Below are 72,089 nucleotides of genomic sequence, written 5' to 3' on the forward strand. Positions count from 1 at the left end.
AGATTTGGTGCATGGTCTGAGTCAGATGATCTCACAGATGATGCCAGAAGCTGAGCTGTCACCGGAGATCCTGGGCGGAGTATGGAGAATATTCACAGTATATATCTGAGCTCTGAGCGCAGGGCTCTCTACCTACATTCCTTTGTCTATTGAAGCTCAAGACTCAATATACAACCAACCCAGCCATGAAGATCGCAGTAGCTTTTCTGCTGGTGGCTCTGAGCTTCTGCTACCAGGGTAAGTAACCTTGAAATTATTACAGGACTTTGAGCAGAAGCCTCCATATTCACTGTGAATACCTAGAAGGCTTTATGACCGACATCTCTCTCCTATGTTAGTGGGGTGCATGGGGGAGACAGAGGTGCTGTTTATATTCTAAATGTGGTTGTTTAACTGTAGGAACATGGTACCCACTGACAAGTTTCCACTGGTTACAGTTACCAGGGCAGGGGGTGGTTTGCAAAGAAATTGTCACAGAGAATGAGTACAGGGTTATATTAGGCATATCAAACCTATTGGCATCTTTAACTTAATTAATGTATTTTCCTTAGACTACCAAATAAACCTAGCAGCAACATTAAATTCAAGCTCTTCTTTGACAGGCATTAGAGGTCACGTTGTTTCGGTAAGTTCAAACTTTTGTTCTTCTCAACTCCGGCAAAAGTAAAATGTATTAAATTGATATTACTGTATCAGAACATTTTGCACTTTTGCAGCCACTGTGTCTACCTCTGTGTATATGTGTGTTGTGACAGGGATCTGGCTAGTCCTAATAAAGCCCAGGGAAAAGAGCAGGGAAGCATTAATAATGTGCCAGGGACTAAGGAGAAGAAATATCCTGAGTATAGGGAAAATCCTGAGCACAAGGTTAAGAGGGAGCCTGTCCCTTTAAAAGCTCACAGAGCTCAGGCTGGAACGGGAAGGACAGGGCTCTTTAAGGAATTAGCTAAAGCTGCTGTGAGGGGGCGTGGTTATGTGCCGAGTCTCCCTTTTTCTGAAGCTCCCTCGTCAGTGAGAGAGGAGGGACAGCTGGGACTAGAAGCTCAGGGGAAGCTGAGAAGGAACCCAGCTAAAGCAGCTAACTTTTGGCCAGCCTTCAGAAGTTCTCACCAGGATAGGGAAATGCAAAACCTTGAAACACTGTCTGAGGTTTGTGACATGGACTAGTTAGAGAATAATGCTATGTCTTCGGAGGAAGAACACCCTATGGAATGGGAATAGGTTTAGGAAAGCCTGAATGTCCTTTTTCCTTGGTGAAAGGGTTTTGTTTTTGTTTCTTCCTTTTTGAGTTTTATGTTTTGTGAAGGATTTTGTATCCGTGTTTCAAGCTGGGCTGGAAGCTGCTGAATTTACTTTTGTGTTAGATGAGTGGTACAGTGGCCACACCTGGGGGAGCACAAGTCCCTCTGCTCCTAGTAAAAGGGAACTGCCACTCAAATCTACCAGAAGCCTAATTAGTGCCTAGAACCAGGTAGCCTAACTATTAGCAATGCAGGTACGGTTCTAGCACTGCTTGGGGAAATAACACCTAACCTGAACAGTATTTTATGTTCTTAATTTGTGAACTTGAATTGGCCAGCACTGAGGGTGCAGTGAAAAGAACTGGCCTATGAGAGAAAGAAAGCAGAACAAGAGAAAAATGGAATGTTTTGGGTTTTTACTTTGAATGCCAAATTGTGACCTTTTTTGTTTGAAACTTTCCTTGTGGATAAATAAAAGTAATATATTTGGACAAAACCCGGCCAGTGTGGTGTGCAGTTTATGGGAGGCACCAGGCCGCTGTGAACCACCATGGTTACGCTCGCGCCAAGACGGGGATTCTGGGAAGTTACTAGGCCTCGCCAGGATCCCGGTCCCACAGTGTGTCTGTCTCTGTATTTCTCTGTGTCTGTATTTGTTGACTGATCCCAATAAAGTGACTTTGCTGCTTTGTAAATTTCCCATGAGAAGTTCTCTAAAATCACTGCCCTTATCCTTCCATTCAGGCCAGTGAAAATAATGATCAGGTTTCGGTAAGTCTAAACTTGATTTCTTCTGAACTATTGCAAAAGTATTAAGTATTTACTGTATCAGAAAATATTGTTCTTTGTAGCCACTGTGTCTATCTCTGTGTTCATTTACATTACATTAGGGACTTCTATTCCGCCTATACCTTATTTATGTGAATTATGTGCATGTCTGTATCTGTCTGTTTGTGACAAGTTTCAAGTTTTTATTCATATTTAATAAATCGCTTATATAATTTACTAAGGGATGGTTAACAAGACTAAGTATGTTATAATGCCTCTGAATCGTTCCATGGTGTGACCTCACCTGACTATTGCATTCATTGTGGACTCCTTATCTCAAGAAAGATATAGCAGTGCTAGAAAAGGTTCAATGAAGAGCAACCAAGATGATAAAGGGGATGGAACTCCTTTCATATCAGGAAAGACTAAAAATGTTAGGTCTCTCTAGCTTGGAAAAGAGACAGCTGAGGGGAGATAGGATTTAAGCCTTCAAAATCCTGAGTGGAGTAGAACGGGTACAAGTGGATTGATTTTTCACTCCATCAAATTATAAAGACTCAAAGAAGTTACAGGGAAATACTTTCAAAACCAGTGATTGTGGTATGAGCGGATAGCGTAGCTTGTTTTAAGAAAGGTTTGGACAATTTCCAAGAGGAAAAGTCTATAGTCTGTTATTGAGAAAGACATGAGGGAAGCCACTGCTTGCCCTGGATCGATAACATGGAATAGTGCTACTACTAGGGTTTTGGCCACGTACTAGTGACCTGGATTGGCCACCATGAGGATGGGCTACTGATTTAGTTGGACCATTGGTCTGATCCAGTAGGCTATTATTATGTTCTTATCTTCTTATGTACCACTGTGTGTGTGTTCATATGTTTGTCTGCCTCTATTGATTGATGCCAATAAAGTGACTTTGCTGCTCTGGGACTTTCCTGTATGAACATAAGAACATAAGAAGTTGCCACCACTGGGTCAGACCATTGGTCCATCGCGCCCAGCGGTCCGCTCCCGCGGCGGCCCATCAGGTCCATGACCTGTAATGTGGTTCCTGACCATTTCTGTAACCTACCTCTTCTTTTATCTGTAACCCTCAATCCCCTTATCTTTTAGGAACTTATCTAAACCTTCCTTGAAACCCTGCAATGTGCTCTGGGCTATCACAACCTCCGGAAGCGCGTTCCATGTGTCCACCACCCTCTGGGTAAAAAAGAACCTCCTAGCATTTGTTCTAAACCTGTCCCCTCTCAATTTCTCTGAGTGACCCCTTGTGTTAGTGGTTCCCCACAGTCTGAAAAATCTGTCCCTGTCCACTTTCTCTATGCCCCTCAGGATTTTGAAGGTTTCTATCATGTCTCCTCTAAGTCTCCGCTTTTCCAGGGAGAAGAGCCCCAGCATCTTCAACCTGTCAGCATAAGAAAAGTTTTCCATACCTTTTATCATTTTAGTTGCTCTCCTCTGGACCCCCTCAAGTACTGCCATGTCCTTCTTGAGGTACAGCGACCAGTACTGGACACAGTACTCCAGATGTGGGCGCACCATTGCACGATACAGCAGCATGATGACTTCCTTCGCCCTGGTCGTGATACCCTTTTTAATGATACCCAACATCCTGTTCGCTTTCTTTGAGGCCGTCGCGCACTGTGTTGATGCTTTCAATGTTGTGTCCACCATCACCCCTAGGTCTCTTTCAAGGTGAAGTTCTTATCTAAAATAACTGCTTTCATTCTTCCATTTAGAGTAACACCACAAGTGATGATCAAGTAGGTCCAAACTTTATTTCTTTTGAACTATTGCAGAAGTATATTAAATTGATGTTACTGTATCACAAAATCTACTTCTTTGTAGCCACTGTGTCTGTCTTTGTGTGAATTTACGTTACTGGGTTCATATCTGTGTCTGTGTCAGTGTATCTACCGTATTTGCCGGCGTATAAGACGACTGGGCGTATAAGACGACCCCCCCAACTTTTACAGTTAAAATATAGAGTTTGTTATATACTCTCCATATAAGACTACCCCTTCTTCCGCACACCTTCTGCACAACAAATAAAACTTAAAAGAACATCAGAATTTATTTCAACAATTTTAATTAATTCACTAAAGCTGAATAGAACAATAAACCCATGGGAGCTGCCATGCTATTTGTTTTCTAAACTGTTAACCAAACTGAAACTGTCAATGATAGAAGGAAGATAACACATAGAGGGAGAGAGCAAGTGCCGGGCAAGTCCCTAGCAAGTTTGCTGGCATGACAGTTTCCCTTTAAAAGCCTTCAAAAGCCTCCTGTTCGCCCCCGCAACTTCCTTAAGGGCTAGACTCCACACACGGCCGCATGTGCGAGAGACGTAGTAAAGAGAAAAGGGGTGGGGCCAGAGCGCCGCTGCTTCCCGCTGCGCAGGATGAAGGAGCTGGCACCCTTGTCACACTGATGTCCCGCCATGGCCCCGCTGATGTCCCGGCAGGTTTACTAGTACCATAAGCACCGTAAGGAGGTAAGGAAGGAGATGTTAGGGCATGTAAAGTAGAGAGTTGCGCGGGGACAGAAATCCCACCCGTCCCCATGAGGAATCCCCTCCATCCCCGCCCGTCCCTATAAACTTCATAAATAGTTATTTCATTTAATTATGCTACTGAATTAAAGGCTCTGGTAGAAACCCATTTACAAATAAGCAAAAAGACTTTATTAATTTGAAAATATTAATTGGGAAGAATACATACTTTGTAAACGGGTTTCTACCAGAGCCTCTAATGTTTATAAATTTTTATCAACACAACTAATATACTACTTTATCCTGAAGCAAAAAAAAAAAGAAAAAAGAAATAGAATTCTTTTCCTACCTTTGTTGCCTGGTTTCTGCTTTCCTCATGTTCTCATTCAATTCCTTCCATCCACTGTCTCTCTTCCTTCTGCATCTTCCATTTGCTCTGTTACTGTGCCTCTCCCTTTCTTCCCCCTTCCAAATTGGTCTGGCACCCATCTTCTTCTCTCCGCTCCCCCCATAGTCTGGCATCTGTCTTCTTCCCTGCCAGCGTCTTCTCCCTACTCTCTCTTCCTCATTTCATTTCAATGTCCTTCTCCCCCCCATCTTCCCCATGTCCTTTCAGCGTCCTTCTCCCTCTCTGTCTTCCCCATGGCCTTTCAGCGTCCTTCTCCACCCCTTTGTCTTCCCCATGTGCTTTCAGCATCCTTCTCCCCCCTCTGTCTTCCACAAGTGCTTTCAGAGTCCTTCCCCCCCCGCCCTTCCCATGGCCTTTCAGCGTCCTTCTCCACCCCTTTGTATTCCCCCATGTGCTTTCAGCGTCCTTCTCCCTCCTCTGTCTTCAAGTGCTTTCAGAGTCCTTCCCCCCCTCCTGTCTTCACCATGGCATTTCAGCGTCCTTCTCCCCCCCCCTCCTTCTCTACCGCCCCGGGTGCAGCACAGCCAGCCAGGTCCCCTTACTTTTGTGGCACTTCCCCGACCGACCGACAACAGCCCGGGTCCGACAAACCTCCCTGCCCTTAACCGCGAATCTAAATTACCTTCTTACAGCTGCTGTAAGAAGGTAATTTAGATTCGCGGCTACAGGGCAGGGAGGATTGTCGGACCCGGGCTGTTATCGGTCGGTCGGGGAAGTGCCACAAAAGTAAGGGGACCTGGCCGGCTGTGCTGCAACCGGGGCGGGGCGGACCGCCCCCCTCCCTTGGTAGCCACTCGAACCGCGAGGCTACTTTCCTTCTCCTTACCTGCCCTGCCTGCAGCACAGAGCCGAACGGAAGTCTTCCCGACGTCAGCGCTGACGTCGGAGGGAGGGAGGGCTTTGTTTAAGCTTTGTTTAAGCCCTCTCTCCCCTCCGAAGTCAGCGCTGACGTCGGGAAGACTTCCGTTCGGCTCTGTGCTGCAAGCAGAGAAGGTAGGGAGAAGAAGAGCCGCGCGACTGAGTACATCCAGCCCCACAGGAGCCCCGCGACCCTCGGAGGCGTCCCCATGGGATCCCCGCGACCCTAGGGGGCGTCCCCATGGGATCGCCGCGACCCTAGGGGCGTCCCCACGGGATCCCCGTGACCCGAAGGGGTAACCCGCGGGATTCCCGTCGTCCCCGTTCCCATGCAGCTCTCTAATGTAAAGTAAGGGCATGTAAACAGTACCCGGCGTATAAGACGATCCCCGACTTTGGGGAGGATTTTAAGGTACTGAAAAGTCGTCTTATACGCCGGCAAATACGGTACATCTATTGCTTGATGCCTGTAAAGTGACTTTGCTGCTCTATGACTTTCCCATGAGAAGTTCTTGTCTAAAATCACTGCTCTCATTCTATATCTCAACATCTATTTTTAGTACCCTCATTAAAGATTATCAGTACTCTTCATACGACAACATTCTCAGTGACCGCCCCCACGATTTGGAACTCCTTGCCTTTACATATAAGAGTGGAAACAAATTTAGAGAAATTTAAAGAGTTCATTGAAATGTTTCATTTTTAAAGACTATTCTGTACATAACATTAGCATTCGCATTCCCGTCACCTGCAACTGAAAGCTAATCACCATCAATCAATAATCACACAACTTAATTTTATTGGAAGAAATATTTGGCCGCAGCTTTATTATCTATCTGAATATTATCTCCACTTACAATACAATCCGTGTCCAAAAACCAACAAACCCCCAATGCATATTTCACACCCCCCCAGGGAGCTATTCAGTGTTGAAACTAGCTCCAGTAAAGTCTTTAAACTTATAACATTCCCTCAAACATGAACCATGGTGACGCAAGGCCATGCTTCCCAACGCAGCGGTATCGCATACAAGTGTTACATTTATTTATTTATTAACTGCTCATCTCCCAGATCAAACTGGGTCAAAACCCATTTTTTGCCCCACCCAAAGCTGCGACCACCTCCCCCAACCCTATAAGCTCCACCAAACCTACACAAGTCAACATAAAACCTGTACCCACATACCTCCTCTCCACAACACTTACACAAAACATAACACCAGCACAAATGGGAGGGAAGGGGGGGATAATCTTTTCCTGAAGAAAGCACTGTACTGTTCCCCTTTCCTCACAGAATTCACTCCAGCCTGCCATAACATCCAACAATCACGTGACTGCTCCACCCCATCAGCTTAAAAACCTCCCTAATCATTTTTCTTTCTTACAAGCCCTGCTTATTAACCCTTTCTTAACTCCTCTTATAAACTTGTCAATCCTTATTCTATAGACCCTTGACAAAACTTCATATATTCTCCTCACCCTCTGCCCCCCATTTTACCCACACCATCATTTAATAAATATTACCAGCAGGTGACATCAGCTCAGCTAATGTTATATCACACCAGATAAATCTGGTGTTCTTCTTTAATCTTACTTTTTCTTTTTTAACTTCTTTCTTCTTTTCGTACCTGTCAATAGGTATTCAGCAGTATTGAATTTTTCCCTTTATTCCCATTGTATTTTCCGTTAATGTCTTCTAGCCTAAACTTTATTGTGGTTCCTCCTCTTTCCTTCTTCTTATTTATCATTTTCTCTTTGTATTTAGTTTTTGTCTTTGTTTAAATTTTGTATTCCCCTTTTTTTTACTATTGTATTTCACCTAGAATTCAAGATAGGCGAGTAATCAAATTTTAAATAAACTTGAAACTTGAACTTGATCAAATGGCTCACCTTTATCCGCATCTTCATTCACACCTTCAAAGAAATTCAGTAGATTGGTGAGGCAAGATTTCCCTTGACTAAATCCATGTTGGCTTTCTCTCATTAATCCATGCTTACAAGATTCTGTCATTTTGTTCTTTATAATAGTCTCAACCATTTTGCCCAGCATTGACGTCAGCCTTACTGGTCTATAATTTCCCAGAACACCTCTGGAACCCTTTAAAAAATCAGCGTCACGTTAGCCACCATCTAGTTTTCTGGTACTATGCAGCATTTTAATGAAAAATGACCAATTACTAACAATAGCTCTGCAATTTCATTTTTCATTTTTATCAGCACTCTGGGATGTATACCATCTGGTCCAGTTGATTTGCTACTATTCAGTTTGTCAAACAGGCCCATTACATCATCCAGAATTACAGAAATTTGTTTGAATTTCTCTGATTCATCAGAACTGAATACAATATCTTGCACCAGAAATGCCTTAAGACAAAAGAACAAAATCCAAAATGTTGCACAAAAGAGAAGAAGCAACAAAACAACAAAATGACTTAACAAATGACTTAAAAACAATCTAAAAAGGATGTATATAGTTACAAGTGACCAATAAAATAAAAACCAAATAACACAGGCCGAGTTCTGACAAAGTAAAATGCCTTCCTAAGGGTCTTATAGGGCGCTTGGCTGTCTTAAACATAAAAACATGATAGTCACAAAAAATCCTTGCAGTTTAAGAGACTACAAACGAAGAACAAACCACAGAAGCCTCCATATTTGGCCACATAATAAACTACAAACTAGTACAACTGATTTTCTGTCCCACAATCTTTTGGTTCTTTTGATTATGTTTATTTTTATTTTTCACTTGATGTCCCTCTTAATGCAAAAAATCTAAGCTTTTTACAAAACAAATCACGATGAAGAGAATGGCAATATTAATAGGAAAGATAAAACAGTCAAACAAGATATTCTTACAATGAAAATAAAAAATATAAAAACAATATACTATTCAAATGGTTAATTTAATAATAGATTTATTGATGCCATGAATTTCATTTAGATTTACCCTGAAAAAAAATCTTCCAAAGTGATTTAAATTTAAATATCTTCCCCTCTCCCGGATGTGTATAAAACTCTATTAAACAAAGGTAGGCTTCTACTATTAATTGGTGATTAGAAAATCTGCTAATGGGCCCCAAATCTCCTTAAAGTTTTTATAATGACCAGTTAGTTCTGAATTCATACTTTCATATCGATAGAATAAGCACAGGGATTCCACCAAAAGGTCGGATTCAGTCCATCGCAATTTTTCCTGTTCTTTGTGATCATCTGTATAGCAATCCCAGTCATCACAAGAAGTAATCTATTCTTAGCTGCAGAAATTGGAGACTTGGATTGTAATATAGTTCTGAATAGGACAATATCATATGACATTAGAATGGAAGTATCCAGTATCCTATTAATTGTGACTTCTAGAAGCTGAGTATTAAGGGGCAATAATACAACAGATGATCCAGTGTCCCTATATCAAGATGACAATGCCAGCATCTATTAGACTTTGAATTAATTTTTGCAAATGAACAGGGGTCCTAAAATCCCTATATAACAGAAAAAACCAAGCTTGTCTCATAGAGCCTGTTTTACAAAGCTGTGCTAGTGGCTGCTCAGTGGTAACGGCCCTGAAGCCCATAGAGATTGAGTAGTAAAAATCTTTTGCTTTGTCTCAATGCTTCAAATATCCCTTAGGCTCATTTTTGGTTTCTTATTGAAATATTCCTAAATTAATTTATACCACTTGGTAGCCTGATGCCCTAGGACAGTGGTAGGCAAACTCATTAGTCAAAAGAGCCAAAATCAGCAGTACAACGATTAAGATTTTTTTTTGAGAGCCATACCCCATGCCCGCTTGCACTACGATGGCTACATCAACCCGACTGACACCCCTCTTGCCCGCACATAGTCGAAATCGATTCGTGACAGAGCCTAGAGAATGACATGTGGAAAATATTTGTCACACTAAACACTGTACCTCGGGACCAGGGTTAGTATATTCCAACAATTCAACTCAAATGAGAACCCTATATGGAAAAAGATACACACTCTGCAACACTAAAAGGCCTTAATCATATAATAATAATAATAACTTTATTTTATATACCGCAGTACCACAAACAGTTCAGAGCGGTTTACAACGTAAGAGACTGTACATTTACAGCGAAGATACAATGAGAACTGTACATATTCAGTAAAGGTGTTTAAACAGCGAAGAACAATGTAGATTTACCATGCAGGAGATTGTACATATACTACAGAGATATATATATATAATAGAGAGGCAATGCGAGAGGCTTATAAAGAACAAAGCAGTGTACCAAACCAATACAGGGTGGTGGATGTCAAGAAGACAACATAACATACACACCAAGAAGCAAAACAAGAAGTGGAGAAAACAGCCTCAGTTCGGCTTCATCTGACCAAAAAACTCCACTCCTTCAAAGACATCACTCCTGCGTGTAAGCAAAATTATGTAAGGAAAAAAGCACTGTGATAGCCTGCAGAATGATATCAAACAGCACGCCAGGGCACTCATGCCCCAAATGGTGATATCAGTGGGCTAATGAGAACTATAGCAATACGGTCCAGGACATAGCATAAAAAGCAGTTAAAGAAGAAAAAACCACTTAGCTGCTACTGGCTTCTCCATCAAGGCCAGGCAGCCGCTGAACTCAACTGGGAACCCTCCGTTTCGCATTGTATCGCTGCGTCAGGGGTAATGTTTGCACTGCTTCACATGCACATTTTCCAGACTCACCATGCTTCTCAAGCTTCTTGGTGTATATGTTATGTTGTGTAGATGATGAATGTATGTTATTAAGGCTTTTTAGTGTTGCAGAGTGTGTATATTTTTCCATATAGGGTTCTGATTTGAGTTGAATTGTTGAAAAAATTTGTCCCCATCCCCGCAAACCATCTGACCCATCCACACAAGCCTCGAATACTGTTATACTGAACTTTAAAGTATAAAAAGAAACAATATTCTGTACAATTATCAATTTATAAATCAGCGTCTTCTCCCCACTCTCTCTTCCCCATTTCCCTTCAGCGTCTTCAGCCCACTCTCTCTCCATTTCCCTTCAGTGCACGCACATAAAAACAAGCAAGCAATTTTATATCATTTTCATTCTATTCATTCATAGAAATTAAAGTCTAAATAATGCCAATCACATAACAAAACATGATTTTACAAAAATAATTCCCTGCACAGTCAAAGCCTGCAAGGATTACTAGATGTCTTTCAGCAGCTCCTCTCCCTTCCTCCCCATACCTTCGTGACCAAGTCAAAATGATCTACCAACAATAAACACAGTATGCAGAGAAAATGTTAGTTATCATTTATATTGCACAGGTTTTCAAAGAAGTCAAGGCAGATGACTTTATGCAATGTCAGCTCAGTAACAACTATACAAAAATAGACAAATATACATCCTCCCTTTTTACTAAACTGTGATAACTCAGCCTGTGATAACGCAGGGAGCTGTGCTGAATGCCCTGTGTTGCTCTCGATTCTCATAGGCTACCTGCATTAAAAGCCGCTATTGCAGTTTAGTAAAAGGGGGGCCATAGTGCAAAATATAGACAGCAGATATAAATTCTCAAAATGGACACATTTTGATCACTAAATTAAAAATAAAATCATTTTTCCTACCTTTGTTGTCTGGTGATTTCATGGGTCTCTGGTTGCAACTTTCTTCTTCTGACTGTGCATCCAATTTTTTTTCCCTTTCTTTCAGCCTCCTGTATGCTTCCTCTCCTCCGGACCTCATTCCCTCCTCCAACTTTTTCTTTCTTTCTCCTACCCCCTTCATTCTTTCTCTCTCCATGCCCCCTTTCTTTCTGTATGTCTGTCTTTCTCTCTCCATGCCCCCTTTCTGTCTGTCTTCCTTCTTTCTTTCTGTCTCCTTGTCCCCCCCTTTCTTCCTTTCTTTCTTTCTTAGTGAGAATTCCATTCAATTTTTTTATAAAAGGACCCTTGAAAATAAACCGGCAACACACCTGAATGCAACACACCTGAATGCACCAGCGCACAGACGTCACCTTTTAGAATAATTTATATTTTACTTTGTTTTTTTTAGCTGTTTACTTACTTGTACTTTTAATATTGTGCTTTTTAGAGTTCTTTCTTCTTTGAATCGCCGTCGCAAAGCGGCGGCCCGCTGGACTCCTCCCACCTCCAGGTCTGCTCATGCTCTACTTAACCCGGCCATTTAGTGCGCTCCTTCGTGCGCAACCTGAGGGCGCAGCCACCATTATCATTTTTAGAAAAAGAATTTTAAGTATTAAGCAACTCCCTAGCCGGCTTTTCTATCTAAACTGTCTATTTTTATTGAATCTTTTACTTTTTTTAACCATGCCTTCACAAGCTCTCCACCAATCAAATCTTTCTTCAAATTCAGCATCAAACATTCCAACACACTGGGGTTACCGTCCCCCAAAGAATAAAGCTTTCATTCCGCAACCACCGATAATTACACCAGTCATCTTGCAAAACCCTTCTTCTATTAGTACTGACCATACTTCTCAATATACTTCCCAATTAGCGTGCTCCAACTCAAACAATACAAAAGAAATAAATTTAAAACTAGGACTTATAAACACTAGATCCTTTACTTTTCAACATCTTTCTTTCACCACTATTAAGCCTAAGTCAATCAATAGGCTTTACTGTATATGCTTACGCCGACGACATCCAATTAACTCATCCTTTTAACCCCGAAAATCCCAACGAAATATCTCACGCAAAACAGACTAGCCCTAAACATAACAAAAACTATTTTTCCCAATGAAACAGGGACTAGAACTATGAGCCCCATTTTTTAATAGATAATACAATTATAACTTTAGTATCATCACTAAAGATACTAGGGGTCATCATCGATGACAAATTTTCCTATCAAGAACACATTAACAACACAGTCAAATGTTGCTTCTACCGTTTGCATTTGATTCGATTCATGTCCAAATTCCTAGAACCTAAATCTCTAAATATTTTGATACATTCCCTTGTTATCGCTAAGCTTGACTATTGCAACTCCCTACTGTTAAACATTACGCAAAAGGAAAAAAAACGCCTACAAATAATCCAAAACACTGCAATTAAAATTATTCATAACGGAAAAAAACATGACCATGTAACTCCTTTTCTTATAGATTCGCACTGGCTTCCCATTAATCAACGCATAACATATAAAATATTGCTTTTGGTATTTAAAATATTATCCACCAATGAACATCAATTTATCGACCGACTACTAATTCCATACAACATGACTCGTTCTCTTCGTTCCACAACTCAAGGGTTGCTTATGGTTCCTTCTTTAAAAGTTATTGGAACCAGACGTCATGATATATTCTCAGTAATGGCCCCTCTTACCTGGAATTCCCTACCTTTATATATAAGAGAAACAAAAGACCTCAAAATATTCAAAACCCATTTAAAAACTTTTCTTTTTAAAGCTTCTTTTAATCTTTAAACAAAAAGTTTTCCTAATAATTTTACCCCAAACCTCATGTTTTTCCCCTTACTTGGCTTTTCCTTTCTTCTCATCTGAAGAACAACAATTTTGTAACTTTTTCCCTCCTTTTTCCTTTCCACATGTGCCCGAGTATGTTTGTTTTGTCAGTTTGTTTTTCCCCCTTTTTTAAAAACTGTACAATTTATATTTTATTGTTAATCGCTTAGTACGTAATAAGCGATGCATCAAACCTGATTAAACTTGAAACTTGAAACTTATTTGGTAGCAAACTACAGGCAAAATCATCATTTTAATAGTTTGGACTCTCCCCCACCAAGAAAGATGTAATGGGTTCCAATGCTCACACATTTCTTTGACTTTCAATGATAAGGATTTTTCATTTACTGTGATTGTGTCTTCCAGAGGGTTGGAAAGATGAAGAGTTTTAAAGGCTATACACAAACTTTTAAACAGACATCTATACTGTACAGGAAGCCATTTCCTTTGTGGAACCTTTTGGTGCTATTTGGATTTTGTTGTTTTGGTAGTTTTGAATAAAATCCTCGCTGATGTCCATTTTTGACCTTTGCAGCTGCACCTCTAAGTCTCTTTTTTACCATTCTCCTTATATTGTCATAGTCTCCTTTTTCAAAGTTAAGTGCTGTTGTATTAGATTTCCTATGTGAACTTATTCCAGGGAATATATTACATTGCATTACATTGTACTTAGACCACGTAGCCATTAGTTCAACGCGGTTTACAAAGGATTACTAACAATGGTCACAATGGGAGAAATAAAGAAAGTTAAGTAGTCAGATTTTGTCACAAGATAGGTCTTCAGTTGTGTTCTAAACTGTTTGTAAGAATAAGCTGTAGGCAGGAAGGTTCGAAATTCTTTGGGTCGCTAACATGTGGTTTAGAAATTTCTTAGTTTTGCAGCCCTGAACAGGAGAGTTAAACGAGGGATGACTTTTTCTGCTGTGTCTATATGAAGCTAAAGAAAATCTGTTAACCATCGCAGCCACTCTTTCTACATCTGAGTGAGCTGCTGCTTTGTAACTTCCCCATGAGAAGTTCCTCTCTAAAATCACTGCTCTCTTTTTTCCCTTTAGTTTCACGCAATTCTTGAAGGGCTAAGCCCAAACCTTTCATCTTATTCTTTTTCTTCTGAACTATTCTAGATGTGACAGATATTAAATTGTAGCCAGTGTTTATATCTGTCTGTATGTCTGCATTTGTATTTGTGCATGTCTGTATCTAACAAAAACAAAAAACAATCTGCAGGCTCCTATGTACGAGATGCAGGCAATGTTTATTGTACCAAATGTTTTATACAGTTAAAAATACCACCTTATATCAAACCTAGGGAGCCGATACGGTCTGTGTTTCAGATATGAGTATAAATTAATCAAATATGTTTATGAGTGTGAGCTTGAATCTGAAAAACTAAGAATAGAAATATAAAATTCTGAAAAAGCTCCCAAATCTCTGAAGGGCCAAAACAATGTGCTTAAATATTATGCAACATTACAAATGATACGAAAGTGGCAACCAACAATGCTAAACTTGGGTCAAAAACGAGTGAATGAAGACAGGCTGAACAGATCTATGATAAAAGAATAAATAGGTGAAAAGATAAAGACAAAAGGGGACCTACCATGGTTGCTAAGAAACCGCAATGAAAGGTATAAAACTGAAGTAAAAGAAAAGAAACTAGTTAGAAGCGGATGAATAAAAGGTTAAAAATGCCCAAATACAAAGTAAAAAACATGTTATAAAATGTATTTAAAAAAGCTTTTGGTTTAAAACGTATGGTTAAAAAAAGGCGAGGGGAAAAAACATAACCCATCAAGTAAGCCCAAATATGTTACTTGGAACAAGGGGGGCAGAAATTATGAGCACTGCTTTTCGGTCTAGGCGCCATTACCGGATAACTGTACCAGCATACCGTCATTATTGCATACAAAATCACTTCTATGGGTAACGTTTGTCGTTTGTATTACTGCATTCTACTATAAGTGTGTGTAAAAATAGCATTGAAGCCTGTCGGGGCTCGCCCTTCCAGCAGTCTAAAAAGGCTCATTGAAGATACATGAGCTCTAAAATATAAAGGAAACTAAACTTTAAAATGCTAGAATGGTAGGATAAGAGTAGAAATGTAAACTTACCAACCACCTGTATGGTATTCTTCCGCAATTCAAATATACGACGCAAAACTAGTCAAAGCAAAACAAAAACGCCACGGGAAACTTGCAGATAATAAAGGGGCCGGCTTAGAGTGTGGATAGCTGTGATTGGCTAAAAGGCGTGTCCTAGGATGTCTGAGTGGCAGGAAGTATATGTGTCCCTTAAAGAAATATCGCAATTGTAAAAACATTTGTATGGTTAACAGAAAGGATATCACAGAAACATATAAAGCAAAGAAATGTGTTTAGAAAAGTGAAAGGAGAGCTGAAATCACCATATAAGTGAACAACAAAAGAAATATTTATGTGTAAAAAGCTGAAAGTAGAGCTGAAGTACCCATATGAGTGAAGGACAGTCATCAAGATCAGAAAAACAAGGAGATGTAAATAAAAGCACAAAAAACAAACCAATCTCATATGGATACTATCTAAAGAAATAGGGACATATAAACATTGCCTGAGAAGTTGCAAAAATAGATGTAGACATTAATGTACATAGTGGCTTTACCATTTGAGTCTATATGTAATCTATTAAGAACTGAAAATAGTGTCAGACAAACTGATCTTAAACATATTAGGGTGTTATTCAAAACTCTTTACCCATAAAACATTTGGTACAATAAACATTGCCTGCATCTCGTACATAGGAGCCTGCAGTTTGTTTTTTTGTTTTTGTTTTTCGCTGGCAGTACTGCAGTTTTTGTTGGATTCTTTTGTGTTGTCTATATCTAACACCATATTTCTGTCTGTCTGTCTGTCTATAATTCTGTCCAGTTTCTGTCTATGTCTGTCTGCCTTGGTCGATTGATCCCAACAAAGTGAGTTGCTGATTTGTAACTTTCCCATGAGAAGTTCCTCTCTAAAATCACTGATTTCATTCTTTCCTTTAGTCGGACATTAAAGAAAAGGTAAGCCCAAACCTTTGATCTTATTCTTTTTTCTTCTGAACTATTGTAGATGTGACATATATTGAATTGTAGCCAGTGTTCATTTCTGTCTGTATGTATGCATGTGTTTGTTTGTATGCGTGCATGTCTGTATCTAACATCATCAATCCACAACGGCATATTATAAACTTCAAAATGCTTAATTGCTAAGTGATCTTTTTTCAGATAATGCCTTTCTAAGTACCTCTATGGTCTTCAGTTCCTGCCAACCGCCAGCCAAATTATTTGAAGGCTAACAGTATATTTCTGTCTGTTTGTCTGTCTATAATTCTGTCCTATTTCTGTCTATGTCTCTCTGCCTCTGTCAATTGATCCCAACAGAGTGAGTTGCTGCTTTGTAATTTTCCCATGAGAAGTTCCTCTCTAATATCACTGCTCTCATTCTTCTGCTTAGGGCAAGTATTATCCGGTAAGTCCAAACTTTTATTTTTCTGAACCATTGCCAAAGTCAAAAGTATTGAATTGGTGTTATTGTATCAGAAAATCTTGCTCTTTGTAGCCACTGTGTCTACCTCTGTGTATGTAAGTGTCTGGATTCATTTATCTGTCTATATTTGTGAGCATTTGTGTGTTCATATGTTTGTCTGCCTCTATCGATTGATGCCAATAAAGTGACTTTACTGCTCTGCTACTATTTATTATTATTTCTATTGTGCTGAAAGGCATACACAGCGCTGTACATTTTAACATACAATAGACAGTCCCTGCTCAGAAGAGCGTGCAGTCTAATTTAGATAGGACATTTCAGAGTTGGGGAGATTATGTAGAGAAAATGATATAGTAGGTCTAGGTATCTGACAGCAGTGTGCGAGAGCTTGGATTTGAATACTACCAGGGATGGGGCATGATGTATTGATTCAGGCAACCTGTTCCAGGCATATGATGATGCAAGAAAGAATGGACAGAGTTTGGAGATGGGTACAGATAAGAGGGGCTTGCCTGATGAACGGAGATCACGGGGGGTAGGGAGCATAGGGGGAGATAAGTGAAGACAGATATGGGGGGCTTCAGAGTGAATGCACTTGTAAGTCAGCAAGAGGAGTGTTCCCCCTCCCACTGCTGCAGTCAGCAGGAGAGAATGCGAGAGAGAGAGAAAATATATATATCACATCTTAAATCACAACAAATGTAATAATCATCAAGTCCAAGACTTTTCAATGCAACGTCTTCTAAAAATTAATTTAAGTAGATTTCAAATTAGAAATGCATAAAGCACATAAAGAACCTCCCAACATCCCATCTAATTACAGACCTATCGCCAGCATCCCGTTAGTCACCAAAATAACTGAAGGGGCGGTAAATGCAGAACTCACCACATACCTGGACAAATTCGACATCTTACACGACAACCAATCGGGCTTTCGCTCTGGCCATAGCACCGAAACCATCATAGCCTCTCTACTCGACTACCTGCACTCTCTCTTCAGCCAGGGTTCCAGCGCCCTAATCTTGCAATTTGACCTAAGCAGTGCTTTCAACCTCGCCGACCACACTATTCTTCTAAACTGCCTTGCACACATCGGCATCTCCAGACAGGTTCTCAGCTGGTTTCTAAGTAATAGATCTTACAGAGTGATCAAGAACGACTCTTTCTCCCACAGCTGGGACAATTCCTGTGGAGTTCCCCAGGGCTCACCACTATCCCCCACCCTATTCAATGTCTATCTCGTCTCCCTGGGAAACCTCCTGCACAGCTTCAACCTCAAATTCTTCATTTACGCAGACGATATCACAATAATCATCCCACTAACCAGTTTCACCCTAGAGCTGCTTAACTCTATATCACACTTACTCAAGCAGATAGAACTCTGGATGCTATCCTATAGACTAAAACTAAACGCAGACAAAACTAAATTCTTCCTGGCCTCCCCCAACGATAAAATCAAAGATACCTCAATTCAAGTGAATGGATCGGACTTCCCCCTAGAACAAACCCTAAAAATACTAGGAGTCACCCTAGACAAACACCTTTCCCTTGAGAAGCACACCGATCTTACCGTCAGGAAAAGCTTCTCGGCGCTCTGGAAACTCCGCACCATAAAAAAATACTTTGATGACAACTCATTCCGACTGTTAGTACAATCCTCTATTCTCAGCATCCTCGATTATTGCAACATCATTTACCTAGGCTCCATGAAGAAAACCACCAGGAGACTAAAACTGATTCATAACACTGCCGTCCGATTATATATTGGCTTAAACAAATGGGAACATATCATCCCTTTCTACCATAAACTGCACTGGCTGCCATTTGAATCCAGAGTACTATTCAAGTTCGCATGTCTCAGCTACAAAACTGTGTTTGGTCTATCCCCAAGCTACCTCATCCCCCACTTTAAATTAGATCACAATAATAAGAACTCTCGCAGAATTCATCTATTCGCCTTCCCCTCCCTAAAACTATGTCAACTTAAACGATTCGTCGACAAAACCTTCTCCTTCCAGGCGGCCAAACTAAACCCATGGCTTGCCCAAATTGTACTTGACGCCCCCACCTACCTTGACTTCAGAAAAAAACTCAAAACTCACTTATTCCACGGACAGAACACCTAACACTCCCACTCGCTGCTTCTACTCCCTTCCATACACATGAACCTCCACCTTCCTCTCCTACTGTACCTTCAATACACATAAACCTCCACCTTCCCCCCCTACTGTACCCTCCAAACCAATTAACTTCTCTGACCGGTATATTTTCCCTGTAAATAAAAAAATTTACCCTCCTATTGTACACTCTTGTATATTCCTATTTACACTCTTGTATATTGTATACACTCCAAAAATTGTTAATTCCTGTCAACTTCAATGACATATACATTCCAAAAAATTGTTAATTTCAATGTCATCTTTGTTTGTAATCTTAATTAATTGTTGTGAACCGCCTAGAACTCTCTGGGTATGGCGGTATACAAAATTAAGTTATTATTATTATAACAGATCCATTTAACACTACAGGTGACCTGAAAACGCTAAATCAATCAGTCTTGTGTCAGCAGGAAATACTAACAAGCATCATTCCAGCCTTAAAATAAATGCAAAGAAATAAAACAAACTCAGTTTAAGTCTGATTATAAAAGTTAATCTGGAATGCAATATCTAATACAGGGGTGTCCAATGTCGGTCCTCGAGGGCCGCAATCCAGTCGGGTTTCAGGATTTCCCCAATGAATATGCATTGAAAGCAGTGCATGCACATAGATCTCATGCATATTCATTGGGGAAATCCTGAAAACCCGACTGGATTGCAGCCCTCGAGGACCGACATTGGACACCCCTGATCTAATACATTGTCTGAAGGGATACTTGCACTAAAAGTAACAAATAATGCAAAAGGAAATAAGCTTTAGTAATCTACCACACACACAGATGCTCAGTTCCTCTCCAGTAGATTCATGAAAGACACAATGTTTACAACAGTAAGAGAGAAACTGATTTCTTCAACTGCCAGTTTTTTGCCTGTGCCAACTAATCACAAGTATTTTTGGCTAGAACAGTTCTTCAGACCGCGGAGACTTTCAAAGTTAAGATATCTACACCTTTGATTTTGCTACAAATCGGCACGGAGAAAATGCCGTTGAAGGAACAGCTGATTTTTATGGCTCCCTCCCCTCAGAGCCCTGTTTCAGTACCGGCAGGGAGGGCAGCGTACATTTGCACCAGCACGGCAGCAGAAGTTTTCTTTGGCTCCCTCCCCTCAGAGACCAGCTTTGGTTCTGGCGGGGGAAGGAAGTGCCATTCCAGCTCAACTGGCTGCACCCCAGCATTGGTGGTAATCAATAATATGAGGCAGCTCCCGGATCTCCCAGGTAAGTGGCTAATAAGAAAGCCGCACTGGGATGGTAGTTCCCGCGCAGGGACTCTGCAGACCATACCGTTGAAGATTTTATTGGGCCACATTCTTCTTCTTCACTTGTTCCTTTCCCTCGGGGCTGTATTTTGACTCCGCAAGGGGAGGGAATCCTATTATTGCCATATGATAATTATTAACTAAGTCTCCAGAAGCTCCTGCTGCTGAATTTTGGTACTGGCATATTAGACATAGAGTTCGAATTCATGAGTGGCAGTGGCTCTCTTTTTTTTTTTATCTCATTGGGGAGATGCCACTGAAGAAGCTGGTGGGTTCTAAGTGTGGATGGAAATTTAAAAAAAAATACTAACAATAATTATTTACAAGTCTTGACGGAGCAACCGTCCTCCTACACCCAGTTGCACTGATGGTTGTAGAGAGATCATGGTGGGCTATGTCTCCAGTTTCAGAACCATTGGATATGGAGAATCTGACAGCAGACCGGTATCCAGCAGTATGGGGGGACTGGCAGATACTGGTACCTGGACATTCTGCTCCCTCCCCTCAAGGTCTTATTTCAGCCTGCCAGGGGAGGTGAATTATCCACAATGACCTTTGGTTTCGTGGTCCTCCTACAAATCAAGTAGGTATTGCCTCGATCTACATCCTTCTCACGACCCTCATCAATGTGACTACCTACCCCTACTCAGGACTTAGAGTAGGTACTGCAAGGGAAGCTCAAATCAGCTCTTCGGCTCCTACCACCCTACCTTCTTTGGTTCCAGTGGCATAGGAGGTGCTGTACCACAGTTCAGGAAAAGCACACAACACACATAACCTGATTTATTTCCTAGTACTCTTCGGAGTCCAGATCCTGCACTTCCTTGGTGCTTTTAATCTTGCCATTTTTGAAACAACGCAAGTCCAATATGTTGCTATTCAATATATAATGAATGCACTTCCCTATCTGTACTACAATCTTTTTCAGAATGCTGATGGACAGTAGTTCCTCAATACATAGAAGAAAAAAAACCAAACCCAAAGCCTAACTATGTTTTTTTCTTTACCACAGCTTAGGGTATGGCTACTGGATAGCTTCACTTTCTTTAGTTGCTCTATCCAGTTGGACACAGGGGTTGTTTCTCTCATTGGCAGGACATGCCTTTGACATTCTGAATTCATTTCAATTTGATGCAATCTACTACATTAGCTTTCATCTCTTCTATTTACTACCTCAGCACTTTGGAGGTTTTTCCACACTTACAGAGAAACATGAAGCCTGAGAATACCTTTATCTATCCATTCAGGCTTCATGATGTTCTAATTCCTGAGAAAACCTTGATCCCCTTCTCCAAATGAAGAGAAAGCTGTTCATTAAATGATAAAGACCACTACAAATGGCTGCAACTACATCACTGCTTTAGTCATCAAAATCTTTGACAAATTTTTCATACTCTTTTCCCTTCTATTTTGACTCAAGCCACAGTCTTATTACAGACAGGACATGCAGCTTCAAACCTATATAAGATGTTATTACTTTGATATTCTTCTCTCTTCCATTGAGTTTGAATGTAAGCATACAAACAGATATTGTAACTCTATGTTTTGTATTGATTCATGCACTGATGTACTGTGAACCTCATTGATGTTTCAGTTTTATATTCTCTTGTATTTTTCAAAATCTTAATAAGCTTTCATGGAAAAAAAGAAACATAGAAACATGATGGCAGATAAAGGCCAAATGGCCCATCCAGTCTGCCCATCTGTAGTAGCCATTATCTCTTCCTCTCTCCGAGAGATTCCACATGCCTATCAATTCAGACATACAGTGGCGTACTAATAGGGGGGGCGGGGAGGGCGGTCCGCCCTGGGTGCAAGCCCTGAAGGGGTGCTCTTGGTTTAGTTCCCCCCCCCCTGCCGGGTGTCGCGTCTGGAAACAGCCTGCAGCAAGATTGCAATGCCAGCCATCTTTGCCTGCTTCACCTGTTTCCTCCGTCGCGGTCCCGCCCCTCCTCTGACGTCAGAGGAGGGGCGGGACCGCGGCGGAGGAAACAGCCAAAGCAGGCAAAGATCGCTGGAATCGCGATCTTGCTGCAGGCTGTTTCCCCAGGGAAATGGTGCGGGGAGGCCGGGGGGATGAGCAGTGCTTCCTGGTGGTGGTGGTGGTGGGGGCGGGCGGTCCTTCGAGGTAGGTGGGGGGGGCAGCAGGCCTTCAAGGTGGAGTGGGAAGGCAGGCAGGCCTTGTGGGGGGGAGACAGGCCTTCAGGGGGACAGGCCTTCAAGGTGAACAGGCAGGCAAGCCTTCAAGGGGGGTGCAGGTCTTCGGGGGGACAGGCAGGCAAGCCTTTAAGGGGGGGGTGCAGGCCTTCGGGGGGATGCAGGCCTTCGGGTAGGACAGGCCTTCAAGGGGAACAGGCAGCCAAGCCTTCAAGGGGGGGGGGGACAAGCCTTCGGTGGGGTGCAGGCCTTCGGGGGGGTGACAGACCTTCAAGTGGAACATGCAGGCAAGCCTTCAAGGGGGGAGACAAGCCTTCGGGGGGGGGGTGCAGGCCTTTGGGGGGACAGGCCTTCAAGGGGGACAGGCATGCAGGCCTTCAAGGGGGAGCACAGGCCTTCAAGGGGAACAGGCAGGCCTTCGGGAAGGGACAGGCCTTCAGGAGTGGGATGCAGACCTTTAAGGGGGACAGGCCCTCAGGGGAGGGGGGCCCTGGTGTAGAAGTACACGTAGGGAAAGGGGAGGGGTTCAAAGAGACGTGCATATGCCGGACTTTGGGTGGGAAGAAATAATGGGTCTGAAAATAGAGGAGAGGGAGAGAGATGATGGACCATGGGTTTTAGGGAGGGAAGGAACAGAAAGGGAGAGAAGTTGGACACAAGGGATGATGTGGAGGGGGGATAGAGATACTGTTTAGGAGGATAGTTGGGAAAAGAAAGGGAGAGATGGTGGATCATGGGGTGGTGGGGAAGGAGGGAGAGCTGCTGGATGAAAGGGTAGTTAAGAAAAGGTGGATCTGTGGAGGGAGACGAAAAAAAGAAAAGATGCCAGACATCCGGGGGAGGGAAGGGAAACGGAAGGGGAGGACAGAGATGGCAGATGGATGGTTAGCACGGAGAAAGAAGAAAGAAAGAGACCCTGGCAAGCAAGTTATCAGAAGACAACCAGAGCCTTGGACCAACAAGATTTCAAAAATAACCAGACAACAAAAGGTAGAAAAACTAATTTTATTTTCTGTTTTGTGATTACAATATGTCAGATTTGAAATGTGTATCATGCCAGAGCTGGTGTTAAGACCGCAAACGTAAGCTAGGATTTAACAGAGAGAGGAAAAGTCCTTTTTGTTTCTTTATTTTATTTACACCACAGCGCCAGTGTGGTTTGGAGAAGCCAAAGGGGGGTGAAAAAGCCATAAAATAAACCCACCAGGATGTTTGAAAAAAACAAACAAACACCCAATTGGGCAGGAAAATCGAATCGATAAACCAATTCAATAGGCTGAATCGAATGAAAATTTTTTTTCCTGAATCTGGCAGCACTAGTTTGCGCTACTGTCTTAGACTTTAGGACCTGGGATTTGGGAGAGATGGCATCCTCGGTACTTTATAATGCAAGTGAAATGAGGATTTGGTCAAACTTTTGAAGGGTCTGCAGAAGAAAAATATTGTATAGGCCGGGGTCATGAGACAACAGGAATCGGGAACTTTTCTTCCTTCTATTTTTGTGAATGGAAAGGCTGAGGATGTCAGAGAGTTCAGTTAAAATATGTGCTTTGAAAATATAATAATGTGTTTTATAAAGTTTATAGCATTGCTGGCCTACCCGGTGAGGTGTTCCTAGTGGTGGTGGTGGCAGCAGCGTGTCAATGTGTTGAGAGGAAGAGGTGGTCTGGGAAATTCTGCTGAGCAATCTCCGGGCCCATTTTCCACCCCCCAGTTAGTCCACTCCACTCAACTGGTTCACACACTGAGTGGGTCTTTGAGTTTTGTGTTTGGGATCTCTTCCAGTGGTTTGTCAGTATCTCCTTCTGGTCCAAGGAAGGAAACTTTGTTAACCTTAGCACTGACCTACAGAATATGTTTGTAACAGCGCTGCTTGTGTGCCATTAAGCTATGTAGTGATCGAAAAAACCAGACCTATGCACATTTTTGCACTATATGGTGGGTGTATGAGGAAATTCACATTTCCTGCACAGCTAAGTCCGTGTGAAGTTACCTTGTGCTGTATTTGACATCTAAGAAGGTCTCTGTTTGGAAGGAAAGATCTAAACTTAGAAATGAAGTGGCCAGAAGTTATGGTAAAAGCAGATAGTGTAGCTGGTTTTAAGAAAGATTTGGACAAATTCCTGGAGGAAAAGTCCATAGTCTGTTACTAAGACATGGGGGATGTGTCTGTTTGCCCTGGATCGGTAGCATGGAATGTTGCTACTCTTTGGATTTTGACCAGGTACTAGTGACCTGGAATGGCTACCATGAGAATGGACTACTGGGCATGATGGACCATTGTTCTGACCCAGTTAGGCTATACTTATGTTATATTCTCATCTGTAGGAGCCTTGTTTTCACTTCTTATTTTAATGTATTTTTTTTCTAGGAACTTATTCAGCTCATAGTACAATCACTAATACTAGGACTACTAGACTATTGCAACATCCTCTATCTCCCGTGCCCTGCTACAATAGCAAAACAACTACAAACAATTCAAAACACAGCTCTAAGACTCATCTACTCATTGAGGAAACACGACCACATCACAGAGGCATATCTCAACTCTCACTGGCTTCCAATTCCAGCAAGAATACTATTCAAATTCTACTGTCTACTATTTAAAAGTTTAAACGGAGATAGCCCAACCTACTTGAACAACTTCCTCATCCAAACCACCTCAACCAGACAAAGGAAAACTCACACCCCAGACAAAGGAAAACTCACACCCCATTCACACACCTACCAAACTAACAACCGAAGACTAACAGCAGGCAGGAGGGCAAACTAACCTGCGCAAGCAGGCAAAACAAAACACAGCAGACAAACTAACCACCGGAGTACAAGCAACAACTAGAGTACAAACCCAAGTGAAAAGACAAGACCAGAAATGGCAGGGAAGACAAGGAGCACCAAGACTACAATCAAGGTCAACCCCCCGGCCGAAGAAATCCAGATGAAGGCCACAGTCTCCGTGCAGACTGAAGAGGACCTCCCCCGATGGAAGCCGGAGATCTCTGTACAGACTGAAGTTGAGCCCCACCTGAAGACGTCAGTTTCTGTACAGACTGAAGAAGACACCCAGCAACAGCCCAACGGAGACATCATGCAGGAGCTGAAGAGCCTGAGGGAAGAAGTGCAGCGGCTGAGAAGTATTCGGGAGAGTGAGGCATTCATCGATGGAGTCCTCCTAGAACTGTCTCAGGTCTCTGAAAAAGGGCACGAAGACAGGACCATCCTTAGGACACCCGAACCAACCAGACATGCAACATTGGAAGTGTCGGCTGGGGTACAAGAAGAGACTGAGGACGATGAGACCTGGCAACTAGTCACCTGTGCATGCAAACAAGAAGAGACTCGAGACGACGGAACCTGGCAACTAGTCACCACTACAAGCAAGCACAGAAGACAGTCTTCCACTTAGCTATCCTCAAGCAAGCTCAGCAACCTCACATCAACTCCGCAGATCACCCTGAGCAACATATTTCAGCTCCTACAAGAAAGACCCGCCAGAAGAACTCAGGAGGATATTCAGAAAGACTTCCAGGAGTGCAATCTCGAAACCCGGCAGACAGCTCCATCCCAAGAAGCAACAAATCAGTACCTCCAATAGAAGAAGCGCAGAGTGGTCGTCATTGGGGACTCCATGCTGAGGGGAACTGAGGGACAGGTATGCAGACCATATCTACAGGCAAGAGAGTCTGCTGTCTACCAGGAGCCAAGATCAGGGACGTGACTACCTGCATTGGAGAAATAATCAAGCCCCAAGACCACTACCCAATGCTCCTCATCCACATCGGGACAAACGACACCGCCAGGAGCTCACCGGAGAAGATACAGGAAGACTTTAAAGCCCTAAGGGAAGAACTAAAGCAACTCGAAGCGCAGGTGGTCTTCTCCTCAATCCTACCAGTAAGAGACAAAGGAAGATCCAGGGAAGAAAGGATCAAGAGGACTAATGAGTGGCTTAGGGGTTGGTGCAAGGAGATGAACTTTGGATTCCTGGAGCACGGAGATGCACTTCAGGGACTGCAGGGACCAGATGGGCTGCATCTAACCAGAAGAGGGAAGAACGTCCTGGGACGACGCCTGGCTCACCTGCTCCAGAAGACTTTTAACTAGGGGACCCACTCTCACACAAGTACTACCGTTGTACAGATCCATGGTGAGACCTCATCTGGAGTACTGTGTCCAGTTTTGGAGGCCACATTATCAAAAGGATGTGAAGAGAATGGAGTCGATCCAGAAAATGGCCACTAGGATGGTCTCAGGACTTAAAGACATCCCATATGAAGAACGTCTGGCCAAACTGCGCTTATATTCTCTCAAGGAGCGCAGAGAAAGGGGGGACATGATGGAAACATTCAAATACATCACGGGTCGAATTGAGGTGGAGGAAGAAATCTTTTTTCTTACAGGTCCCACGACGACAAGAGGGCATCCGCTAAAACTTAAGGGGGGAAAATTTCATAGTGACACCAGGAAATACTTCTTCACCGAACGGGTGATTGATCGATTGAATAAACTTCCACGCCAGGTGGTCGAGGCCAGTAGTGTACCTGACTTCAAAAGTCGATGGGACAAACTGGTGGGAGGGCTACAAAGATATGCATGAAAGAGGGGCACCAGGGAGGGAATGATTTGAGAATGTAGTGAACTTCAAACACGCCTTACATATTCTACTTATTTCATACATTTTTTTCTACTAGAGTGTTTGGTTTTTTCCGAACTCATCCCAGATTCTTTCCTACACTTGGTAAGGATTTTCATTTACACCAATCTATTACTTTATCATCGTTGTTTCTTCCTTTGCATTCCACTCCAGCAGACCAAGGTCTCCATGCTGACCTCTGCTGGTCAGGTGCAGTCTGTGTGGTCCCTGGAGTTCCTGCAGCGTCTCTCCATGGTTCAGGAAGCCGAAGTTCATTTCCCGGCACCACCGTTGTAGCCACTCATTTGTCTTCAGGATACGCTCTTCCCTCTCTCTTCCCTTGCCCCTAACAGGAAGAATTGAAGAGAATACTACCTGTGCATCTGTCCGCTTCAGCCTCTTCCCCAGATCTCCGAAGTCTCTAGCTATGTCCTCCAGGCTGTTCTTGACGGTGCCATTCGTTCCAACGTGGATGAGCAGCATGGGGAAGTGGTCCTGGGGCCTAAGAAGTCTGTCAAGGCAGGTGGTCACGTAACGTATTCTGGCTCCAGGTAGACAGCAGATCTCCCTCGACTGTATATCTGGCCTGCATATTGGTCCCTCGGTGCCCCTCAGCATAGAGTCCCCAATGGCTATTACTCTCCGCTTCCTTTGGGGGGGGGTCGATCCGCTGTCCTTTGGGGGGGTTGATCCGCTGTCCCTGGGGTAGGTGTCAAGCGTTGAACCTGGTCCTGCTTCACCTCGGCAGTCTCTTCCTGCAGTACGTGAAATCTGTTCTTCAGATTAAGTTGTGGAGTCGATGTGGAGTTGCCCTGGTAAGAGAAAGAATAGGAAGGTGAAGAGATTGTAAATGGGGGGGGGGGGGGGGTCTCCTACGTTTACCTGTGGAGGAGGTCACTAACTGCCAGGAGTCAGTGTCTCCAGCCATCTCCTGGATTCCAACTGTTGGTTTCAGTGTCGACGGCCCCGGTGTCTCAACAAGGGATCTGCCACAGGCGTGTTCGGTTATTTGAGACAGCTCCTGCACTATTCCATCGATGTAAGCCTCATCCTCTCTAATGCCCCTCAGGCGTTTCACCTCCTCCCTGAGGCTCCTTAGTTCCTGTATGATGTCGTCATCCTGCTTGCCGACCTCCTCTGTCTGTGTAGAGGTCGTAGTGTACTGCAGTGTGATGGTCTCGGTCTGCACTGAGACCTCCTCGGTCTGTACTGAGACCTCCTCAGTGTAGGGAGTGCCGATCTTGCTTGTAGGCTTCATGCTTCTTGTTCGCCTTGCCATACCTTAAAATATATGAGGTCTGCCTGTTAACGAGAAAATGAGAGAGAGTAAATGAGAGGGAATAAAGGAGAGAGAGAGATAGTATGAGAGTATGTTAGATTAGGGCGTCTTGAAGGGTAGTGTATGAAAGCTTAGGGTGTCTGGAGGGTAGAGTTTGAGGGTTAGGATGTCAGAGAAATCTAAGCAGCAGGGTGTTTAGGTGAAGGATGTGTGAATGTAAGATTATGGTGCTAGCAGGTTGTAAGATTGAGATTAAGTTTAGATGTCTTGCAGTGTCCTGTTGCCCTAGATTTGGCTCCTCTTAAGGCTCCTCGCAAAGGCGCTCTCGCTAAGGCCAGCGCCTTTGCCGCTCGCCTTCGCCGCACGCCGAACGGCTGCGCGCCGTTGGCTTGCCTCCTTAAATGGAGGAGCCTTGTCGCAGGTTGCTTACGTGTGGGGTGTGGGCGGAGCTACTCTCGCCGCGACCCCAGCAAGTCCCTCGTGGTCTTGGCGCGGCTAGCGCCTCGCTCTGCCTCCTGCCTCCTGTCTCCTGAGACCTACTCCTCTCCTATGCTGATCCTCTCCCTGCTTGCCGTGATCAGTTGCAGTGCCCGTTGGCTCGCCTCCTTAAATGGAGGTTGACGGATGAAATTCCTCTCCCACCCATACTCGGCCCAGTGCACATTGTATTGGGCCTCTACATGGCCAAGATATGCACCCCCGGGTTGTGATAGTGAAATTGCTTAACTATCGGCACAAGGTGGAACTACTTCATCAATTCCGATTGAAGAAGAATGAGTTGAAGTATGACAGAGCGCCTATACGTCAAGATTACTCTGCAGTGCTGACAGAACGTTGGAAGCCTTATTGCCTACTGTATACAAAATTGGTGGGTCTCAAGCAGCATTTTCAATTTGTTTATCTAGTGCTTTTGAAGATTCATCATAATGGCATGTGGCAATCATTTGCCACCCCGGAGACTGCAGGTGACTTTATTGCTACTCTGGGAACTTCTTCTACTTCTAGTGGACCTTGAGGGTGCAGCATTTTAGATTTTGTGGAGTTATTCCTTCATAACATTTTGCAGATCCTTACTGGTGGTATTAGTTCTCTGTTATTTGAATTGCTAGGGGATATCACGGTATTACTGGCCTGTTCATGGAGGGGGTGCCTTGTTAATCTAGCGTCAGTTCGTACCTCCATTGGTATCCCTATTGGGAGGATATGTTAGGGTTTCTGTGGGAAAGAGGGGGATGGGTTTGTTGGGTTGGTTAGGTTTTGGGGAGCAGTGGCAGCACTTGGGCTTGCTTTTTATTATGGGGGATCTATATGTTTGCACATACTGGGGTTGTTGGGTTGCAAAGTATTTTTTGTACTGTGTTTGGGTATTGCTTCCTTCTCTGGAGTCTTTACCACTTTTATCTTCTGGGTGAGGCTGGGTGCCCAGTAGATTTTGTTTACATTTATTGGCTTATGGTATGTCCCCTGATACACCTTGAGTAATTGCCCATTGGGAATCATTTCCTGAAATGTGTCAGGCATAACGTGCCCAATTAAGAGAACGAAAATTCTCACTCAGTTGAAGCATCATAGGGTGGACATTGCCTGCCTCCAGGAAACACACCTTACTGATACTGAGCATGCGAAACTGAAGTGGAGTTGGGTGGGAGACATATTACGCTTCTTCCCCTGGTAAGAAGGCTGGCGTGGCTTTGCTGATTCATAGGGGTTTACCTTGTGAGGTTCAAATTAAACAACATGATCCCCAGGGTAGCTATTCACTGTCCCACATTACAGTGCGGGGTACCACCTTCCGCTTGCTTATAATTTATGGTCCCAATGTGTATTTTCACCCTTACTTTCAAAACTTGGTGAATCTTTGCATTAAAGAGCCTGCATTATCATTGATAGTGGCTGTGGATTTTAATCAAGTTCTGGATCTGGCCATGGATAGATCCCACTCTCCTGTGGGAGCATTGGGGAGGAGTACTAAGGGTATTCCTTACTTTTGCCGATCCTTGGGGTTGGTGGACCCAGGGCATCTCTTACATCCAACCGACCATGATTATACCCACCAGTCTAGAGTGCATCATACCTTTTTGTGCATTGACTACCTTTTGACTGTTGAATCTTTATTTACTCAGGTAGAAGAGGCTACAATTGGTCCCTTGGAGGTATCTGACCATAATTTAATTTGGTTGGATGTCTCTATGGGTGGCCCATAGGGCCTTGGGTGTGGGTGGCGGTTCCCGGCATATTTACATGGGGTTAAACAATTTACTGCTTATTTACAGACTAAATGGGATGAATACCTTCACTTTAATTCTCTACACTTAGAGAGTCCAGTCCTATTTTGGGAGGCAGCGAAGGCCGTCCTCGGGTGACATTATTTCGTACGTGTCCGATGAGGAAGAGATGAACTTTGTTGGACTAGCGCAGAAATGGACTCAAGAACTACGGGTCTCTATAACGCCGGATATGTTGAAAAAGGGCCTGCAGCTAGGTCATAAACATCTGACTCAAGCCACAGACAAAGAACGTAATTATACATTTGTGCAGGTGATCATTGGATTAAATGTTTGCAGACACACGCCACTCTTGGACACATGTTTTGGATTCAACTTATAGCATATGTGGCACAACTTTGGAATTGCTCATGGCGCTTACATCCTAGTTTTCTTTTTACGTTGCAGGTCCGTCTTCACCCTATTCGACCGGGTTGTGCAGCCTTTATTAGGAAAGCCATTGTTTTGGGCAGAACTAGTATTTTGCATTGCTGGCTTTCCCCACAACCAGCTACTATGTCACATTGGAGGTCTCTGATGATCCACCATGCACTGATGGAAAGGAGAGATGTGGGAGCTCTGAAAAACAGATGTTGGACTCCCTTTTGCATGACTTCAGAACAAACTTGGGGTTTGAGTGGTTAACGGAGGTATCCCTTTCTATGCACTTGCTGCTGCTGCTGCTCCCGGGGTGGGAGGGGATGGGGTTGGTTGCTGATACACTCTAACTGCTGATTGTTTTTGAAATTACTTTACTGCACTTGTTTGCTGTTGTTTTCTGAACTTTTAATAAAGAGATTTACACATAAAAAAGTGTGAAATTCTGACCTGTTTCTCACAGTTCTTCAGAGACAGAGAAACTGATTTCTTCAACTGCCAGTTTTTTGCCTGTGACAACTAATCACAAGTGTTTTTGGCTAGAACAACAATCGCTAAAAAAAAGAACGAAAACCTAACAAGCCCTTCTTCAGAACAAGCGTGGGTCTGTTGCCCTTACAGACTTGCCAGCCTCGTTTTCTCACATAGCAGCCGCTAGGACCATGGAGACTTTAGAAGTTAAGATATCTATGCCTCCAATTTCACTACAAACCGGCACGTAGAAAATGCCAGTGATTTTTATGGCTCCTTCCCCTCAGGGCCCTGCTTCTGTTCCAGCGGGGAAGGGAAGTGCTATTCCAGCTCAACTGGCTGCACCTCAGCATTGGCAATCAATATGGGCAGCTCCTGGATATCCCAGGTAAGTGTTGGGACGTGGGTGCTTTCAGCGGCTAATAGGAAAGCCACACTGGGACGTTGGTTCCCACGCAGGGACTCTGAAGGCTGCACCGTTGAGAAGATTTTATTGGGTCACATTCTTCTTCTCTTGTTCCCTCCCCTCGGGGCCATATTTTGACTCTGCAAGGTGATGGAATCCTATCGCTGCCATCACAGCAAGTAAAAAAAGGGAAAACTCTATATTATTAATACTTATAATATGATAATTATTAACTAAGTACCCAGAAGCTCCTGCTGCTGAATTTTGGTACTGGCATATTAGACAGAGAGTTTGAATTCATGAGTGGCAGTGGCTCTCTTTTTTTTTCTTATAACTAGTTTGACTTTATGATTGTGCTACTATGTTCTTCAATTTCAACCACACTGTTTGTATTTCAACTAACTGTTGTGAACCGCCTAGAACTCCCTGGGTATGGCGGTATACAAAATAAAAATTATTATTATTATTATCTTATTGGGGAGATGCCACTGAAGAAGTTGGTGGGTTCTAAATGTGGTGGAAGTTACAAAAAAAAACTAATAATAATTATTTACAAGTCTTGACGGAGCAACTACCCTCCTACACCCAGTTGCACAGATGGTTGCGGAGAGCTCGTGGTGGGCTATGTCTCCAGTTTCAGAACCATTGGATATGGAGGAATCTGACAGCAAACCAGTATCCTTCAGCCACTGTGTCTTCCTCTGTGTATATGTGTGTGTCTGTCTCTGTATTTCTGTGTGTCTGTCTATATCTGTGAACATATGTGTGTCTGTCTCTATTGATTGATGCCAATAAAGTGACTTTGCTGCTGTATGACTCTCCCATGAGAAGTTCTTCTCTAATATCACTGCTCTCATTCTTCCCTTTAGGTTCACTATGTGGTAAGTCCAAGCTTTTGTTTTTCTGAACTATTGCCAAAGTCAAAAGTATTGAATTGGTGTTATTATATCAGAAAATCTTGCTCTTTGTAGCCACTGTATCTCTATCTGTGTGCGTGTGAGTGTCTGGCTTCATATCTGTGATTATATGTGTGTCTACCTTTGTGTGTGTGTGTATTCATATGTTTGTCTGCCTCTGTCGACTTTCCCATGAGATGTTCTTCTCTAATATCACTGATCTCATTCTTCCCTTTAGTTTACCATTTTTGATAAGGTAAGCCCAAATCTTTGATCTTATTCTTTTTCTTCTGAACTATTCTAGATGTGACATATATAATTGTAGCCAGTGTTTATATCTCTGTATATATGTGTGTGCGTGTTTGCATGTGTGCATGTCTGTATCTAACAGCATATTTCTGTCTGTCTATAATTCTGTCCTATTTCTGTCTATGTCTGTCTCCCTCTATTGATTGATGCCAATAAAGTGACTCTACTGCTCTGCTACTATTTATTATTATTTCTATTGTGCTGAAAAAAAATGCTGTACATTTTAACATACAATAGACAGTCCCTGCTCAGAAGAGCTTGCAATCTAATTTAGACAGGATATTTCAGAGTTGGGGAGATTATGGTAGAGGAAATGATACAGTGGGTCTAGGTATCTGACAGCAGTGTGCGGGAGTTAGCTTGGATTTGAGTACTGCCAGGGATGGAGCATGACGTATTGATTCAGGCAACCTGTTCCAGGCATATGGTGATGCAAGAAAGAATGGCTCACATTCTTTCAAAGGAGCAAAGCATTCATTGGAGACAGACAGGGGATATGCAGCCCCACTTGATGGTGAAGTCTCTGACAGCGGTACGCTCCCCTAGCTATAGTAAGCCTTTGAGCATGTGCAGGATTGTCCTCCCCTCTGCCGGTCAGTCTTTTTCTGACCCGTTCCTGTACAGTCACGGCTCTCCCCTTTGTCAGAGAAAAATATTAATAGGAAAAAGAAAAGTCATTTTTAGTCAGGAAAAGTGTGAAATTCTGACCTGTTTCTCACAGTTCTTCAGTGAAAGAGAAACTGATTCCTTCAACTGCCAGGTTTTTCTTTACCAAAGCTTTGGGCATGGCTACTGGATAGCTTCACTTTCTTTAGTTGCGTTATCCAGTTGGACACAGGGGTTGTTTCTCTCATTGGCAGGACATGCCTTTGACATTCTGAATTCATTTCAATTTGATGCAATCTACTACATTAGCTTTCATCTCTTCTATTTACTACCTCAGCACTTTGGAGGTTTTTCCACACTTACAGAGAAACATGAAGCCTGAGAATACCTTTATCTATCCATTCAGGCTTCATGATGTTCTAATTCCTGAGAAAACCTTGATCCCCTTCTCCAAATGAAGAGAAAGCTGGTCATTAAATGATAAAGACCACTACAAATGGCTGCAACTACATCACTGCTTTAGTCATCAAAATCTTTTACAAATTTTTCATACTCTTTTCCCTTCTATTTTGACTCAAGCCACAGTCTTATTACAGACAGGACATGCAGCTTCAAACCTATATAAGATGTTATTACTTTGATATTCTTCTCTCTTCCATTGAGTTTGAATGTAAGCATACAAACAGATATTGTAACTCTATGTTTTGTATTGATTCATGCACTGATGTACTGTGAACCTCATTGATGTTTCAGTTTTATATTCTCTTGTATTTTTCAAAATCTTAATAAGCTTTCATGGAAAAAAAGAAACATAGAAACATGATGGCAGATAAAGGCCATATGGCCCATCCAGTCTGCCCATCTCTAGTAGCCATTATCTCTTCCTCTCTCCGAGAGATTCCACATGCCTATCCGAGGCACTTTTCAATTCAGACATAGCTAATTTTTTCTATTTTTTACATTGGTACACTGGATCACAGCACTTGTACCCTAGTTTGAGATCCAGTTTCACTTCAACGGAGTCTCATTGGTCACTGTGGTTGCTCACATCCCCATAGAGTTCCCTTGGAGTTCCTTTCCCTCATTCAATCCTAGGGGCTTTCCATGCTTTTCATCTCTCTTATAGGGCCAGAAGATGCTAGCTTTCCTGCGCACCTTACGTGCCACCAATCATATCTTCTAGAAACCATCTACATTTCATTCCCTCTAAGATCAACTGTGAGACATCTATCTTCTCCTCACTTCACATTTTTACATCCCTTCATTGTTAAATGAAGACCCATGCTGAACTCTCAAACCTCAGACACTGCCAAGGGACAGTCTGAATACCTTCGGAATACTCAAAAAAACAAACAAACGAGTGGTTAACTGGCATTCACTCGAGAAAAAATAAAAATTATCCCAGGACAAGCAGGCAGGTATTCTCACTAGTGGGTAACGTCATCCAAAGGAGCCCTGATACGGACGTCTCACAAGCATATTTTCTTGTAGAAACTTCAGAAGTTTCCAGTCGCCCGCACCGCGAATGCATGAGTGCCTTTCCGCCCGATGCACCGGGCGTGTCTCCTCAGTTCTTACTTTTCTGTGGACCCGAGAAGTCCGTCTTCGACTCTTTGCGCAAAGTACCTTCTCTTGTGCCTTCTGAGTCCGCGGTTTTGGGTTCTGTTACTCATTATCGTTGATTCGCGTTGCGTTTTCTTGTTTTAAAAAAAAAAAAAAAAAAATTTTCTTCCGTTCGTTTGACCGGGCAGACCATGTGGCCACGGACCCGCGGCTTCGATCTTGCTTAGAGTTATTCTAGATAAAGATTTAATCTTTGATGGCCAGATAAGCTCTGTTGTAAAAGCCTGTTTCCATAAACTTCGGTTCATTCGTTCCCTAAACTCAATTCTTGAAACTGATGCAATTAGAACCCTTGTTCACTCACTGGTCATCTCTCATTTAGATAACTGTAACTCTCTATATAATGTAATCACTCATAAAGAACTACGTCGTCTGCAGCTCATTCATAACATGGCAATTAAACTTATCTATAAGGTTGGGAAATATTATCATGTAACTCCTCTTCTGTGAAAAGCTCACTGGCTACCCATTACTTACTATATTACCTATAAAACCTTAATGCTTGTTTTCAAAATCAAACTTTCGCATCTCCCATCTTTTCTTGATAAACTCATCATCCCTTTTTGCCCTTCCTGGACTCTTAGATCGGCCGATCTGAATCTACTGACCATACCTTCCATCAAAGAATTCTATTACACTAGGAAAACTAATTACTCCATAGTAGATCCTACTTTATGGAACGCCATGCCACTCCAAGTCATAGAAACATAGAAACATAGAAAGATGACGGCAGAAAAGGGCCACAGCCCATCAAGTCTGCCCATTCCATTTACCCACCCTATTAAGTCTGAGTGCTAATGACTTAGTTCCTTAACTCGACCGTCGTAGGGATCCTACGTGGATGTCCCATTTATTCTTAAAGTCGAGCACACTGGTGGCCTTGATCACCTGCACTGGAAGTTTGTTCTAGTGATCTATCACCCTTTCTGTGAAGAAATACTTCCTGATGTCACCACTAAATTTCCCTCCTCTGGGTTTGAGCGGGTGCCCCCTTGTAACCGAGGGTACCTTGGGAAAGAATATATCATTTTCCACCTCTACACAACCTGTGACGTACTTGAATGTCTCGATCATGTCACCCCTTTCCCTGCGCTCCTCTAGGGTATAGAGCTGCAGCTTGCCCAGTCTTTCTTCGTATGAGAGACCCTTGAGTCCAGCGACCATCCTAGTGGCCATCCGCTGGACCGACTCAGCTCGAAGCACATCTTTCCTGTAATGTGGCCTCCAGAATTGCACACAGTATTCCAGATGAGGTCTCACCATGGTTCTGTAGAGTGGCATTAAGACTTCAGGTTTGCGGCTGACGAAGCTTCTATTGATACATCCCATCATTTGTCTTGCCTTGGATGAGGCCTTCTCTACTTGTTTGGCAGCCTTCATGTCTGCGCTGATGATCACTCCCAAGTCCCGTTCTTCTGAAGTCTTAGCTAGTGTTTCTCCATTCAAGGTGTATGTTCTGCATGGATTTCTGCTACCGAGATGCATGACCTTACACTTCTTAGCGTTGAAGCCCAGCTGCCATGTTGAGGACCAGTTTTCCAATGTGATCAGATCCTGCATCATACTATCTTTGAGATTGCTTTCACCTACTATATTACACAGTTTGGCGGCGTCAGCAAACAGTGCTACTTTACCCTGAAGCCCTCGGGTCAAGTCCCTTATGAATATGTTGAAAAGGGATGGTCCTAGGACTGAGCCCTGCGGCACTCCGCTAGTCACTTCCGATGTCTCAGAGAGGGTGCCATTGACCACCACCCTCTGAAGTCTTCCACTCAGCCACTCCTTGACCCATGCAATTAGTTTCTCACCTAACCCCATTGATTTCATCTTGTTTAATAGTCTACGGTGTGGGACACTGTCAAAGGCTTTACTGAAATCCAAGTACACTATGTCCAGAGACTCTCCCAAGTCCAGCTTTCCTGTCACCCAGTCAAAGAAGCTGATAAGACTGGACTGGCATGACCTGCCCCTAGTGAATCCATGTTGGCAGGGATCCCTCAGATTCCCCTCATCCAGTATTGTGTCCTGTTTGCCTTTAAGTAGGGTTTCCATGAGTTTACACACTATTGATGTGAGACTCACTGGTCTGTAATTCGCAGCCTCCGCTCTGCAACCCTTCTTGTTCAGAGGAACAACGTTGGCAGTTTTCCAGTCCAGGGGGACTCTCCCCGTTCTCAGGGAGAGATTGAAGAGCACGGCTAACGGTTCCGCCAAAATATCGCATAGCTCTCTGAGCACTCTTGGGTGCAAATTGTCCGGTCCCATGGCTTTGTTCACCTTGAGTCCTGACAGTTCTCTGTAAACATCAGCTGGTGTGAACTCAAAATTCTGAAATGGGTCTTCCATGCTTTGCTTTGCTTCCAGCTGTGGCCCGTGTCCCGGTGCCTCGCATGTAAAGACTGAACAGAAGTAATCATTCAGTATTTTGGCTTTATCGGAATCTGTTTCCGCATAATTCCCGTCTGGCGTTCTAAGGCGTACTATCCCGTTTGCGTTCTTTTTCCTGTCGCTAATGTATCTGAAGAAAGATTTGTCCCCTTTCTTAATGTTCTTCGCTAGAGTTTCTTCTGTTCGAAGTTTGGCCTCCCTGACTGCTGTTTTGACCGCTGCAGACTTTGTCCTGTATTCAATGTTAGCTTCTTTTTCCCCGGTGCGTTTGTATGAGAGAAATGCTTTTTTCTTCTCCTTGACTAGGTACGAGACCTCATCTGTGAACCATTGGGGTTTCTTTTTCCTTTGTTGTTTGGTTACCGATTTTATGTAGCGGATAGTTGCCTCATGAAGGATCGATTTCAAGGTTGACCACATAGCTTCCACATTATCAGTCACTTTTTGAACCTGAAGTGTCTGGTAGATGAAATCTCCCATGTGTGTGAAGTCAGTGCCCCAGAAATTGAGTACCCTTGTTTTTGTTTGTGATCTAGGGAAGCCTTTCTTAAGGTTAAACCATACCATGTTATGGTCACTGGTGGCTAGTGTTTCTCCCACCGAGACCTCCGAGACGCTTTCCCCGTTCGTAAGTACCAGGTCCAGGATGGCCTGGGCCCTTGTGGGCTCTAGTACCAGTTGTTTGAGCCATACTCATATATAAGACCAGATCTGCAGCGGTCAAATCAGCAATTAGGGAGGCCAAACTTCGAGTGGAAGAAACTCTGGCAAAGAACATTAAAAAAGGGGACAAATCCTTCTTTAGGTATATCAGTGATAGGAAAAGGAACACAGACGGTATAGTACGCCTTAGACAACCGGACGGAAACTACACGGTGGCGGATTCAGAAAAAGCAGAACTACTAAATGAATATTTCTGCTCAGTCTTCACCTGCGAAGCACCGGGACACGGACCATAGTTGATGATAAAACAAGACGTGGATGACCCGTTTCAGAATTTTGAGTTCACACCTGGGGACGTTTACAACGAACTGGCAAGGCTAAAGGTAAACAAGGCCATGGGACCGGACAATTTACACCCAAGAGTGCTCAGAGAATTGAGAGACGTTCTGGCAGAACCGTTGGCAGTGCTCTTCAATCTCTCACTAAGTACGGGGAAAGTTCCGTTAGACTGGAAAACAGCCAACGTCGTTCCTCTACATAAAAAGGGTTGCAAGGCTGAGGCTGCAAACTATAGACCGGTAAGCCTCACCTCAATAGTGTGTAAACTCATGGAAACACTAATTAAGTATAAATTAGACACGATCCTGAACGAGGGAAATCTCCGGGATCCCAGCCAACATGGATTCACCAAGGGTAGGTCATGCCAGTCAAATCTAATCAACTTCTTTGAAGGGTAACAAGAAGACTGGACTCAGGAGAGTCCTTGGACGTCGTGTACCTGGACTTCAGCAAAGCGTTCGACAGCGTCCCACACCGCAGGCTGCTGAACAAGATGAAATCGATGGGATTAGGAGAGACTTTAACTGCATGGGTTAAAGATTGGCTTAATGGCAGACTTCAGAGGGTGGTAGTTAACGGTACCCTCTCTAAAATGTCGGAGGTGACTAGCGGAGTGCCACAGGGTTTGGTCTTGGGCCCACTCCTCTTCAACATATTCATTGGGGATCTGACTCAAGGGCTACAAGGCAAAGTAACCTTATTCGCTGATGACGCCAAACTATGCAATATAGTAAACGGCTATAATCTACAGCAGTGTTTTTCAACCTTTTTTGGGCAAAGGCACACTTGTTTCATGAAAAAAATCACGAGGCACACCACCATTAGAAAATGTTAAAAAATTTAACTCTGTGCCTATATTGACTATATATTGTGGTAAGCAGACTGTGCCTGCTAGGAATGGCCCTAGAGCAGTGCACAATTCAGATTTAGGCTACACACATTCTCCTTCATTTAAAACCCAATTGCAGTCAGGGGATGAGTTTCCGGCTGTGACCTGTAGAGGGAGCAGGAGGGAAGAACTGCAGGATTCCCATCCCCCACACAAGCCTAAGGTAATTAACAAGAAATTACTTCCTGCTGAAGGTTTGGGGCGGGGCTGCAGACTGCTTAACTTAAAGTCTCAATACCTTGAGAGTCAGAAGCAGCAGACACTGGGAGAGGACAGGTTCCTGCGCTCAGGGCTGAGAGCTCTGAATGCTTGCCAAACTCCAGAAGCCATGGAGCTGACAGAGGCTGGAGAGGACATGTCTCCTAAGCTGCTGGAAGAAACCCAGGATATGGAAGTGGAATCCATTGTTGAATTGCCTGGGGAAGTTATGGAAATATGCTGTGTGGAAGGCAAGTGACTAATCATTGCATGTTTTTTGAAAGTTCGTTTTTGTTGATTGTTTGACTGTGTTGGCTAGTTTAAAGCCAGCTGAAGAACAGAAGAGAGAGGATCTTTTGAACTTTATTCAAGACTGTATTGTTAAAACTTGTTTTTCTTTTTGGGAAGTTTTGGATCTTTCTCTGGTGGGGGAAAGTAAACTGTTCCCAGGCCCAGACAGAGGGGTTAGTCCCGTGTCATTGTGGTGGGATAGAGGGCCAATTTTGCATGGCAGTTTAACACCACACGGTACACTCTGTCTGGCCAGCACTCAGATGCTGGAGGAGCAAGGGAAATTACACTGACTCATTTTGGAACTAAGATAACTCTGAAGAGTGTATTTTTGAGTTTTTTCTTTGCTAAATGCTGATGGACTTTGAATTTATGAACTGTGGCAATTTATTTAATTTGCCTTATGGACAGTGAGTTTGACTTGTAAATAAGAAGTATCCTGACAAAGTTTTGATTTTTATTTTTACTTTAAGAATTAAACCTGAAGTTGTTCTGAATTGAACTTACCTGGTGTGGTGGTGTCCTTTGCTAAACGCCATTTTCTTTTCCTTGTGCTGCCCGCAGCGGCTCACAAGAAGATTTTTCTTGTACCGGTGGCCCAAGACACCTTGCCCTGAGGCTGCCGGTTACAAAGATTGGTATCAGTTTTGGGATTTTTTATTTTTACTGCCTAACAAGGGAGATTGTTAAAAAGGACATTAAACCAGGAACTAAAGCTTACTAAGTGCAGTGCTTGCCGCTGTGTGTTGATTTTTTTGTTTTCATTATTGGAGTCTTCTTCTGTGGACTGTTGCTGACCCCTTGAAGCACGCTGTAAGAGATTGGGACTACCGGAAACCGTGGAAGCGGAATCAAGAACCAGAACCGGAGGGTGCCCAGCAGTGTTCCAGAGGAGCCAAGCCTGTTATCAATCCCAAACGCTAAGACTCATCAGTTTGTCCGGTAAGAGTACCTAGGGGACAGCTGATAGAGGATTCTGGGGTTGATAGTGTGGCTAGGAGGCGGGAGCTGGGGGCTAGCTCTCTGGGGTGTGCTGAAGGAAAAAAAAAAAAAAAAAAAAAAATCCGCACTTGGGTTCCGTTATTTTTGTTTGCTTTCCAGGTAGCAGCATGGATTTGCAGCAGTTGTTCACCCTGTTGGCGTCAGAACGACAGAAGCAGACAGAAGATTTAAAAGTCGTGCTCCAGGCAAACCAGGACCTCTGGCGGGCGAGTCAGGTGGAGTCCGGGAGGAGACACGAGGAGCTGGTACAAGTCATGGGGGACCAGACCAGGACATTTACCCAGTTTCTTCAAGGGACCATGCCTGGAGGTTCCAGCGCAGGAGTACCAGCAACTACAGGAGTTCCGGTAGGGCTGAACCATTTTACTAACATGCAGCTTTGTAAAATGGGACCTACAGATGCTCCAGATGACTTTTTAATGGCATTTGAAAGAATGGCAGTAGCGGCTGGCTGGCCGGAGCAACAATGGGCAATGAGGCTGATTCCGTGCCTCGCTGGAGGTGCATTGGCGGCATATCAGACTCTCAGCCCTGAGTTAGCTAATAACTACCGAGCCATTAAAAACCATGTCCTCGATTACTTAGGGTACACAAGGGAACATTACCGTCAGGAGTTCAGGGGTGCCCAGTTGAGGGACAAAGAGAGGCCCAAAGCACTTCTTCACAGGCTTAGGAAGTTAGTGGAAAGGTGGCTACAGCACTGTCTCTCGGACCCACAGGCCATGCTCGCTGAAATTCTATTGGAGCAGTTTTTGGAGGCTCTTCCGAAGAACCTCAGAGCCTGGATTCAGAGACAGGGAAGTCGTCCACTAGGACAAGTGATAGAGCTTGCTGAAGCTTATATTGATTCCTCTACTTCCATAGGACCTGAAGGGAGCACTCATGGGGGTAACTTTAACTATAAGGGACCCATAACTCCGACGGGAGGTGGCCGCAGATCCCAGGAGAATATTCCCAAGCCTATAAAGGGGGCTTTAGATTCAGAAACACCTGGGAAGAAACCTGTATCTTGTTTTAGGTGTGGTAAACCCGGACACATGCAGAAACAGTGTAGGGTTAAGCTGACACTTACTACTTCTCGGGAGGAGGGTAAGAACTCTACCAAGCCTTATGAGACAGCGGTTCACATAAATGGCTATAGGGTTAAAGCCCTGCTTGATACAGGGGCGGAGCAGTCGGTGATGTCTCGATCTTGTTGGAACCGAGTAAAACAAACTGGCTACTTCACCAAGAGCACACAGAAAGTCCCTGTAGTTTGTGTACATGGGGACAAGAGCCTTTATCCTCAATATAGGATCCCTATAAGATCTAAGGGGAAGGTGAGGTGCCTGGATATGGCAGTGATTCCCAATGCCCCTGCTTCCCTTATTTTAGGGCGTGATTGGGCAGGACTTGGGGAAGGCATTCAGAAAAAGAAGCCCCTTAGAACCCAAGGGAAGGAAGGAGGATACCGATGTGCCCTTATGGCAAAGGAAGGTTCGAGTTGGAGGCGCAGGAGAAATAAGTCTAACAACTGTTATCCTCAGCAGGAGGGAAAGGCTTATTCTCATTGGCGGCCTACAATTCGATGGGCCCCTTTATCTGAAAATGCTCATGCTCCGACACAGGCCTATGATAAGGCAGTGGGATGCGATATTTACGCAGCTCTGGAGGTAGTAGTGCAGAGTGGGGGAAGAGTATTGGTCCCCACTGATATCCAAGTATCTCCACCACCGGGGTCTTATCTTAGGGTGGCCTCACGTTCAGGGCTAGCTTTACAACATTCCCTGGACGTAGGTGCGGGAGTTATTGATCCTGATTTTAGGGGAAACGTTTCTGTTCTTTTAATAAATAGCGCAGAAACGGACTACCAGGTTAGGAAAGGGGACCGAATAGCACAGCTCATATGTGAACGAATCTGGCAACCAAAGTTGGAGAAATGGAAGCAGTTGCTACCTTCACGTAGAGGGACAAAAGGGTTTGGTTCCTCTGATGTCCCTTTGGAAAAGAGCATAGTATCCCTAGGCCCAACGATGTCCCAGTCTGACCAAGACTCCCTGTCAGTCATAGAAAAGGCTGTTGAACAACAATTCTGTAGACTGCAGCGAGAATTAGCTCAGGGTCAGGAGGGCAACAAACAACAATGGCAACAGGCCGTCCAAGAGGTGGAGGGAAGTCTGGGTGATAAATTACAGCAGGCTCTTTTACTCCAGGACCGATTATTAAGGTCTACTCTGGAGGAGAATTTCCAACAATGTCAAGAAGATCTGCAATCTCTAAAAGAGAATACTCAGGATATAAAAAAACAAATTGAGCACGGTGAATGCCATATAGTAGAACAGCCAGATCCTACCTCAGGGATACAAGACATTGCTTGCGCAGTTAGCCAAGTGTGTGAGGAAGTTAAAAAAGTCCAAACACAAGTGAAACAGATAGGAGGTGAAGATTTTAAAAAGATGAGTGAGCTTATCTCAAGTTTTGGTACCAGAATAAACTCCTTAGAAGAAGGGTTCATTCTGTTAACTGATCCGGAGGAGCTGGCCCAGGCCCTAGAGATACAACGTAATGGGGGTTTTCACACTACTGAGCCAAGCCCTCCTTTGGAAAGGAAAGACTACAGGAATAGGAAACGTTAATACATGTTTGCTGACGCTTTATCCCGTATTGGGGAAAAGACCCGGAGAGGCCTAGATCCATCCCTAGCAGTCAGTTAAGGGGGGGGGTATGTGGTAAGCAGACTGTGCCTGCTAGGAATGGCCCTAGAGCAGTGCACAATTCAGATTTAGGCTACACACATTCTCCTTCATTTAAAACCCAATTGCAGTCAGGGGATGAGTTTCCGGCTGTGACCTGTAGAGGGAGCAGGAGGGAAGAACTGCAGGATTCCCATCCCCCACACAAGCCTAAGGTAATTAACAAGAAATTACTTCCTGCTGAAGGTTTGGGGCGGGGCTGCAGACTGCTTAACTTAAAGTCTCAATACCTTGAGAGTCAGAAGCAGCAGACACTGGGAGAGGACAGGTTCCTGCGCTCAGGGCTGAGAGCTCTGAATGCTTGCCAAACTCCAGAAGCCATGGAGCTGACAGAGGCTGGAGAGGACATGTCTCCTAAGCTGCTGGAAGAAACCCAGGATATGGAAGTGGAATCCATTGTTGAATTGCCTGGGGAAGTTATGGAAATATGCTGTGTGGAAGGCAAGTGACTAATCATTGCATGTTTTTTGAAAGTTCGTTTTTGTTGATTGTTTGACTGTGTTGGCTAGTTTAAAGCCAGCTGAAGAACAGAAGAGAGATGATCTTTTGAACTTTATTCAAGACTGTATTGTTAAAACTTGTTTTTCTTTTTGGGAAGTTTTGGATCTTTCTCTGGTGGGGGAAAGTAAACTGTTCCCAGGCCCAGACAGAGGGGTTAGTCCCGTGTCATTGTGGTGGGATAGAGGGCCAATTTTGCATGGCAGTTTAACACCACACGGTACACTCTGTCTGGCCAGCACTCAGATGCTGGAGGAGCAAGGGAAATTACACTGACTCATTTTGGAACTAAGATAACTCTGAAGAGTGTATTTTTGAGTTTTTTCTTTGCTAAATGCTGATGGACTTTGAATTTATGAACTGTGGCAATTTATTTAATTTGCCTTATGGACAGTGAGTTTGACTTGTAAATAAGAAGTATCCTGACAAAGTTTTGATTTTTATTTTTACTTTAAGAATTAAACCTGAAGTTGTTCTGAATTGAACTTACCTGGTGTGGTGGTGTCCTTTGCTAAACGCCATTTTCTTTTCCTTGTGCTGCCCGCAGCGGCTCACAAGAAGATTTTTCTTGTACCGGTGGCCCAAGACACCTTGCCCTGAGGCTGCCGGTTACAATATAAAGTAATTCTCTTGAATAGGAATCAAATAAACACAAAGAAAGTATTTTATAATGCTGCCACCGCCAACAACACCGTTGGCGGCGGTGGCACTCAAGTGGCTAAAAAGCCGCAGTTTGCCGGCCTAGGGACAACACTGGAGGGTGGCCAGCTGTGCACCCCCTTGGGACGTAAACCCGGGGTGGGGCAGACCGCCCCCCCCCCACCCTGGTATGCCACTATCTGTACCTCACTCCCTCCCTATGACCAAAAATTCTCCTTTCTTCTATTCCCCGTGTACACAACCATCTCTTTCCCTCCCTTCCTCTCTCCAAGTCCATGCCTTCTGTGTCCAAACACTCATTCCCTCCCCCACCTCAGCATCTCTTTCCCTCCCTTCCTCTCTCCCAAGTCCATTTCTTCTGTGTCCAAAAACGCATTCCCTCCCCCACCTCAGCATCTCTTTCCCTCCCTTCCTCCCTCCCAAGTCCATACCTTCTGTGTCCAAAAACGCATTCCCTCCCCCACCTCAGCATCTCTTTCCCTCCCTTCCTCTCTCCCTCCCTTCCTCTCTCCCAAGTCCATTTCTTCTGTGTCCAAAAACGCATTCCCTCCCCCACCTCAGCATCTCTTTCCCTCCCTTCCTCCCTCCCAAGTCCATACCTTCTGTGTCCAAAAACGCATTTCCTCCCCCACCTCAGCATCTCTTTCCCTCCCTTCCTCTCTCCCAAGTTCATGCCTTGTGTCCAAAACGCACTCCCTCCCCCCTTTTGTGTTCCGTGTTTGCCTACCAGCCCATCTTTGCAACTTTCTCAGCAAAACGACGCTCAAGCCGCGAGGCTTGTCTTCTGCTTCCTGTCTGCCCTGCCGCACACAAATAGCCGAACGGAAGTATTCTCCGACGTCAGCGCTGACGTCGGAGGGCAGGCTTTGCTTAAGCCCTCCCTCCGACGTCAGCGCTGACATCGGGGAACGCTTGCGATCGGCTATATGTTAGCTGCAGGGCAGGCAGGAACAGAAGACGAGCCTCGCGGCTCGAGATGTATTGAACTCCGCGGATCCCCCGTCCAGCTCTCTCCTGTCCACGTGGGGCGGACCGCCCCTCTCCCTAGACTGGTGGTACTGCCCTGATGGCGGCCCTGACTGTACGGCACACCAGGCAACATCTCGCGGCACACTAGTGTGCCGCGGAACAGCGGTTGAAAAACACTGATCTACAGGATGCTATGGAGCAAGACCTGAGTACTTTAGAAAGTTGGTCCTTGATATGGCAGCTGGGCTTTAACGCCAAGAAATGTAAGGTCATGCATCTCGGTAACGGAAATCCTTGCAGAACTTACACCCTGAATGGAGAAACTTTAACCAGGACTACGGCAGAACGAGACTTAGGAGTAATCATCAGTGCTGACATGAAAGCAGCCACTCAAGTGGAGAAGGCTTCATCTAAAGCACGGCAGATGATAGGTTGTATCAAGAGAAGCTTCGTCAACAGGAAACCTGAAGTCATGATGCCATTGTACAGAGCCATGATGAGACCTCATCTGGAGTACTGTGTGCAATTCTGGAGGCCACATTACCGTAAGGATATGCTCAGAATTAAGTTGGTTCAGCGGATGGCCACCAGGATGGTCTCGGCGCTAAAGGGTCTCCCGTACGAGGAAAGACTGAGGTAATTGCAGCTCTACACTCTTGAAGAGCGTAGGGAGAGGGGAGACATGATTGAGACATTTAAGTACATCACGGGACGGGTCGAGGTGGAAGATGATATCTTTCTTCTCAGGGGACCCTCGACCACAAGAGGACATCCGCTCAAACTCAGGGGAGGGAAGTTTCGTGGAGACGCCAGGAAGTACTTCTTCACGGAGAGAGTGATCGAGCATTGGAACAAGCTTCCAGTGCAGGTGGTCGAGGCACGCAGCATCCCAGATTTCAAGAACAAATGGGATACCCATGTGGGATCCCTAAGAGGTCATGCCAAGGGATAGGGTCACTAGGAATTGAATGAGCGGGTCAGTAGAGTGACAGTATAATTACAATTATACTTAAGGGGTCAGAAGACTTAAGAGGGTGGGTAAATAGTGTGGGCAGACTTGATGGGCTATATGGCCCTTATCTGCTGTCATCTTTCTATGTTTCTATGTTTCTATGTTTCTACTCCCTTCATGGACGTTAATATCCTTCTGCTATCACAAGTTGTCACTGAGAGTGTGTTTCAGTCTACATCAGGCATGTTGAAGTCTCCTAACAGAACTACGTCCCCCCGTAAGGTGATATTCTCCATGTCTTCAATTAATTCTGTGTCCTTGTCCTCCGATTGTCTTGGGGGTCTGTATACCACACCAAGGTATAGGCATTTTTCTCCGCCTCTGGCCAGGTTTACCCAGATGGATTCCCCAGTATACTTGACATCCGTGATCCTGGTTGTCTTGATGTTCTCTTTGATGTAAAGTGCTACCCCACCTCCTAACTTACCCTCTCTGTCTTGCCGAAGCAGGTTATATCCTGGTATAGTTATATCCCATCCATGAGAGTCTGTGAACCATGTTTCGGATATTGCTACTACGTCTAGATCTGCATTAACTATTTCTGTTTCTAGTTCTAAAAATTTATTCACTAGGCTGCGTGCGTTAACATACATAGCTCTCCACTCTTTCTGATTTTTAAGCTCCTGTAGTGAGCCACCCATTGGAGTTAAAGTGTCTCCTAGCGATTCTTTTGCATTAAGGGTACTTACCTCAGACTTGAAAGCGGAGTTTTGGTTTGCCACATCAGGATTGTTACTTACTGCTCCGGTGTAAAAATGGGTACCCTCCCCCGACTTACCTAGTTTAAAGCCCTTCAAAGTAGGCGGGCTAGTCTGTGTCCGAAGACATACTTACCTCTGTTGGTCAGGTGGAGTCCGTCTGGTCCCTGTAGTCCCTGTAATGCCTCTCCGTGATTCAGGAATCCGAAGTTCATTTCCTGGCACCATCGTTGCAGCCACTCATTCGTCTTCTGGATGCGTTCGTCCCTGCCCCTTCCTCTGCCCCTAACAGGAAGAATGGAAGAGAATACTACCTGTGCTCCTGTCTGTTTCCCAGTGTCTTTCCCAGTGCTCCGAAGTCTGTAGTTATGTCCTCCAGGGTGTTCTTGGCAGTGTCATTCGTTCCTACGTGGATGAGCAGCATTGGGAAGTGGTCCTGGGGCCTGAGAAGTCTATCGAGACAGGTGGTCACATCTCTTATTCTGGCTCCGGGCAGACAGCAGACCTCCCTCGACTGCATATTCGGTCTGCATATTGGTCCCTCTGTGCCCCTCAACATGGAGTCCCCAATGACTATTACTCTACGCTTCTTTTGGGGGTATCGATCCATTGTGCCCGGAGATAGAGATGTATGCTGATCCTGGACCATCTCTGCGTCGGTAGTCTCTTCCTGCAAGACCTGGAATCTGTTCTTCAGGCTCAGATGTGGAGTCGATGTGGAGCTGTCCTGGTGAGAGAAAGAGTGAAAAGGTGAAGAGATTGTGAATGTGGGGGGGGTCTCATACGTTTACCTGTGGAGGAGGTCACTAACTGCCAGGAGTCAGTGTCTCCATCCATCTCCTGAACTGCAACAGTTGGTTTCTCTGACGACGGCCCTGGAGTCATCGTGGGAGATCCGTCACGGGCTCGTTCTGAGATTTGGGATAGTTCCTGTACTATCCCATCTATATAGGCCTCATCCTCTCTGATGCCTCTCAGACGTTTCACCTCCTCCCTGAGGCTTCTTAGTTCCTGCACGATGTCGTCATCCTGCTGGCCGATCTCCTCTGTCTGTGTAGAGGCCGTAATGTACTGCTGTGGGATGGCCTCGGTCTGCACGGAGACGTCCTTTCCCGGTGCTGTGTTCTCCTCCGTCTGTGCGTAGGCTGAGGTCATCTCCCGGATTACCTCCATGCAGGGGATGCCGACCTTGTTTGTAGGTTTCATACTCCTTGTTCGCCCTGCCATAACAACAAAAAGGGAGAGAGTAAATGTGAGAGTATAAGAGATAGTATGAGAGTAAGAGAGAGAGTAAATGTGAGAGTGTGAGAGGTAGTATGAGAGATAGTAGTAGTGTGAGAGTATGAGAGAGATTAAACTAAATTCAGGATTAAACTAAAAACATTTTTATTCAAAGACACATACCATAGCATTTAAATATTTCCTCCCTAATAGCTAGCAAATTAAATACAAACCGCTTCTAAGAAGCGATCCCCTTTCCTGATGTCATATCCTCCCACTCTCTTCCTCTCCTTTTAATTTTTCTTTTAATGATGTAATTATCAACTTTCCCTTCCCCTTCACCCTCAAGCTCACATTCGTAATTGTAATTTTTCCATTTAATGTTCACACACACACCCATCTTATAATAATTTATTTTTAACATTGTAAACCGGCCAGGTGTCCGTCGATGTTCGGTATATTAAAATTAATAAACTTGAACTTTAAGTTTATCAAATAAATAAGTTTCTAATTATTTCCTTCTTTATTTGATAAACAAGAATGTTGATTTTAATTTTACAATAATAATAATAATAACTTTATTTTTGTATACCGCAATACCACAATCAGTTCAGAGCAGTTTACAGAAGAGACTGTACACAGACAGTGAATTTACAAAGAAAAAAAAGAAATACTTTCTTTTTTATATAATTCTTTATTCATTTTATAACTTACATCAAGTACATCAACATTGGTATTAACATTTTTAACTTAGATATATCACTTGAAATTCTACAATTAATCTTATCAAATTAAATTTATCCCCTTCCCTCCCATCCCTTTATATTTCATAAAAAACATTTTCCAATAATAAATATCCCCCTCCCCCGCCCAATACTTTCAATTACATTAGTAAGCCGAGAGTAGTTAGGTATGTCCGGAAGTATTTCAGAGATAAAAACAGGCAGGAAGGAGTCAGAGAAATTTGTCAAAGAGATAGGTTTTAATTGATTTCCTGAAGGATTGGTATGAGGGTGAATTAGAAATGAGGGTGGTTAGACATTTATTCCATTTGCCTGCTTGGAATGACAGTGATCTGTCAAGGAATCTCTAGTAGATACAGCCTTTCAGGGAGAGGAAGGCAAACAGATAGGTATTATGTGTGCAAGTGTTGCCTGGAAATACAAAATGGTACAAAAGGTAGATTGGGGATGAGCATGTTATGGTTTTGAAGCAGAGGAAGGCAAACTTGAAGATGACCCTTGCCTCCATTGGCAACCATGTAGTTTTTTGAAGAACGGGCTTACATGGTCTGACTTTTTGAGACCATAGATAAGACGGATGGCAGTGTTCTGAATGATTCTCAAGTCATTTGATGGTTTTCTTAAATGATCCCAAGTATATGATATTACAATAATCTAAGGTGCTTAAGATTAGAGATTGGACCAGCAATTGTAAAGAGAAGTCAAACAAGTGTTTGATGGTACGTAGTTTCCAGAGGGTACAGAAGCATTTTTTAACCTGGGCATTGGTGTGATCTTCAAAAGTCAGGCATCGGTCCAGGATGACTCCAAGAATTTTGATGGAGGAATTGATTGGGTAGATTAACCCATTTAATTTCAGAGAGGTATTCATTAGCTTGTGGTTAGGACTTGCCAGGAAAAGCTTGGTTTTTTCTGAGTTCAATTTTAGTTTGAATTGTGTAGGCCATTGTTCTACCTTAGTGAGAACAGATGAGGTCAATTGTTCTGTTTCTTGTGTCAGTGAGGTTATGGGAATGATAATTGTAATGTCATCTGCATATATGTATGATTTCAATTTTAAGTCAGATAACATATGGGCCAATGATGCCATATAGATGTTGAACACAGAACGAGAGAGAGAGGGGAGCCTTGTGGGACTCCGCAGGGGTTACATCAAGAATAGGAAGAGGTTCCGTCACTGTGGACCTGGTAAGTACGGTTTTTTAGGATGCCTGTGAACCAGGTTATTACCTGACCAGAAATGCCAATAGAATTGAGGCACTTGAGTAGAATGTCATGGTCTACAAGGTAAAAAGCACTGTTCAAGTCAAACTGAAGGACCAGTGCACTTTTTCCCTGAGAAAATAGATGGAAGAGTTGGTCAGTCAGTGACGCTAAGACAGTTTCTGTACTGTGGTTTGTGCGAAATCGTGTCTGAGAGTTGTGTAGAATGTGGTTCTATTAGATGAACGCTGCTAGTGATGGAGTAAGCCCAAACCTTTGATCTTATTCTTTTTGCTTCTGAACTATTGTCGATGTGACATATATTAAATTGTAGCCAGTGTTTATATATGTCTGTGTTATATATGTATGTTTGTATGTGTGCATGTCTGTATCTAACAGCATATTTCTGTCTATCTGTCTATAATTCTGTCCTATTTCTGCCTATGTGAGATTATTAAATTTGCAGATGACACCAAACTCTGCAGCAGGGTTAGAACCACGGAAGACTTCGAAGACCTGCAAAGGGACCTAACGAGGCTGGAAGAGTGGGCAAAAAAGTGGCAAATGAGCTTTAACATAGAGAAATGCAAGAGCATGCACATAGGGAAAAAGAACCCGATGTTCAGCAATAAAATGGGGGGTTCATTGCTAGGGGTAAGTAACCTTGAAAGAGACCTGGAGGTGATGGTGGACACAACATTGAAAGCATCAGCACAGTGTGCGACAGCCTCAATGAAAGCGAACAGAATGTTGGGTATCATTAAAAAGGGTATCACGACCGGGACGAAGGAAGTCATCTTGCCGCTGTATCGGACAATGGTGCGTCCACATCTGGAGTACTGTGTCCAGTACTGATCGCCATACCTCAAAAAAGATATGGCAGTACTTCAGGGAGTCCAGAGAAGAGTGACAAAACTGATAAAAGGTATGGAAAACTTCTCATACGCTGACAGGATGGAAATGCTGGGGCTATTCTCCCTGGAAAAGCGGAGACTCAGAGGAGACATGATAGAAACCTTCAAAATCCTGAAGGACATAGAAAAGGTAGACAGGGACAGATTCTTCAGACTGTGGGGAACTAAAAGTACAAGGGGCACTCGGAGAAATTGAAAGGGGACAGGTTTAGAACAAACGCTAGGAAGTTCTTTTTTACACAGAGGGTGGTGGACACATGGAACGTGCTTCTGGATGTTGTGATAAGCCAGAGCACACTACAGGGGTTCAAGGAAGGTTTAGATAGGTTCCTAAAGGATAAGGGGATTGAGGGGTACAGATAGAAGTAGAGCATAGCAATAGTCAGGGACCACTTCACAGGCCATAGGCCTGATGGGCCGCCGCGGGAGCGGACCGCTGGGCGCGATGGACCTCTGGTCTGACCCAGGGAGGCAACTTCTTATGTTCTTATGTCTGTCTCTCTCTATTGATTGATGCCAATAAAGTGACTTTGCGGCTCTGTGAGTTTCCCATTAGATGTTCTTCTCTAATATCACTGATATTAGATATACTAACATAAGAATTGCCGCTGCTGGGTCAGACAAGTGGTTCATCATGCCCAGCACCCTAACCGAGAATAGCCCTACCAGCACCCATTCTTGTTCAGCAGGAACTTGTCTAACTTTCTCTTGAATCCTTGGAGGGTGTTTTCCCCTATAACAGCCTCTGGAAGAGCGTTCCAGCTTTCTACCACTCTTTGGGTGAAGAATTTCCTTATGTTTGTACTGAATCTATCCCCTTTCAACTTTAGAGAGTGCCCTCTCATTCTACCTACCATGGAAAGGGTGAACAACCTGTCCTTATCTACTAAGTCTATCCCCTTCATTACCTTGAATGTTTTGATCATGTGCCCTCTCAATCTCCTCTGTTCGAGGCCCAGTTTCTCTAATCTTTCACTGTACGGCAGCTCCTCCAACTCCTTAACCATCTTAGTCACTCTTCTCTGGACCCTTTCGAGTAGTACTGTGTCCTTCTTCATGTACGGCAACCAGTGCTGGATGCAGTACTCCAGGTGAGGGCATACCATGGCCTGGTACAGTGGCATGATAACCTTCTCTGATCTGTTTATGATCCCCTTCTTTATCATTCCTAGCGTTCTGTTTGCCCTTTTTGCGACCGCTGCACATTGCATGGACGGCTTCATCAACTTGTCGATCAGAACTCCCAAGTCCCTTTCCTGGGAGGTCTCTCCAAGTACCGCCCCGGACATCCTGTATTCGTGCATGAGATTTTTGTTACTGACATGCATCACTTTACACTTATCCACATTGAACCTCATCTGCTATGTCAATGCCCATTCCTCGAGCCTGATTATATCACGTTGCAGATCTTCCCAATCCCCCTGCATCTACACTACTCTTAATAATTTCGTATCATCCACAAATTTAATCACCTCACTCGTCGTACCTATGTCCAGATCGTTTATAAAGGTGTTAAAGAGCATAGGTCTAAGCACTGAGCCCTGTGGCACTCCACCCGTGATACTCTTCCAGTCTTAGTATTGTCCATTTACCCCCATTCTCTGTTTCTTATGCTCCAGCCAGTTTTTAATCCATGTGAGAATTTCACCCTTGATTTCATGGCTCACAAGTTTCCAAAGTAATAATAATAATAATAATAGTTTATATACCCCGTTACCATGAAGTTCTATGCAGTTTACAAAAGATTAAATGAAGGTACATATTGATTGAACTTAAGAGGGGTGGAAGAAAGTGATTAATAGGTCAAGAAAACCATTATTGAGGAGAAAGAGATGTATGGGTCAGTTGTCTAAATACTTCAGGAACAGGTATGTTATTAGATGCTTCCTGAATTCCTCATAGGTAGTGGGCGAAAGCAATTGTTCTAGCTCTTTATCCCATAATGCTGCTTGATGTGAGAGAAGGTGTTCAAGGTGTTTTTTCAGTTTACAACCTCTAACTGGGTGGGAAACGAAGTTCGAATGTGAGCTTCTCTTGTGTCTACTGGCTGAGAAGGAGAAAAGGTCAGTTATGTATTTAGGGGCTAATCCGTAGAGTATTTTAAAACAGAGGCAGACGAACTTAAACCTTACAGGTGCTTCCATCGGTAGCCAGTGCAACTGCTAGTAGTACGGTGTCACGTGATCAAATTTCTTTAGCCCGAAGATTAGTCTGACCGCTGCATTTTGCATTAATTGTAAACGTCGCATATTCTTTTGGGAAATTGCTAAATAGGCGATGTTACAGTAGTCAAGTTGACTTAGTACGAGGGATTGAACCAGGGATCTGAATGCTGACGTATCAAAATATGATTTAATAGATCTAAGTAGTCGTACATGTGGAACCTTGTCGAATGCCTTCTGAAAATCCAGATATACAATGTCTACCAGATCACCCTTGTCTATCTGTCTGTTTACTCCCTCAAAGAAGTGCAGCAAGTTCATCAAACATGATCTGCCTTTGCTAAAACCGTGCTGACTGGTCCTCATCAGCCTGTGTCTATCAAGGTAATCAAAGATGCTGTCCTTTATCAGTGACTCTACCATATTTCCAGGTACAGAAGTCAGTCTCACAGGTCTGTAGTTTCCCAGATCTCCCCTTAAACCATTCTTGAAGATCGGCAAAACATTCGCCACCTTCCAGTCTTCTGGAATCTTTCCCGATTTGATTGACAAATTGGCTATTAGTTGATGCAATTCTGCTATGGTCCCTTTCAGTTCCTTGATGACCCTCGGATAGATGCCATCCAATCTCAGGGATTTATCGCTCTTAAGCCTATCAATCTGCCTACAAACCTCCTCTAGACTGACCGTCAATCCTGTCAGCTTTCCATCTTCATTTCCAGCATATAGCCTGATGGGTTCCGGTATGCTGTGTACATCTTCTTTGTTAAATACAGACACAAAAAATGTGTTCAGTTTGTAGGCAATTGCTTTGTCCTCTTTTAGCGCTCCCTTTATTCCATGGTCATTCAATGGTCCACCGCTTCCTTCGCTGGTCATTTCCCCTTAATATATTGAAAGAACAGCTTGAAGTTCTTCGCCTTCTGAGCTATTTTTTCTTCATAGTTTCTTTTGGCCCCTTTTACTGCCTTATGGCACCTGCGATGTTTATGCTTTTTCCAGTTTTCATCCATTTTTGACCTTTTCCATTCTTTAAACAAAGTCTTCTTGTCTGTTGTCTCTGATCGCTTCCTCATTCTTCCCTTTAGGTTTGCATTACTTATAATTTGGTAAGTCCAAACATTTGATTTTCTGAACAATTGCCAAAGTCAAAAGTATTGAATTGGTGTTATTGTATCAGAAAAATATTAATAGGAAAAAGAAAAAAGTCATTTTTAGTTAGGAAAGCCTTGGCTTTCTAACCCTTAGGGCCGTAATTTAAAAAAAGTGTGAGGTCATGTGACGTGATTGGCTGGTGAGGACGGTTTCTTGCTAGCTCCATGCTGGATGAACTTGCATTGCATTAAACCCCACTTTTTCAAGTTTTTTGGTTTGTGTTTGCCTTCAGATTGTATGGATAGATTTGTTACTTGGTCTCAGGCTTCCATGTCAGCTAAATCAGCCAAAAAAGATCGAGACCGTCCACAGCCTGCCGAAACCAAAATGGTGGAGACACCATCGGCAACAGTGTCCCAATTCACTGAGGTGGCAATGAGTGATTTAAAAGCAGCCATTGCACATGTACTTGAACCCCAGCTTGAGCAAATATCTGCCCAGATTACTCACCTAGAACATATTTAGTCAGAGGCGGTGATGAGAACAACCGAATTGGAGCAATGGGTATCGGCGATTGAGGACACTGCGACCACGCAGGCTGCAAGACCTACTACGGGCACAATCGATGAAACTGGAAGACCTAGAAAATAGGTTCCGTCGCTCGAACCTATGTTTCTTAGGTCTGCCGGAGACAATCCCGGAGCGGCGCTTTTTGGAACTTTTGGAGTATTGGTTGACGGATGAAATTCCTCTCCCACCCTACTCGGCCCAGTGCACATTGTATTGGGCCTCTACATGGCCAAGATATGCACCCCTGGGTTGTGATAGTGAAATTGCTTAACTATCGGCACAAGGTGGAACTACTTCATCAATTCCGATTGAAGAAGAATGAGTTGAAGTATGATGGAGCGCCTATACGACAAGATTACTCTGCAGTGCTGACAGAACGTTGGAAGCCTTATTGCCTACTGTATACAAAAATTGGTGGGTCTCAAGCAGCATTTTCAATTTGTTTATCTAGCGCTTTTGAAGATTCATCATAATGGCATGTGGCAATCATTTGCTACCCCAGAGACTGCAGGTGACTTTATTGCTACTCTGGGAACTTCTTCTGCTTCTAGTGGACCTTGAGGGTGCAGCATTTTAGAGTTTGTGGAGTTATTCCTTCATAACATTTTGCAGATCCTTACTGGTTGTATTAGTTCTCTGTTATTTGAATTGCTAGGGGATATCACGGTATTACTGGCCTGTTCATGGAGGGGGTGCCTTGTTAATCTAGCGTCAGTTCGTACCTCCATTGGTATCCCTATTGGGAGGATATGTTGGGGTTTCTGTGGGAAAGAGGGGGATGGGTTTGTTGGATTGGTTAGGTTTTGGGGAGCAGTGGCAGCACTGGGGCTTGCTTTTTATTATGGGGATCTATATGTTTGCACATACTGGGGTTGTTGGGTTGCAAATTATTTTTTGTACTGTATTTGGGTACTGCTTCCTTCTCTGGAGTCTTTACCACTTTTATCTTCTGGGTGAGGCTGGGTGCCCAGTAGATTTTGTTTACATTAATTGGCTTATGGTATGTCCCCTGATACACCTTGAGTAATCGCCCATTGGGAATCATTTCCTGAAATGTGTCAGGCATAACGTGCCCAATTAAGAGAACGAAAATTCTCACTCAGTTGAAGCATCATAGGGTGGACATTGCCTGCCTCCAGGAAACACACCTTACTGATACTGAGCATGCGAAACTGAAGTGGAGTTGGGTGGGAGACATATTACGCTTCTTCCCCTGGTAAGAAGGCTGGCGTGGCTTTGCTGATTCATAGGGGTTTACCTTGTGAGGTTCAAATTAAACAACATGATCCCCAGGGTAGCTATTCACTGTCCCACATTACAGTGCGGGGTACCACCTTCCGCTTGCTTATAATTTATGGTCCCAATGTGTATTCTCACCCTTACTTTCAAAACTTGGTGAATCTTTGCATTAAAGAGCCTGCATTACCATTGATAGTGGCTGGGGATTTTAATCAAGTTCTGGATCTGGCCATGGATAGATCCCACTCTCCTGTGGGAGCATTGGGGAGGAGTACTAAGGGTATTCCTTACTTTTGCCCATCCTTGGGGTTGGTGGACCCAGGGCATCTCTTACATCCAACCGACCATGATTATACCCACCAGTCTAGAGTGCATCATACCTTTTCGTGCATTGACTACCTTTTGACTGCTGAATCTTTATTTACTCAGGTAGAAGAGGCTACAATTGGTCCCTTGGAGGTATCTGACCATAATTTAATTTGGTTGGATGTCTCTATGGGTGGCCCATCGGGCCTTGGGTGTGGGTGGTGGTTCCCGGCATATTTACATAGGGATAAACAATTTACTGCTTATTTACAGACTAAATGGGATGAATACCTTCACTTTAATTCTCTACACCTAGAGAGACCAGTCCTATTTTGGGAGGCAGCGAAGGCCGTCCTCGGGTGACATTATTTCGTACGTGTCTGCTGAGGAAGAGATGAACTTTGTTGGACTAGCGCAGAAATGGACTCAAGAACTACGGGTCTCTATAACGCCGGATATGTTGAAAAAGGGCCTGCAGCTAGGTCATAAACATCTGACTCAAGCCACAGACAAAGAACGTAATTATACATTTGTGCAGGTGATCATTGGATTAAATGTTTGCAGACACACGCCACTCTTGGACACATGTTTTGGATTCAACTTATAGCATATGTGGCACAACTTTGGAATTGCTCATGGCGCTTACATCCTAGTTTTCTTTTTACGTTGCAGGTCCGTCTTCACCCTATTCGACCGGGTTGTGCAGCCTTTATTAGGAAAGCCATTGTTTTGGGCAGAACTAGTATTTTGCATTGCTGGCTTTCCCCACAACCAGCTACTATGTCACATTGGAGGTCTCTGATGATCCACCATGCACTGATGGAAAGGAGAGATGTGGGAGCTCTGAAAAACAGATGTTGGACTCCCTTTTGCATGACTTCAGAACAAACTTGGGGTTTGAGTGGTTAACGGAGGTATCCCTTTCTATGCACTTGCTGCTGCTGCTGCTCCCGGGGTGGGAGGGGATGGGGTTGGTTGCTGATACACTCTAACTGCTGATTGTTTTTGAAATTACTTTACTGCACTTGTTTGCTGTTGTTTCCTGAACCTTTAATAAAGAGATTTACACATAAAAAAGTGTGAAATTCTGACCTGTTTCTCACAGTTCTTCAGAGACAGAGAAACTGATTTCTTCAACTGCCAGTTTTTTGCCTGTGACAACTAATCACAAGTATTTTTGGCTAGAACAACAATCGCTAAAAAAAAGAAGGAAAACCTAACAAGCCCTTCTTCAGAACAAGCGTGGGTCTGTTGCCCTTACAGACTTGCCAGCCTCGTTTTCTCACATAGCAGCCGCTAGGACCATGGAGACTTTAGAACATAAGAACATAAGAAATACCTCCACCGAATCAGACCATTGGTCCATCCAGTTCGGTGGCCCGCACACACGGAGGCCAATCCAGGTGTTCCCTGTTTACGTCCTAGAGGCCAATTTTTGTGTCTGTTCCACTCTGTCCTGGAATCTTTATCCAGAGGGACTCAAGTTAAAGATTCCAGGACAGAGCGGAGCAGACGCAAAAATTGGCCTCTACTATCGACCCCCAGCACAAACGGAAGAAGCAGACACAGCAATGATGGAGGAAATCAACCATGAATGTAGAACAGGAAACGTAACGATCATTGGAGACTTCAACTTTCCGGGGATAAACTGGAACATAGGAACCTCAAATTGCGGCAGGGAAACAAAGTTCCTGGAAACAATAGGAGACTGCTTCCTGGAACAATTGGTGGGAGAACCGACAAGAGGAACCGCAACCTTGGACTTAGTCCTAAATGGCATAACTGGAAGGACAACAGATGTGGAAGTCTCGGTCCCGCTGGGGATGAGTAATCACAACATGATCAAATTTAAAATTGGCATCGGGAAGTTAAGATATCTATGCCTCCAATTTCACTACAAACCGGCACGGAGAAAATGCCAGTGATTTTTATGGCTCCTTCCCTCAGGGCCCTGCTTCTGTTCCAGCGGGGGAGGGAAGTGCCATTCCAGCTCAACTGGCTGCACCCCAGCATTGGCAGCAATCAATAATATGAGGCAGCTCCTGGATATCCCAGGTAAGTGTTGGGACGTGGGTGCTTTCAGCGGCTAATAGGAAAGCCACACTGGGACGTTGGTTCCCACGCAGGGACTCTGAAGGCTGCACCGTTGAGAAGATTTTATTGGGCCACGTTCTTCTTCTCTTGTTCCCTCCCCTCGGGGCCATATTTTGACTCTGCAAGGTGATGGAATCCTATCACTGCCATCACAGCAAGTAAAAAAAGGGAAACTCTATATTATTAATACTTATAATATGATAATTATTAACTAAGTACCCAGAAGCTCCTGCTGCTGAGTTTTGGTACTGGCATATTAGACAGAGAGTTTGAATTCATGAGTGGCAGTGGCTCTCTTTTTTTTTCTTATAACTAGTTTGACTTTATGATTGTGCTACTATGTTCTTCAATTTCAACCACACTGTTTGTATTTCAACTAACTGTTGTGAACCGCCTAGAACTCCCTGGGTATTGCGGTATACAAAATAAAAATTATTATTATTATTATCTTATTGGGGAGATGCCACTGAAGAAGTTGGTGGGTTCTAAATGTGGTGGAAGTTACAAAAAATACTAATAATAATTATTTACAAGTCTTGACGGAGCAACTACCCTCCTACACCCAGTTGCACAGATGGTTGCAGAGAGCTCGTGGTGGGCTATGTCTCCAGTTTCAGAACCATTGGATATGGAGAAATCTGACAGCAAACCAGTATCCTTCAGCCACTGTGTCTTCCTCTGTGTATATGTGTGTGTCTGTCTCTGTATTTCTGTGTGTCTGTCTATATCTGTGAACATATGTGTGTCTGTCTCTATTGATTGATGCCAATAAAGTGACTTTGCTGCTGTATGACTCTCCCATGAGATGTTCCTCTCTAATATCACTGCTCTCATTCTTCCCTTTAGGGTCAAATTTTGGTAAGTCCAAGCTTTTGTTTTTCTGAACTATTGCCAAAGTCAAAAGTATTGAATTGGTGTTATTATATCAGAAAATCTTGCTCTTTGTAGCCACTCTATCTACATCTGTGTGCGTGTGAGTGTCTGGCTTCATATCTGTGATTATATGTGTGTCTACCTTTGTGTGTGTGTGTGTGTGTATTCATATGTTTATCTGCCTCTGTCGACTTTCCCATGAGAAGTTCTTCTCTAATATCACTGATCTCATTCTTCCCTTTAGTTGCTCATTAATGCTGAGGAAAGCCCAAACCTTTGATCTTATTCTTTTTCTTCTGAACTATTCTAGATGTGACATATATAATTGTAGCCAGTGTTTATATCTCTGTATATATGTGTGTGCGTGTTTGCATGTCTGTATCTAACAGCATATTTCTGTCTATGTCTGTCTCCCTCTATTGATTGATGCCAATAAAGTGACTTTACTGCTCTGCTACTATTTATTATTATTTCTATTGTGCTGAAAGGTGTACCCAGTGCTGTACATTTTAACATACAATAGACAGTCCCTGCTCAGAAGAGCTTGCAATCTAATTTAGACAGGATATTTCAGAGTTGGGGAGATTATGGTAGAGGAAATGATACAGTGGGTCTAGGTATCTGACAGCAGTGTGCGGGAGTTAGCTTGGATTTGAGTACTGCCAGGGATGGAGCATGACGTATTGATTCAGGCAACCTGTTCCAGGCATATGGTGATGCAAGAAAGAATGGCTCACATTCTTTCAAAGGAGCAAAGCATTCATTGGAGACAGACAGGGGATATGCAGCCCCACTTGATGGTGAAGTCTCTGACAGCGGTACGCTCCCCTAGCTATAGTAAGCCTTTGAGCATGTGCAGGATTGTCCTCCCCTCTGCCGGTCAGTCTTTTTCTGACCCGTTCCTGTACAGTCACGGCTCTCCCCTTTGTCAGAGAAAAATATTAATAGGAAAAAGAAAAGTCATTTTTAGTCAGGAAAAGTGTGAAATTCTGACCTGTTTCTCACAGTTCTTCAGTGAAAGAGAAACTGATTCCTTCAACTGCCAGGTTTTTCTTTACCAAAGCTTTGGCCATGGCTACTGGATAGCTTCACTTTCTTTAGTTGCTCTATCCAGTTGGACACAGGGGTTGTTTCTCTCATTGGCAGGACATTCTGAATTCATTTCAATTTGATGCAATCTACTACATTAGCTTTCATCTCTTCTATTTACTACCTCAGCACTTTGGAGGTTTTTCCACACTTACAGAGAAACATGAAGCCTGAGAATACCTTTATCTATCCATTCAGGCTTCATGATGTTCTAATTCCTGAGAAAACCTTGATCCCCTTCTCCAAATGAAGAGAAAGCTCTTCATTAAATGATAAAGACCACTACAAATGGCTGCAACTACATCACTGCTTTAGTCATCAAAATCTTTGACAAATTTTTCATACTCTTTTCCCTTCTATTTTGACTCAAGTCACAGTCTTATTACAGACAGGACATGCAGCTTCAAACCTGTATAAGATGTTATTACTTTGATATTCTTCTCTCTTCCATTGAGTTTGAATGTAAGCATACAAACAGATATTGTAACTCTATGTTTTGTATTGATTCATGCACTGATGTACTGTGAACCTCATTGATGTTTCAGTTTTATATTCTCTTGTATTTTTCAAAATCTTAATAAGCTTTCATGGAAAAAAAGAAACATAGAAACATGATGGCAGATAAAGGCCAAATGGCCCATCCAGTCTGCCCATCTGTAGTAGCCATTATCTCTTCCTCTCTCCGAGAGATTCCACATGCCTATCCGAGGCACTTTTCAATTCAGATATAGCTAATTTTTTCTATTTTTTACATTGGTACACTGGATCACTTGTACCCTTGTTTGAGATCCAGTTTCACTTCAACGGAGTCTCATTGGTCACTGTGGTTGCTCACATCCCCATAGAGTTCCCTTGGAGTTCCTTTCCCTCATTCAATCCTAGGGGCTTTCCATGCTTTTCATCTCTCTTATAGGGCCAGAAGATGCTAGCTTTCCTGCGCACCTTACGTGCCACCAATATCTTCGAGAAACGATCTACATTTCATTCTCTCTAAGATCAACTGTGAGACATCTATCTTTCCTCACTTCACATTTTTACATCCCTTCATTGTTAAATGAAGACCCATGCTGAACTCTCAAACCTCAGACACTGCCAAGGGACAGTCTGAATACCTTCTGAATACTCAAAAAAACAAACAAACGAGTGGTTAACTGGCATTCACTCGAGAAAAAATAAAAATTATCCCAGGACAAGCAGGCAGGTATTCTCACTAGTGGGTAACGTCATCCAACGGAGCCCCGATGCGGACGTCTCACAAGCATACTTGCTTGTAGAAACTTCAGAAGTTTACAGTCGCCCGCACAGCTCATGCGCGAGTGCCTTCCCGCCCGATGCACCGGGCGTGTCTCCTCAGTTCTTACTTTTCTGTGGACCCGAGAAGTCCGTCTTCGACTCTCTGCGCGAAGTACCTTCTCTTGTGCCTTCTGAGTCCGCGGTTTTGGGTTCTGTTACTCATTATCGTTGATTCGCGTTACGTTTTCTTGTTTTAAAAAAAAAAAAAAAAATTTCTTCCGTTCGTTTGACCGGGCAGGCAATGTGGCCACGGCCCCGCGGCTTCGATCTTGCGGCGGAGCTTTTTCGGCATATATCCCGCCTGTCACTGGTTTTAAGAAGTGTGTCAAGTGCCAGTGTGCGATTTCGTTGATGGACCTTCATCGACCCTGTATTCAGTGTCTCGGGCCTCAACACCTTCCGAAATCGTGCCGACCTTGCTCCACACTTACAGCACTTGCTTTTAAGCATCACTGCATCTTCTGGCATCACTGCATCTTCAAGTTTTCCAAGGAGTATTTGGAGACGATGCATCTTCCCCAGCCTCCGGCTGAGTCTCTTTGTCTGCCTCTGCATAAGCTTCTGGACCAGACCTTATAGATGTTTCGAGACACCTTACTCCATCCCCGCTGTCCCTGGGAAGTTGGATGCCAGGTATCGCACGATGCACCATAAAGGATTCCACACGGTGCCCAGCTCTCTCACCAGTCCCTCTTGGAGTCCTCCCTTGAAGGGGTCTCATCCCTCCAGGTCTATGCCTCCGTTCCTCCTGGCCGGGAGGGCACGGACCATGGACAGATTTGCAAGCGCATCTACCAGAACTCAATGATGGCCTCTCGAGTCCTGAATTATAGCTTTCACTTTGCGACCTACTTTGAGTTTTTTCTCTATCTCCAGGTTTCTCCCCTTTTTGGACTCTCAGGCTCGCTTCGAGTACTTGGAGGTTCTGGCGTCGTTGTCCCAACTTCGTCTGCAGATGATGCAATCGTCTTACGAACGCTTTTGATCTTGCTGCGAGAGCTGCTGCTTGTTCGGTGGCCATGCGGCGCCCTGGCATGGCTTCGGACAATTGATATGGACCCGAATCTCCAGGACAGGCTTGCGAATGTTCCATGTGCGGGAGCCGACCTCTTTGACGAGTCATTTCAATCCATTCTCTGCCAGAAGCCCAAGCCTGCTATTTCTCACCTGTCTCGCCAGCCTATGATCTATCAGCGGCGCTACCCTCCGAAGCAGGCACCCGCCATCCGTCAACCTGTGAAGAGGCAGCACCAACAGAAGCCCCAACAAAAACCGCAGCCTTCTGCTGTCCCCAAGGCTCCTCAGCCTTTTGACTGTCTCGTAGAGAGCATAACTTCCATCGTTCTGCCCTTTCCTGTTTTTCCCATCGGGGGTCGTCTCCATCATTTTTATCATCGATGGACGACTGTTACCACCAACCTCTGTGTCCTTTCCATTGTAAGGGAGGGATACTTTCTTCAGTTCCATCAAGTTCCTCTGGAACATCCTCCAAGAGAGTATCCTTCCAACTTAACCCAGACCGCCCTTCTTCTTCAGGAAGCTCAGGCTTTGCTCCGGCTACGCGCCGTAGAGCCGGTCCCTTTGGACCAACAGAACAAGTGTTTTACCTCCCGGTACTTCCTTGTTCCGAAGAAGATGGGTGATTCTGCATCCTATTTTGGACCTCAGGGTGCTCAACAAGTTTCTGGTCACCTCCCCCAACCCCATAAGCTCCATCAAACTCACCCAAATCAACATAAAACCTGTACCCCCCACACTCCCCCTCCACAACACTATACACAAAACATAACACCAGACACAAATGGGAGGGAGGGAGGGAGGGATAATCTTTTCATGAAGAGAGTATTCTACTGTTCCCCTTTCCTCACAGAATTCACTCCAGCCTGCCATAACATCCAACAATCACGTGACTGCTCCACCCCATCACCTTAGAAACCTCCCTAATCATTTTTCTTTCTTACAAGCCCTCTCTATTAACCCTTTATATCTCCTCTTATAAACTTGTCAATCCTTATTCTATAGACCTCTTGACAACACTCATATATTCCCCTCACCCTCTGCCCCCCATTTTACCCACACCATCATTCAATAAATATTACCAGCAGGTGACATCAGCTCAGCTATTGTTATATCACACCAGATGAATCTGGTGTTCTTCTTTAATCTTACTTTTTCTTTTTTAACTTCTTTCTTCTTTTCGTTCCTGTCAATAGGTATTCAGCAGTATTGAATTTTTCCCTTTATTCCCATTGTATTTTCCGTTAATGTCTTCTAGCCTAAACTTTATTGTGGTTCCTCCTCTTTCCTTCTTCTTATTTGTCATTTTCTCTTTGTATTTAGTTTTTATATGTCTTTGTTTAAATTTTGTATTCCCCCTTTTTTTACTATTGTATTTCACCAAGAATTCAAGTTAGGCGAGTAATCAAATTTTAACTTGATCAAATGGCTCACCTTTATCCACATCTTCATTCACACCTTCAAAGAAATGCAGTAGATTGGTGAGGCAAGATTTCCCTTGACTAAATCCATGTTGGCTTTCTCTCATTAATCCATGCTTACAAGATTCTGTCATTTTGTTCTTTATAATAGTCTCAACCATTTTGCCCAGCACTGACGTCAGCCTCACTGGTCTATAATTTCCCAGAACACCCCTGGAACCCTTTTAAAAATCAGCGTCACGTTGGCCACCCTCTAGTTTTCTGGATACTATGCTGCATTTTAATGAAAATTTCCAAATTATTAACAATAGTTCTACAATTCATTTTTCATTTTTATCATCACTCTGGGATGTATACCATCTGGTCCAGTTGATTTGCTATTGTTCAGTTTGTCAAACAGGCCCATTACATCATCTAGAATTACAGAAATTTGTTTGAATTTCTCTGATTCATCAGAACTGAACACTATATCTTGTACCAGTAATGCCTTAAGACAAAAGAACAAAATCCAAAAGGTGGCACAAAGGAGATGAAGCAGGCAAAACAACAAAAAGATTAGTAGGATACATAGATCAGACATACCAGTGCCAAATGACTTAAAAAACAAACTACAAAGGATATATATAGTCACAAGTGACCCACAAGATAAAAACCAAATAACACAGGCCGAGTTCTAGCAAAGTAAAATGCCTTCCTTAGGGATCTTATAGGGCCCTTGGCAGTCTTAAATATAAAAATTTGACAGTCACAAAAAATCCATGCAGTTTAAGAGGCTACAAATGAGCAGCACAGCACAGAAGCCTCCAATGTAAGCTTGTATCTTGATACCAGCCTACTGTTATGAAGTTATTTGGCCACATAATAAACTACAAACTGGTACATCTGATTTTCTGTCCCACAATCTTTTGGTTCTTTTCATTATGTTTATTTTTATATTTCATTTGATGTCTCTCTTAACGCAAAAGGTCAAAGCTTTTTACAAAACAAATCACGATGAAGAGAATGCCAATATTAATAGGAAAGATAAAACAATCAAACAAGATATTCTTACAATGAAAATAAAAAATATAAAAACAATATACTATTCAAATGATTAATTTAATAATAGATTTACTGATGCCATGAATTTCATTTAGAGTTACCCTGAAAAAAATAAATCTTCCAAAGTTATTTAAATTTGGAAAAGGATTGCTCAGATCTTTTTTTTTTTTTTTTTTTTTGTAAATCTTTTTTCATTTTCAAACATACACAAAGTGCATATAAAAAAATACAACAATTGGTACAATAAAACAGAACTTATAACAACCAAATAATACTAGAAATATCTTCCCCCCAACCACCCATCCAATCCAGATGTGTATAAAACTCTATAAAAGAAAGGAAGGCTTATACTATTAATTGGTGGTTAATGGAAGTCGCTCGAAGGAAGGAAAGGTGAGTAGTGGAGTCCTTCAGGGATCAGTGCTGGGGCCAATCCTGTTCAATATGTTTGTGAGTGACATTGCTGAAGGGTTAGAAGGAAAAGTGTGCCTTTTTGCAGATAATACCAAGATTTGTAACAGAGTAGACACCGAAGAGGGAGTGGAAAATATGAAAAAGGATCTGCAAAAGTTAGAGGAATGGTCTAATGCCTGGCAACTAAAATTCAATGCAAAGAAATGCAGAGTAATGCATTTGGGGATTAATAATAGGAAGGAACCGTATATGCTGGGAGGAGAGAAGCTGATATGCACGGACTGGGAGAGGGACCTTGGGGTGATAGTGTCCGAAGATCTAAAGGTGAAAAAACAGTGTGACAAGGCAGTGGCTGCTGCCAGAAGGATTCTGGGCTGTATAAAGAGAGGCGTAGTCAGTAGAAGGAAGAAGGTGTTGATGCCCCTGTACAGGTCATTGGTAAGGCCCCACTTGGAGTATTGTGTTCAATTTTGGAGACCGTATCTGGTGAAGGACGTAAGAAGACTTGAGGCGGTCCAGAGGAGGGCGACGAAAATGATAGGAGGCTTGCGCCAGATGACGTATGAGGAGAGACTGGAAGCCTTGAATATGTATACCCTAGAGGAAAGGAGAGACAGGGGAGATATGATTTAGACATTCAAATACTTGAAAAGTATTAACGTAGAACAAAATCTTTTTCAGAGAAAGGAAAATGGTAAAACCAGAGGACATAATTTGAGGTAGAGGGGTGGTAGATTCAGGGGCAATGTTAGGAAATTCTACTTTACGGAGAGGGTGGTGGATGCCTGGAAAGCGCTCCCGAGAGAGGTGGTGGAGAGTAAAACTGTGACTGAGTTCAAAGAAGCGTAGGATGAACACAAAGATCTAGAAGCAGAAAATAAGATTAAATATTGAACTAAGGCCAGTACTTGGCAGACTTGCATGGTCTGTGTCTGTATATGGCCGTTTGGTGGAGGATGGGCTGGGGAGGGCTTTAATGGCTGGGAGGGTGTAGATGGCCTAGAGTAGGTTTTAACGGAGATTTCCGCAGTTGGAACCCAAGCACAGTACCGGGTAGAGCTTTGGATTCTTGCCAGAAATAGCTAAGAAGAAAAAATTAAAAAATTTAAATTGAATCAGGTTGGGCAGACTGGATGGACCATTCGGGTCTTTATCTGCTGTCATCTACTATGTTACTATGTTACTATGTAACATAGCTGAGCTTGCCTCAGACTCTGCAGGGCAGTTCCACATCATTAACTGGGAGATGACTGAAGAGCTGGCTGGTAACTTACTTCCAGAATTCTTTTCCCCAGAGCCGATGGTGGTGGAAGATAATAGCACTGTGGTTGAGAGCTGGCCAGAGGAAATGGAGATAGCTGAGTTAACTGTGAGTCTGTGAAAAGGTGTTTTTTTTCTGCCTGGTTTGCTGAGCTCTAAGAAATGTGACAGTTTTCTCCTCTCTATGAAATGTGAGCAGCTGAGCCAAACACTAGGCTGTAGTTTTAGCCTGGTAAAACTTAAGGCTCCCTGGTTTCAGGACTCTGTGCAAGAGCCCAGCTTGGAACTGATTAGCATAGCAACTGTGTAAGGTAATTAGCCTGCATGTCACTTAGGAACAGAGATTAAGAATCTGAGAGTAATCCTGCTCCATTTCCTTTGGGAAGCTCCAGCCCAGCTGGAGAGTGATTGCACTGCTAAAAAACACACTACTATGAATGTTCCTCCTATAGCTCTGCATGGGAAAGCTGTTTATATTAACTATTGCACTGCTTAGCTTTATTGAAAGCTAATGGACTGTATTTTGCACTGGCATCAGGAGATATGCCCGATTGAAGGACTCTGGTACAGGGGACTGTATATGGTTTGTCAAGCAAGCCCAAAGGCTTATTAGTGAGATTCAGTGAATTAAGTGAAAACGTTGCTTTTGTTTGTATTATTTTCATGCTACCAGGGAAACCTGGGTTGCATGATGATCCTGTGGCTGGTGGCCGAATAAAGCTTGTGTTTTGAACCAAGGTCAATCTGACAACCATGGTTTTTTTAAAATCTTTGGAAGTAAGCTTGGTTAGGCATTTGCCAGTGGCAGCCAACTTGAAAGGATACCCTAATTCATAAAGGGACCATCCAGAAGTGAAACAACGTGCCGCTACCCCGGCAGCTCAGGTATCCCTTATAGAGCCCTGATGTGACAGAGTAAAAAGGTTCAAAGAAGACAACGAACCAAGATTATAAAGGGGATGGAACTCCTCTCGTATGAGGAAAGACTAAAACGGTTAGGGCTCTTCAGCTTGGAAAAGAGATTGGCTGAGGGGAGGATAGGAGTGAAGTCTAATAAAATCCTGGATTGAGTAGAACTGGGTACAAGTGGATTGATTTTTTCACTCCATCAAAATTACAAGACTAGGGGACATTCAATGAAGTGTACAGGGAAATACTTTTAAAAACCAATAAGAGGAAAAAAATTTTCACTCAGATAATAGTTAAGCATCATCTTTTATGAACCGCCTAGAACTATTTGGTTAAGTGGTCTAGAAATTGATTTATGTTTATGTTTAAACACAGCTTCAAATAACTGGGCTTTCAGCCTGGATTTGAATACCGTCAGAGATGGAGCCTGATGTAATGAGGCAGGCAGGTTGTTCCAGGCATGCAGCACAGCAAGGTAGAAGGGAAGGATATTGGAGTTGGCAGTAAGGGAGAAGGGTACCAACAGGAGGGACTTGCCTGACGAATGGAGTTCCTGGGGAGAGTATGGGGAGTAATAAGAGAGGAGAGATACTGAGGAACTGCAGAGTGAGTACACTTGATGTCAGTAAAGGGAGCTTGAATTGTATGCAGAGATGGACAGAGAGCCAGTGAAGCAACCTAAGGAGAAGAGTAATGTTGATATAATGACCCTGACGGAATATGAGGTATGCAGAAGCATTTTCAACAGATTGAATGGGAGAGAAATGGCTTAGCAGAACAGCAGGAAGTGCATTGCAGTAATTCAGATGAGAGGTGAAGAGAGCATGGATGAGGGTCTTGGCAGCGTACTCTGAAAGAAAAGGAAGGATTTTTAGCAATATTATAGAGAAAGAAATGACAAGTTTTAGCAATCTGTTGGATATGCCAGGAGAAGGAGAGCGACAAGTCAAAGATCACCTCTGAGGTTGAAAGCTGAAGAGACTGGAGTATAAGAGTGTTATCTACTAATATAGAGAATGGGGGAAGAGGAGAGGTGGTTTAGGAGGAAAGAAAAGGAGTTCAGTAATGACTATTTTAATTTTAGATGGTGACAAGATTGAGAGGGGACATGATAGAAACATTCAAGATACTGAAGGGAATAGACTTAGTAGATAAAGACAGGTTGTTCATCCTCTCCAAGGAAGGGAGAATGAGAGGGCACTCTCTAAAGTTGAAAGGGGATAGATTCTGTATGAACGTAAGGAAGTTCTTCTTCACCCAGAGAGTGGTAGAAAACTGGAACGTTCTTCTGGAGTCTGTCATAGTGTAAAACACCCTCCAGGGATTCAAGACAAAGTTGGACAAGTTTCTGCTCAACTGGAAAGTATGTAGGTGAGGCTTGGCTAATTTAGAGCACTGATCTTTGACCTAGGGGCCGCCACGTAAGTGGACTCCTGGGCACGATGGACCACTGGGTTGACCCAGCAGCGGAAATTCTTATGAGCCAGGAGCCAGAACCAGACCGGGTTGAGAGCACCTGTGGCTATGACAACAATCTCCAAAGTTGACCCCAAAGGAGGCATAGTCATTTCCAGAAGCAGAGAAGAGTGAAGGAGGAGGTGACTGTGAAAAATGTAAAGATAGCACATGGTGTTAGAGGAATGAAACTTGTGCAATTGCCCTTGACCCCATGGCCAGAAAGAGCCACAAGACCACTGGAAGCTGAAGGCAGCTCAACCTGGTAATGATCTTTGGGGTCCCAGCTATGTCTAACACCACTCTGGCAACAAATACAATAAAACCTGACACATTCTAATCACAAAAAATATATATAGTTGGGTTTTTTTACCTTTTGTTCTATGTTCATTTTATTTTTCAAATCAAGTTGGTCCCAGTCTCTGATTTCTGCTTCCCTCTTTCGTCTCTTAGCTCACTCACCAGGATCTCCTGTCCATTTGACATTTCTTCTCTTCCCATGTTCACCCTCCATCTCCCTTCTCTGTGTTCCTATAGTTCCTTGTCTAGTATCTCTGGTCTAGTATCATCCATCCTCACTCCTCTATCTCTAGCTTCTCTGTACAGCATCACCGCTTTTGTCCCTATGCCCTCCTATGTACAGCATCTCCCTGAGTCCCTGCTCTCCCCAAAAAATCTAGTATCTTCTCTCTGTGTCCCCATGTTCAAAATGGTCTCTTTCTTTCCATGTTCCCACACCCATCATGACAAGTATTATCCCTCTGTGGTCATACTCCATCCCCATACAGCATACATAGAGCTTTGATTCACTGCCTTGTGTCTATCATGTCACCTGTGTTTCCTCTGAGTCCATCTTCTCCCCTCTCTGCATCGCCCACAACACCCATCCAACTTCTGATTCTCTCTCTCTTCTCTTCCTTCAGCATCCGGCTCTTTCTGCCACTGTGGGTCAATCAGTTGTCTCTTTCTTCAACCCCTTGTCTGGCATCTTTCTCCCTTCCCTGCAGTGACATGTGGTCAGGGCCTTCAGGAGATTTACCCCACACCCATAAGGCAGATGGTGCTCAGCCAATCAAATTCAGACCAGGGGGTTCAGAGAATCCCCAGCCTCAGAGCCCTGCTTTTTTTCCCTTTTGGTTTCCTTTTTGTTTGATGCAGTTTGACTGGTTGAGCAGGCTGCCCACTGAATCCCCTGAAAGCCCTCTCCGCATGCCACTGCTTCCCTGTAAATCCTCCTATGGAACAGCACTTCTCTCCCTTCCCTCCAGTCCGACCCTTTATACAGGCCTCCCCCATGCATTTCTATAATTTCTTTCTCTTCTCTCCAGCCATTCCTTGCAGATTTGCCTCAGTCACCCTGTAGGTCTAGCACCTCTCCTTGCTCCCAGTCCCCCCGCCACCAATTCAGCACCCCTCTCTTATCCCTAGCCCTCCTGCCCACAGATGGAGTACCTCCATTCCTTGACCCAACCTTTCCCGCAGGGTCAGCACCTCTCCCCCTTCAATTTCCATTTCTTACTTTCTATCAATTTTGAAAAGATCTTAAAACCCACTTATCTATATATATAAAATCGGAGGTATGTATGTATGTGTGTGTGTATGTGCCGCGATCACGCAAAAACGGCTTGACCGATTTGAACGAAACTTGGTATGCAGATCCCTCACTACCTGGGATGATATGTTCTGTGGGTCTCGCGGCCCACCTGCACACGTGGGCGGAGCTACAAACAGAAACTCAGATTTCACCCATTCATGTCAATGGAAAAAATGTAAAAAGCTGCCATTCTCACAGTAATTCAAAAACCGCTTGACCGATTTGAACACAACTTTGTATGCAGATCCCTCACTACCTGGGCTGATATGTTCTGGGGGTCTCGCGGCCCACCTGCACACGTATTATAATTAAATACCCGTGCAACGCCAGGCCTTCAGCTGGTTTAAACAATATAATGTACATTATTGATTTTCATATTATCATGTAGTTATAATATATTTTTAATCTTTTAATCTATACTATTTTAGTTTATTTTGTGGTTTTTTATTCATTAGTTTTATGCTTGTATTAGTTACTTAGAATTATATTATGTATGATGTTATTATTATATTGTATGCTGAGAACCTATTGTGTAAACTGCTTTGAACTGCTGGGTAGGTGATTATAAAAATAAATTACTATTAATTATTATTCCCTTCAGCACCCAGCACCCATCTCCCCACAGGTCCAGCATTGTGTTGGTTGGCCTGACCCCATAATTCACTGAAATACCATG

General features: G+C 43.5%; 1 long non-coding RNA gene across 1 annotated transcript; it reads left to right on the forward strand.

Moving 5' to 3' along the window:
- Window positions 1–29: 29 nt before the first annotated feature.
- LOC117352429 lies at window positions 30–32,608 on the forward strand. Its single transcript, XR_004537688.1, has 7 exons — window positions 30–237; window positions 603–625; window positions 1,986–2,012; window positions 3,749–3,772; window positions 16,237–16,254; window positions 16,688–16,702; window positions 32,597–32,608. It is a non-coding gene; the product is annotated as an uncharacterized LOC117352429 (long non-coding RNA).
- Window positions 32,609–72,089: the final 39,481 nt, after the last annotated feature.

Source organism: Geotrypetes seraphini, unplaced genomic scaffold, assembly GCF_902459505.1.
Source record: "Geotrypetes seraphini unplaced genomic scaffold, aGeoSer1.1, whole genome shotgun sequence".
In the NCBI taxonomy this organism is placed as follows: domain Eukaryota; kingdom Metazoa; phylum Chordata; class Amphibia; order Gymnophiona; family Dermophiidae; genus Geotrypetes; species Geotrypetes seraphini.